The sequence below is a fragment of the Lissotriton vulgaris genome, chromosome 3_1, assembly GCF_964263255.1.
Source record: "Lissotriton vulgaris chromosome 3_1, aLisVul1.2, whole genome shotgun sequence".
NCBI lineage: Eukaryota > Metazoa > Chordata > Amphibia > Caudata > Salamandridae > Lissotriton > Lissotriton vulgaris.
This window is the reverse complement of record NC_141689.1, coordinates 2,022,957,276-2,023,029,364: the sequence shown is the minus strand read 5'-3', so window position 1 is coordinate 2,023,029,364 and position 72,089 is coordinate 2,022,957,276.

Genomic DNA, 72,089 nt, shown 5'->3' with positions numbered 1-72,089 from the left:
TTGCATGAGAAACATTGGGTGGTTGCAACAGAACACCCAATGCTTCATCCTTGGTACAACCCCATGGCATTACTTTTCTGTTATTTCCAGCGCTAAACAAGTTTACCACTGGAAAGTAAATTGCCGATTTGCGTCACTTATGTGATGCAAACACGCCGCAAAATCTTAGTAAATCTTCCCTCAGTTTCTGTAAAGCCTGAGTTAAAGGACTTATGTACTGTAGAAACAGGACAACAAGATAAAGAGGTAAGGAAAACGTGTTTATTCCTTTACACCTCATCCGACGACAAGTCCTTCTCAACTTTCACCAAGCCGTGGTTCTTCCAACCCCAAGTGCTCTCTGACTTGGTCCTAGGGCTGATCTCACACAGCACGAGGTTCCACGCCACACTTCTCCCTCCCACATTGAACAAAGAATGATGAAGTAAACAAGAACGAAATCCCAACACCCACTCTCAAAACATTACAAAACAATAATGTTAAAGCACATGAAAATAACATGCAGTCCAATTTAGCAAACAGTTAGGAAAGTTTCCAACCAACAGCATTACACTACAAAATCTTTAGGATATGGCGGTTTCCTGATTTCTCTAACACTCCTCCTGCGTGTTGTTGGAATACTACTACGAGCAACCTGCAAACCAGAACCACCCAACCCACAAACATCATGTTGTGATTTAGATGACATAGGAGATGAAAACACACGTGGATGCCTGAGAACTGCAATTCTGGACTTGTTTCACTTGCGACCATCATGTGTCTTGATAGCATTTGTAAAACATTTGATCACCTGCAACTTCTTAGTAAACTTGGATAAATTTTAACATCCCTTGGGTGCTCTTACTTTTACAAAATTACCCACATTAACCAACACATTTTTCACACACTTGCTGGAGTCAAATGTTTCCTTTCTCTTCTGTTGGGCAATAATCTCCTTCTCTCTCCATTCCCCTGGAGTGTTATCAATACAGCCTTTGTTCCAGAACATCCGACCAGGACACATACTTGTTGAAGGAGTTTGTCCTTTGAATAATTCAAAAGGAGATTTACCAGTGGAACCATCAGGAGAGAATTGATAGCCAACCAACCTATTAGACAACTCATTCTTCCAACTCAGATTACTGACACTCACCAGTTGATTGCCTTAATTCAAGGTCTTAATCACTCGTTCTATTGCATCACTGGTTTCAGGATGGTACCAGGCAGATTTTTTGTGTTCAACACTTCTTCAAATAAGATTCAGTCTCATGCGAACAAAATTGTACTCCATTATCCATAAGCAAATATCTGTGAAAACTCTCGAACACACTCTCGAGAAATCTGATCACAGCTGAGGATGAAATGTCTTGCACACACAACACTTCGACCCACCTGGAATATAAATCTGTTAAGACAATAATGTTGGGTGTGGCATGTACCCCATTTACAGGGCCCAAAATGTCCATGGCAACCTCCTCCCAAGGATATTTGGGAAGCACACAACAAACCGTGGGTAACTGATTGGTTTTGAGAACTTTGTCACAACTTACACACTCCATACAATCCCTTTTCCAAAATCTAAAGGAATACATAGATGGACTAAGCTATCAACAAAACGGGACACTTCCATATGGCACACTTGAAAACATAGACTCCAATACTAGAGATACTAATCATAATGACGACCAGAACAACCATATCGCTAACACCGAAGATTCAACCGAAAACGCGTTGGTAATAACAGAGAATGAGATAGAAAGGACAGCGTTATCCACTAACCCTGGAATCAAAGAGGAGAACCAGGCCCCAATGAAAGAGCCGTTGCAGCTAACGCATTACTCCACAGCACTTCAAGAGTGTACCCCAGCTCCAAGCAAGTCCCTCTACGAAGTTAACGAAATGAACAAGGTGGATGTTATCGACCCTCTCCATCCTCCCTCGGAGAGGAAACCTGAGTCTCTCAGTTCACTATCCACAAAAACACCCATTACATCCCATAACAAAAGAAGTAACGGGGACACCGCTTATAGAGCCAGAAATCAGAACGAAACTAAGGATTCCGAGAAAAGATTTATGGCAATGAGAACGGATCACTCACGGAGAAGAGCAAAATGCAACACCCATCTAACCAGGTCTAGCTCACATAAAAAATCATCCCGAACACAGAAAGAAGTCAAGGAGCTCCAGAAACTTGTAGGTAACTTGACACAAAATTTGATGAACGTCTCACAGACAATTAGAAAAATATGGGAGATGGCGATAAGTACGCATTCCAAGGTCTCAAACATCCAGAATCTGGTACTCAGACACAACAGACCTATCAGGACTAAGCCCTTGGTAAATGAAGAAGCACTGGCATTACTCCGATCCTATGAACAACCAGACTGGAATAGGGAGGAGAATATCAAAGTAGTACCCACTGACTCTAACAGAACGTCCAGAAAGAATGACAGGACTTCACCAAAATTTACAACATATTCAGCTAATCGCACCTGAAACTGATAATGGAATACGCATCAAGTCACAGAAACCCCTAAATTGTCTACTACTTAACTGTCGCTCAGCAACTAAACATGCATCAGACATAGCTGCCCTCATCATGAATAAGGAAATTGACCTGGCCATCCTCACGGAAACATGGCTCAACGAATCATCTTCCCCCACCATGGATCTCTTAATACCACCACATTATAACATCGTCAGATTGGACAGACCAAGGAATGTGGGAGGAGGCATAGCTTGCATTCATCGCACAGAGATCAAGGTCTGCCAATTCCAATCTGACCCCCTAGAATCATGTGAATACCTTGGTATTAATGTAAGAACACCAAATAATCAAAGCTGCAACTTGCATGCATTCTACCACCCACCAGGAGAGAATGCTAAGTTCACAGAGCAACTGATGGAGATCATAACGACCAACTCCAACTCGGATGCCAATAACATATACCTAGGCGACTTTAACCTACATTGGGAGGACGGCAATGACAAACTGATCAACTCTATTAAGGACTTCCTCAGTGAGCTAAAACTTATACAAGCATGCAACCAACCCACTCACTCACAAGGAGGGACCTTAGACTGGATTATCTCAAGAAACGATGAGGCATCAATCCTCGCTATAGGCCCATGTGATTGGTCTGACCATCACGCTATAACATTCGCGATGACTACAATGAAAAAGGGCAGGGCCGTGCAACCTCGCAAGATCACGAAACTGATCCGAGACACAAAAGAGGCCAACATTGAACTACTGGTTAAAAGGTGTGAAAAAGATCTGAAGCCACCCAACAATAAGCAAAATGTCAATGAGCTGACGGATCACTACGTAACCTCGATCGGTAATATCGTCAATGACACCATGCCCCAAAAACTGAAAAAAGTTGCAGAGAAACCAAAAAATCCCTGGTTCAATGAGTCATTGAACGAGGACAGGCGCAAACTGAGAATGGCCGAAAGGAAATGGAGACAACATCCCTCCTCCCCGGAGCTGATAGTCCTCAGGAAAACAAGAAACGAATATAACAAAAAGATAATCAACTCCAAAAAAGAATTTATCAGAGCTGAATTGGACAATGCCATAAACAGACCACGTAAACTCTTCGAGATTTTAAAACAACAGTCAAACAAACTCGCCAAAACGGTTCAAGAGAATACTAAAACTCCCATAAGCTGCGAGGAATTCTCCTCATTTTTCACGGAAAAATCCAAGCTGCTAGAAGTTGAACTCACAAATGCAGCAACTAACATGATGACCCTTCCTCCACCGAATATTGAGGCCAATATCTCAGCAGAGGGTCTCCAAACAAAAAACAAGGCAAAATGGGATACATTTGAACTATACGACCAGGGAAAGATAGCCAAAACGCTAGCGGAACTCAGACCAAACAACCACTATCAAGACCCTTTACCGGGAAAGTGTCTAAGAGAAATCAGCCATACGCTTGTCCCAATTTGGACTGAGATAATAAATGCCTCACTTGCACAAGGGACACTCCCTGACTGCTTAAAAACAGGGCAGGTAGTGCCCATCATCAAAAAACCGACAGCTGATGCAACAGACCCGAACAACTATCGTCCAGTGACCAACATCCCTCTACTGGCTAAACTCATTGAGAAATGCGTGCAGGGCCAACTAAGCCAACATATAGCGAAATTCTCGCTACTTGACGATTGCCAATCAGGATTCAGAACAGGACACAGTACTGAAACTGCGATCCTGCACATTGTCGATGACGCCTTACAAGCCCTAGACCGTAACCAAACATGCCTACTGATCCTCCTAGACTTGTCATCAGCATTTGACACGGTAAAACACGAAGTACTAATGACCAGGCTACAAGATAGGATGGGTCTGTCCGGAAACGTACTGAAATGGTTCAATTCCTTCCTACAGAATAGAACCCAGCGATTCCTGGTTAATCAAGCAATCTCTTCCCCGAGCCCCAATGCGATTGGGGTCCCACAAGGCTCAACGTTATCCCCAGATCTATTCAACTTGTATATAGAACCTCTCACGGAGATTCTTCAAAAATCACAGATATCCTATCATATGTATGCTGACGACACGCAACTATACATAAAGATCGCCTCCCTTGAAGACATTGACCTAATGAACAAGACACTAAAGGAAGCCTTGCGATGGTTAACAATGAATCATCTGAAATTAAACGCCCAGAAAACCGAATTCCTGTTAATTTCACCGACAAGGAGCCAATCTGAAGTTAAGGAATGGACTAAAATGGTTACGGCGCTAAACTTCACCCTGACCCTAGTGAACTCAGCCAAATCACTAGGAATTACACTAGATGAAAACCTTGACATGAAAGACCATATTAATTCAATGGCCAAGAGCGCCCGCTTCCACTTGAATTACTTAAGAAAACTGAAACCCTTTATCTCAGAGACGGATCTAAAACTGGCGATCCAATCACTAGTTATCTCGAGGATCGAATACGGCTGCACCACACTAGCTGGCCTACCGAAAACATCCACAGCACCATTAAAAGCCTGCCTCAACGCAGCGGCAAGACTCATTACAGGAACTAAGAAATTCGATCATATATCTCCTCATCTGAAAGCACTAAACTGGCTACCTTACGAGGCCAGAATCCAAATGAAGATGGCCTGTATTACACATAAAGCGGTTCACTACAACACCCCTAGATACCTGGCCAAGAAACTTAAGTTATCAGGAGGTAACAGAACAAATAGAAGCGCAAGAGAGCTGCTATTGCGACCAGCCTTTTTCCACAAGAAAAAGACCTACAACCGAGCATTCTCTGGAGCTGCCCCCAGAGTCTGGAACTCAATCCCGCCAAACATCAGGATGATCCAAAATACATTAACATTCAAACGAGAACTTAAGAACCACTTGATGAGTAAATACCCGACCTAGAGAAACTTACGGATTACTGAGATGACCATTTTCGCTAACAGAGGATTGTCCACTTCATGAAAACTGGAAGATCAATGCCTGACAATTGACTGTGGCCATGCTCAAGCAGAGGCTTAACACGCTAATGCTACATCACATACCTGTAAACTTATAACTATATCTCTCAGACAAAACTATATAACCTCTACCTCACTCTATGTATTCATCCTTATTATTCTTTAGATTCACTGGAATACCATATAACCCTACCTCACCGAGCTTGGTCTGATATCAGGACACTAGCCAAGCCTTATTGTATAGCCTTCTACCTCATATCGATTTGTTGTTGTTATTAATGCTATTACAATGGATATATGTTTTCTCATTAGGAATTTATATTGCTAATTACGTCCATACACTATACTGCTTCTACCTCATATCTATTTTGTTATGTTTGTTTTTACTGTTTTTGATAATGTTATATGTCACTCTTTACCTGTTAAGCGCTCTGATACCCACGGGTCTTGTCCGCGCTATATAAAACTCTATAAATAAAATAAATAAATAAATAAATAAATACAATGATCAAGGGAGGGCCACCAAAAATCTTTCTGAAGTCTCCCCTTGGTTTTCACAATACCCATGTGACCCTCATGAGCAAGTTGTAACACTCTCTGACTCAGATTCATAGGTGGAATCATTCTTGTCCCTCTCAACAAAAATCCTCTGTCAACAGCCAATTCTTCCAGAATCTTACCCCACTTCGCATTGTGACACCCCAACTCGGAAATATTTGGTTTACTCAAACTCACAACTTGAATAAACTGAGACATCTCTTCATGTAGATGCAATTCGTCCAACCACTCTTTTTCGGAGATAGTTCCCTCAGAAACTTCACACACATTCACTACCTCTTCCTCATCCGTGTCATTACTCTAGCTTAAATTAGAAATGGTGGCATTCACTAACCTGGACAAACAATCAGCAGAGTGATTGCCTGCTCCATGAACATACTGCACATCAAAGCTGAATTCCTGCAAGGTAACTGCCCATCTCTTGATGCATGCGGAGATTGAGTCAAGACCTGTCTCTACTAAAGGCTTGTGATCAGTATGAACAGTAAATCCAATGCCCCATAAAAACTGCCTGAATCTGTTGATGGCACAATGCACAGCAAGCAATTCTCTCTATATGACAAAATAATGATATTCTGCATCCGTCAAAGTCTGTGACATGCAGGCTATCAAATTCTCCTTTCCATTTTTGATCTCAATTAATAGAGATGTATCTCAATGGGGATATCCCAAAAATCTGGGATGGATCCGGCCCTCCAGGACCGGTTTGGAGACCCCTGCCCTAGTGTGTCACCCAGGGGATCATAGGCTTGTAAACAAGGAGCCTTATTCAACTCTCATTTCACAGCTGTGAACTCATTGGTGCATTGTGTGTCCCATGTAAACTCCAGATTTTTGTTTTAACAGTTTCCTCATGCAAAATGTCTTACTGGCAAAGTCTCTAATGAACTTGCTGTAATATTCTACCATGCCAAGGAAAAATAGACGGTACGTATTACAGAGAAGGAATACCAGGGAGTCTCAGTACATTTGTGAAAAGGTTATTAATCACCAATTATGTTGAACCTGAAAAGCACAGTTGAAATGCAGCACTGTACATGAAAGACAATCATGGAGCAACCCAAAAAGGCACTTGGTGACAAGGTGATGACGAAGTGATAGTGACGACGCAAGTGAAGGTGAAAGACAGCGAGGTCGGCGCAAAGTGATAAAAAACAATCAAATATAGGCTTTTACATTGAATATATAAAATAAACAAGTTCAATTTGGCAGAGTGATGAGCCTATTAATAGTGCGCCATGAAATCGCGCTGTGGTTGTCGACGGCGTTTCGATCCTCTATAATTCGGGATCCTCTTCAGGACAGGGTTGGCGTTGAATTGGGGTGCTGAGAACTGGGAGCGCTGACAGAATGGAGGTCAGTCGTCCAAGATTGGTGGGTCCAAGTACTCGGGAGCGAGTCAAAGATCACTGGCGGGTGGTCCAGGTTTCCTCTAGTTCTGTCGCTTAGGCGCCTGGGTTGATCTGGGCGGAGGGGTCAGTCATCCACAGGGGAGTCCAGGTCTCCTCTAGTCTCCTCTAGTCGACCAGCTCGACTAGAGGAGACCTGGACCCCCCGGCAGTGATCTTTAGACTTGCCCCTGAGTACCCGGGCTTACCACCTGTGGATGACTGACCCCTCCGCCCAGATCAACCCAGGCGCCTAAGCGACAGAACTAGAGGAAACCTGGACCACCCGCCAGTGATCTTTGACTCGCTCCCGAGTACTTGGACCCACCAAATTTGGACGACTGACCTCCATTCTGTCAGCGCTCCCAGTTCTCAGCACCCCAATTCAACGCCAACCCTGTCCTGAAGAGGATCCCGAATTATAGAGGATTGAAACGCCGTCGACAACCACAGCGCGATTTCATGGCGCACTATTAATAGGCTCATCACTCTGCCAAATTGAACTTGTTTATTTTATATATTCAATGTAAAAGCATATATTTGATTGTTTTTTATCACTTTGCGCCGACCTCGCTGTCTTTCACCTTCACTTGCGTCGTCACTATCACTTCGTCATCACCTTGTCACCAAGTGCCTTTTTGGGTTGCTCCATGATTGTCTTTCATGTACAGTGCTGCATTTCAACTGTGCTTTTCATGTTCAACATAATTGGTGATTAATAACCTTTTCACAAATGTACTGAGACTCCCTGGTATTCCTTCTCTGTAATACGTACTGTATGCAAAATTTAAATTGTCTTTGACATTGATACCCAGTGGGACACTGTTTTTCCTATATACCTTACGTACCCAGTCCCATTTAGGTCTATGGGTTATACTCCTGTTCTTTATCACTAAGGAAAAAAAGACAGCTCCTCCCCTGACTTCTGATGGTCTCCACAAGTCCTGGACGTGCCTTGATTCCAGACTCAGAGATATTGTATCCCAGAAAACTGACTTCTGAGACACCAAATTAGAATTTTTCCGCTTTGAGACTTAAACCTGCTTCCTATAACTTCCTCAAAACACTCCTCACTCTTTGATCATGTTCACTAACAGAGGCTCCAAAAATTTGAATGTCATCTTGATAAAATTTTACTCCAGAGAACCCCTTCCGAATCTTACCCATGATCCTCTGAAACACTGCTGCGGCTGAAGTTAGACCAAAAGGCATCCTTTTTAATCAATAAGTTCCAGATGGGGTAACAAACGCAGTGACATCTTGTGGGTCATCATGATGTTCAATCTGGTGGTAGGTCGACACCAAATCTAGAGTTGAGAAAATCCGTGCCCCAGAGAATGTTGTTACCATTTCCTCAATATTTGGCAAAGGAAACTTGTATATAATTACCTACTTGTTGAGAGCACACAAATCCACACATAGGCGAATGTCACCATTGCCTTTGCACTCCACAACAATGGGAGCCAACCACTCTGTCGCCTTCACTGGTTCAATCACTCCACAATCCCACAATCTCCGCAACTTGTAGTGGGGCTGAGCCTTGCATTTCAACAGTGTTAAGTTAGCATGAGCTTATTAGAAGTTTAAACGCCATTTTACCTTTTGATTTCTTTTGCACACGGCACACACGTTAGTTATTGTTTCAAGTTAGGCTGAGAGTTTTGCTTCACATGAGAATAACTTGTTTTTCCACATTGCTAGACTTGCTTTGTAAGCGTAGTCTGAACAGTGAGTGCCGAGGCCTTCAAGGTTATATCAACACTGTTGCTTTTGTTCTAAATGATCAGCGGACATTCTAGACATAACATATATGCAGCTGCGGACAGCTCAGATACTGGCGCCTTTAATAATACACTGTGTAGGCATGATTGAACACACTTGGAGAACATTCGTATGCTGAGAGCATGTGCTGAACTCAATGTGATTCACTCCTGCTAAACTTTGAGGTATGGGGCCGCCTATGCAAGCCTAACAGACCTTCTTTAGTTATAAAATAACCTACTAGCAAGGGAGGGTGAAATATAGGTATATATTTAACCTGTTTCCGTTTAGCATTATAACATGCTTTCTCCCTTTGTATTTTACGGAATAGTAACTATGCTGACAATCTTATTTCTTATCATATGTCTGCTTGTATTAGCTAAGATGCTGCACCTGAGATCACAGCGTTGAAATAAACATTTTAAACTTGCTCGTGTCTCCCTTTACTCCCTGTTCTTGACTGGTATGAGAGTATAACGAAAGAGTGCTCATGTTTCCCACCTTACCTGATGTGTCCTAAGTTGCATGTTCTGGGTTGTCTAATCATTGGTGACTTTGCTATAGGACGAAGAGCTAATGTGACACTGATGCTAGTCTGGTAGGGGATGTTGGATACTAAGGTGAGTTTTGGTACACCCTAATTTACTGAGGTCCTGAGTCTCTGTGCACAGTTCTGTGACTGAGCAGAATCCCTGCAACATGGTTCCATACGTTGATGGCCTTATTTCATGACACTTGAGTAGTGCTTATATCTGCCCTTAACCCCCTCACTATTGTATCCGGTTAACAGTGGTGACGGATAAACCTACCTCTAGTTACATAGGTCTTTTCAAGCTTGAATCTTTCAAAACTGTTTCCTTTGATTTACTACCCAGTTGTGCTACATTATTTTGCATTGTACCTTTCTTAACTGTGTCGTTATGGCTGACGTTGACATACCGCAGCATAGTCGCATTGCGGTCCACAATCATTTGCAGGTTTATAATGTTGGCTCGGAGGCCATAGCGGTTATTTTAGTAGTGAGTGCTGAGGTGGCTTACCCGTTTGAGATCTTCTACTCATGGTTGAAATTTCCAGCTGTAGATGTGGCTACTCAGGTGTTTCACACTTATACTCAAACAGTCGTGCCCGGGGAATATGTTCCTTATAGGACACAGGAAATTCAGATTTCTGCATGGCAGCACCGTGTATGGTTTAATGGCGCCCTTCCCCACAGTTTAACTGCGATTAGATTAAGTCCTTTGTCCATTCCAGGCCCTTCTTGGCCTGTTTTGGCTGGATTTACCCCGCATCCTCGTGCGGGAACAGTCCCCGTTGCTGAGTTGAGGCCCCTATATACCTCCGCTATTGGAGTTATTAGGGCCATGGTGATGAAAAGCAGTGAGACTCTAAAGACCATCGATGCCGCTCGGTGCAAACCACCTCTAATTCACCTTAAGATTAGCTATTAAATAATGAGGCAGGCGCTAGAACTGGAAGGCGGAGAACAGGTTTATTACTCCGGAGGAGAACACATCACTTCAGACATCGGGACATCGTCAGGAGGTGCTCTAACTGCATCTCTGTGGTTCGGTCTTTTATACACATTTTGCGTCAGTTTATTGCATGGTCAAACATCCTTAGAATCCCCGCCTCAGGCTAGTTCCCACACAAACCCAGCATCAATCGTCCCCCCACCCAGATCTAACAGATGATCGCTATCTCGCAGCTGGACATTCAGACAGGATCTAAAAGTTTGTGTCTTTGATTAAATCAGGCCCCTTTGTTGGTGAAACAAGCCCTGCCGTGTGCGGGTAATAAACTATGTCCACAGGGGTCGGTTAGTGCCTGGGACCGGGTTGAGTGGCCAGGTGCAGGGAAGGAGGTTATCAAAGGTGACCAGCAGTGTACGAAATGGCCGTGATATCTAAGATGGTTGCCACTTACGCGCACACAGAGGCGCTCGAAGCAAGATGGCGCCGGCAATGTTCGTGTTTATCATTTTTACTTCCACAGTCGCCCCTTTGAACATATCCTAGCCAGCTTGTCAGTTCACTTCAATGTCCATAATGTCCTGTATCTCTCTGTCATACATTACTTTAATTTTTTCGAACTGAGTGTCCACAGTCTTAGGGTGCACAGAGTTCAGACAAAGAGAACACAAGGGCGGTATACAGTGTATCCCCAAACAGCAGCCACATATTGCAAAGATTGGAACCAAGAGGATCATCTTTACTTTCCAATCCCATTCTTTCAAAATGCCCCAGAACCAGCTTCCAAGTGTCCAAGTCTCTGTTTCCTGATGCCAGTCTGTGGAGGTGTTCAATTGCCTTGTAAACAGAAGGTGAGTTGTCAGGGACATACGTACAGCAACTGGCTCCAAGATGCGGCATGCTCCTCCTCGATTCGCTAGTACCACATCTAGAACAATGCGGTTCTGTAAAGCTACCAGGCGGACCGCCTGAAGCTCAGCTGTGTTGTTGGTGAGGATGCCAGCAGTGACGTTCAGGGCTTTTTCAACTGCTTGAGTTAGGTGCCGGATGGCTCGGCTGTTTGCCATCGGACCCCATAGTGGGATGAGTCCTTTTGCTGCATCGAGGTACTGTGATGCAGCAGAGTCTGCTTATTCAGGGTCTTTGGAGCGCCTTTCTCTGTGGTGGTCTGCAGGTGCTGTGTAGGTTGGAGGCAGAACAAAGGCGATGTAGCATGTGCTCCCCCAGCTTTTTGGGAGCCAGGTGTAAGCTTTGGTATCACAGATGAAGTACATGTTGGGTGATGCCACAAACGTGGGGGGGTCGGCAGTGCTCAGAGTCCTCATGATTTGACAAGTGCTGTGACCCGAGATCTTAGTCCCGTGGCCTTCGATGCAGACAAGGCCTGAGACATTCACCACAGATAGGGCCACTGTCAGAGTTGCGGCAGTTCTTTTCTTTAGGTAGGAAAAGGTAGGTTTGGCTGGGTTGTTGAACACTTGCATTTCATCTCGTTCTTTGGCAGGGATGTTCATTGAAAAAGTTGCATTTGAAGTGAGAGGGCAAAAAAGAGCGTCCGTTCTTCCTGTTTCGTTCAGCCAGAACTCGTTGTAGAATTGCTTAATTGTCCCATCGGATGTGGCATTGTCTTTGTAGCTCTCTTGCAGGAGCATTAACCAGGCGAGGCAAGATCCATGAACAGAAAAGGGTGAAGGGATGAAAGGAATGGAAAGTTCAGTGGCATGAGGTAGCAACCCGCAGACCCAACAGTTTGTGGCATTTTCGGCAAGATTGTGCTGGTGCAATAACTGTACGAAAGAATGATTCCGGAATTATTTGCGTCATTCTCGGAGGCGTGGTGACAGTGATACCAGATAGTGTTCTTTCTTGGTGGTGGGTTGCATGGTGGGTGACATTGTCCTGTAAGCGGGAGCACTCTCTTCAACGATCCAAACTGTGACCATTAGCAAGAGGCAGGTGAGAGATGCTGCCACGAGTGCGATTGTCTTTGTGCTGTGCAATTTGGCAATTTTGGAGTCTTTGCGGTGGTTCTTCGGTCGTCCGGGTTCTTCCATCATCTTCAAGAGGCTGGATGACTGGCAGGACCACATACTTTCGTCTAGCATTTCTCCTGGTAGCATTTGTAGTGTTAGCTACCGATCTGAGACTTTTGACTCAGTGGCCTGCTTGTTGGAGCACCATCCTTTCGTCGATCTCAAGTTGTACCCTTTCTTGGATGGTACGGTGGGGTCGGGAAACTCTGCCAGTACAAGTGTCTCTGTCTGTGGGTAGCAACTCAGGGCTGGTCGATCTTTCTTCAGGAGCTCTTCTTGGACGTTTACTTCTTCGCAGGTTGCCAGTGTCTGGGAGATTTTCTTACAGTGGTGTGCATGAAGTCAGTTTCTTTTTCCTTCCACTCGAAGTGCAGTTCGGGTGGGATCAAGACTTGCCAGGGGCCCGTCCACCTGGGTTCCAGACTCTTCATCCTCTGAAAATTTCACGTCAGCACGAAGTCTCCAGGCTTGATATCATGTCCTGGGCCCCTGGATACGTCTGGTATAGCTTGCTGCACCTGTTGGTGGATAAGTGTTAGTTTGTTCGTCAATTGGTACAAATAGTCAGACATTAGTATGTCCGGGACATCATTAATGGATGTTGGTTTCGGTGCCGCCCAAATATTCATAGGCCTGCCGAAGACTACTTCGTCATGGGGGCAGATCCAAAGTGTGCTGGTAAATGTGCCATGGTCAATATGGGGATCAGATAGGCAATAGGTAGCAGCCATTTGTTTCCGTCTTTTGTCCTCTAGCAGCCTTCCTTGTCTTTTAGTCCCACCCGAGCCCATTCAGTCAGTTTGTCTTGTGTGCCTGTCGTTTGTATGTCCCTTACAGTGGTTCTAGCGTCAGTCCATTGTTCAGCTTGTGACCTGGTCACGTACATTCGCGTCGTGGTTATGTCCTTGGCTGTGGCTCGGGCAGTAATGTCGGCTAGTGCATTTCCCTGTCCAATGAGATCTGTCAGTTTCTTATGTGCTTGGCATTTAATTACTGCTAGCTGCTTGGGGAGGAGGACTGCTTCTGTCAATTCGGAGACTAGATCTCCATATAGGATGGGTGTGCCGTGTGAAGTCAGGAACACTCTTTCTCTCCACAGGAGCCCAAAATGGTGAACCACCCCGAAGGCGTACTGGCTATCGGTGTATATGTTTACTGTCATACCAGCTGCTAAAATACATGCTCGTGTGAGGTCCATGAGCTCTTCTGCTTGGGCGGATCGTTGGGCAATGCGGGCTGTCTCTAGGATGGTTCGGGCTGTGGTGACAGCATATGCGGCTGAGGAGGTGCCATCGGGTAGTTTGATGCACGAACCGTCTACCCATAGTTCCCCATCTGGTTCTGAAAAGGCAGTGTCTCTGAGATCCACTCTACTCTTTGTTTGTTCATCAGTGAGGGTCACACTATCGTGCAGTGGAGTCACACTAGGGTCATTTTCGGGTAGGGGTAGCAATGTGGCTGGATTAAGAGTGGTGCATCGCTTCAGAGTGATGTCTGGCACCAGCAGGGTCAACTCATATCCTGTCAGTCGTGCGCTAGTCAAGTGTTGGGTTTTGGTCTGGTTCAGTAGTGTGTCGATTGCATGGGGCACTAACACGGTGATTGGATTGGAGAGCACTATTACTTCGCTGTGGCGTATGGATAATGCTGCAGCTGCCACAGCGCGCAAGCACGCTGGCAATGCTCTAGCTACTGGGTCGAGGGTGGCAGAGAAATATGCACAAGGGCAATGTTTGTGACCAATTGTTTGTGCTAAGACGGACAATGTACATCCCTCCCTTTCATGTGTTTAGAGGAAGAATGGTTTGGAGTAGTCTGGGGTTCCTAGAACAGGTGCCGAACAAAGGGCATCTCGCAATTCTTTGAATGCTGACTGGCATTCGGGTGTCCAGGGGAAAGGTGAGGGGATTTCTTTGGCTAGGAGGGAGAGAAGGGGTATGAGAATGAGGCTAAAGTTCGGCAACCACTGTCGGAAGAATGAGGTGAGGCTTATCAAAGAGCGGACTTGCTTCTGATTCCTGGGAATGGGAGTGTCTAGAATTGCCTGGATCCTGTCGGGTGTGAGTTTCCTCCCTTCTTTCAATAAGAGGTGACCTAAATATGTAACCTGTGGTTTGCAGAACTGCAATGTCTTTCAAGAAAATTTGTGGCCATTTTCTGCAAGGAAGTGTAGGAGTTGGAAGGTGGCTGTGACGGCTAGTGGACTGATGTCTGCTGCTAGAAGGATATCGTCCACATACTGTATCAACACCACCCAGTCTGGTAACTGTACGGCATCTAACTGTCTTTTGAGCGCCTGGCTATAGATGCTCGGGCTCTCGGTGTACCCCTGGGGTGCTCGGCAAAATCTATATGAGCGGGATCTTAGGGTAAATCCGAAAAGATAGCGACTGTCTTGGTGAATAGGTAAGGAGAAGAGGGCATTTTTGAGATCGATAACGGTAAAGGTGGTAGCAGTGGACGGAATTAGGGTCAGGATGGTGGTGATGTCAGAAACTACTGGGGACTGTGGTACTACTATTTTAAAATAGGACTGTTACAAACATTGCTCACTACCTCTTCTACCTCCCCTGCCTCTACTAAAAGTGTATGATTTCGGTCAGTGATTTCTCACCCTCTGGCGATTACTTGTATTGCAGTAATTTCGGTAAGGTTGTGTCTTGTCGTATTGTCACGTGTACTGGATCAATCATCATTCATCCTATGTCTGAATCAGTCCTAGCCCACAGATGCAATGGTAAAGTGTCTAGTAGGGATGTATCTATCTCAGAAATGGGATACATGTGTTGGGAAGGATTATCTCTCAGGTGTTGGTGGTTGTCATATAAGATGACCCGTACCCCGTCCGTTGAACATCTGATAGTTGCACGAAAATGCTTCAACACATCAAGACCCATAATGGCGTCTGGGGTGTTGGAGGAGAGAAGGAGTGTCATGTCGATAACATTGTTTTCAAGATTGAAAGGGATCGTCTGGACAAAGGATTGGTAGAGGGCGTACCGTCAAATCCTATTGAAGTTATATGTGAGCCAGACAAGGGTGCCCTTGGAATCAGTCGTTTGGATAGTGCACTACGTGTTGCTCCTGTGTCCACCAAAAATGGTGACTCCATGCCCAGGACCTTTGCGATAACATAAGGGCCTTGCTGATCAACATAGAGCTCGACTGGATCCCTCCCTTGCCCTTGGCTGTCCTACGCAAAGTCGTACGTGTCGTCGTAATTTGACTGCTGGTACTGATTCTGTCTGGGATGATCAAATGTGTTTGCTCTGCCTGACCTTTCCTCGTTAACTTCATGCGCGTACCCTCTCCCACGGCCTCTTCCTTTCAGTCCGCTTACTATTACCCTCGCTCCTCGGCCCCTACCGATTCCTAGCAGAATCGGGCATAGGGATTTACAGTGTCCGTACTCCTTACAAAATGCGCATTGATCCTGTCCTAAGTCTTTTCGTCCTGTATATGGCGTCGATGAATTACTTCTAGGCGGTTGTGCCCTAGGGGTATTCTGTTGATATGCTCCCTTATATTGCTTTCTTCCTGTATTCACCCCTTGCAGTTGCGCTATCATTACCCTTTATTTTAAATCTTTCTTCTTCTTTTCTATAGCCCTATCAATTTCATTTTTCTGGTGTTCATAGTACTGGGCCATCGGCAGGATGGCCGCTGGTTTAGAGGCCACCCAGCTGCTTTCGCTGGTCTGCAGTTTTTGCAATACTTCAGATAGCAGTACCTTAACATAATTCTGGACAAACAAGTGGTGTCCAGTTGCGGTGGACATGTCTTGTCCCCTGTAATCGGAGAACACTGTTTCGAATCTGGAGAAATACTCCGAGACATTCTCGTGTGGTTTCTGGCGGCATGCCGTTACAATGGACCAATCAATCTTTTTCTCCGGGATCATAGTTTTTACTTTCTGTACTATCTTGTCGGGGAGATCTAATATGGCTTTTACTGGTTTCTGTCCGGGGTTTCGCTGTTTATCTAAAACACCGAGTTGTTCCCAGGTATGGCTGAGCAGCTCTGTGTGGTCTTCTTTCCTAATTTGTTTACACACGTCCTCTGGCAGACATATCCCAAAGAACAAATCGATATAGGCGAGTTTCATTATGGTGGATCCTAGAGCGGTAGCTAATTCTGTGTAAAATGCGGTGGGATTCTTACGAAATCCGGTAAAGATTTACGAAACGTTAGGATGTCTTGTCTGTTCCATGGCTGATACACCCAATTGTAGACCACCCTTCCTTTAGCATCCTGGTGGTTTATGTCATCATTGTTCCCTTGTCCTCTAGGGGCAGCTTCTTTTATTGGCATCATGGTATCCGGTTTTTCTACCGGGGGCCCTGTCATTGTAGATGTCTTATCCTTAACTACCCATCCTTGTTCTATGAGATGGCGGAATACCTCCAGTGTGTACGAGAAGAGTTCCGCTAAATCACAGTCGTTTTCATCTCCCGTATCTACCTTTCTATAAAGAGCCATTAGTCGCTCGGGCCCTACATCTTTCTACCTTTCCTCGCAAGCAGTGAGTGTGTGATAACAGAGGCGTACAATGAAGTGTTGCATGTGGTTTTCGACATAGGAGTTGCATATGTCGGTTATATACTCTTCGGTCTCTTTCCTATCTACGAGCGTTTTAACTATTTTATCGATACCTGCTCGTTCGTCTTTACTTAATCGTGGGATCCTCGGCAACCCTTTCTCTTTTGATTCAGCTTCTACTGATGCACCTTCCTTTTGATGAGGCATTAGGCACAAGAGACTCTGTTGGTGCTGAGGCTATGGGAGTCAAGGCAATGGTGCTGCCTTCGACTACGCTTTGGGATTCCTGACGTTGTACTTCAGGATGAGTGGGGGCATAAGGAGGTGGCATGTAGATGATCGGAGGGCCTAATAACAAATCATCATCTACTTTTTGTTTAGATGGTAACTCAGGCTAAAGAGTCGAGGGCGTTCTAACAGGATATTGACCTAAAATTTTTGACTCTTGTTCTTTTCCATCAGTCTCTCTTTCTTTTATATCTTCTTCTAACTTTTTACAAGCTTGGTGAGCTGCTTTCGCATCTCCTTATCTAGTCTAGCTTCGTTTCTTTTCTTTCGTTGGGTTGCTTCTTTCTGCCACAGACCAAAGCTGTCAAGCATGGCTGGCGTATTTCTCTTTTGCAAAGGGCTATTCCTAGTGTTTCTATTTTATCGGGATCGAAAGATCCGGTCAGTGGCCACTGATTTTCCTGATCCTTCCTAGTGCGATTATGCCATAGTTTGCTATAAGCTACAGTGGTCAATCCGTATTTTACATACATGTCCTTATTAGGGGTGCCCTCCAGTGGTGCTGGATGACTGATCACTAATAAACGGTCCGGCCAAAAAACATCAAACAATCTTGAGAAGACAAGCATGACGTAACAAAGGTCAATATGAATATCTCAAATCAAATTTAGGCAAAAAGCCTGCATTACGTGTCCTTCGCTGTCTGCAAAGAGAGGATTCCTAATCTCTGACTGTTTGCACGCAGGGAATGTCTCAACTAAGGGGAATACTAGTATTCGGTCAACCTTATTCAACCAGTCAATCAATCAATAATAAGTAAGAACCAATTTTTCACGACCTTACCCGGCCCATATGGACAGTTTCTTCATCGTCCCCTTCCAGCACCCGTTTGTCCTCTCACTCCAACAAAGCGGCATTCCTGTAAGGTGCCAGTCAGGACCGTAGGTCACTCGAGAGAGGTCCGTTCGGAACCGGTGAAGTTCAGTTGATCGGCAGCCAGACATGTCAAAGGGGCATGCGCTGAATTTTGCAGAAGAGTGGGCTAAGGCCCTTGCACCTGCATTGTACCACACTCACTGTGGTTGGGATAAATTCTCCCCCCAACATGAGATTCCCTTGCGGTCAATGCCACAACCTCAACCTCAATATCGCATGCGGCGTGAGGCGAAAGCTTCAGTCGCAGAAATCCTTGAACAATTGGAATATCAAGGTGTAATTGAAACTTGTGTGTCTCCGATGAATAACCCTCTTTTTCTGTGACCAAACCTGGTGGTTCTTACCGTTTGGTATTGGATTACCGGCATCAAAACTCGAAATTGCCGTACCTGTGCAGTACAGAATACCCACGGCTCTGCCCTGGTGGATGGTCTTGTGCGTAAACGGTTTAAAACCACACTTGACATATTCAATGTTTTTTTGCCCACAATCTTTTGGCAATGGGCTATAAGAATAGTCCAGGTGTGTTTGCTGCCCGTATAGTTTCTCTTTTGGGGAGAATCGACCCAGATGCGTGTTCGTATGTGGATGACATTTATCTCACAGACGACGAGATATGGGTGTATCTGTGCCGCGTTGACCGCATAATTTGCAATTTTGCAGACTTTGGTTACAAATTTAACTTTGCAAAGTCTCAAATTGCAGAGTACACAGTCTTGTTCCTGGGCTATGAGCTCAATAACGTAGGTTGAGGATTAGCTCCTCACTTCTTGGAGAAATGCGCACAACTGCGCGCTCCTACAACACTGAAGAAGTTACAATCCTTGCTGGGATTTTTGAATTTCGGGCGTACTTACATTCCCAAATATGCCCAGCGTATCAAGCCTTTATATGCTTTGATACAACCAACTTTTATTAAATTGTGCTAGCTTACTATTAACGAAGATGACACAGTACCTATCGCTTACAAGTCACACTTGTACACTTCGGTTGAAATGTGGTTTTCCACTGTGGAAAAAGTTTTGACAGCAGTGCAAATAGCGATTCTGAAGGAACGTGCACTGTCGCAGGTAAAACGCATGTTGGTTGTTAACCTGTATCCTGCCTTGGAGGCAGTGACGAAAGCCAGTGTACCTAATTCTAAAGCTTTGCACCCACGGTGGATACAATGGGCAACATCATTGATGTCTCCGGATGTCTGGTTCATTTTTGATGCCTCCTTACGGTCGCAAGAGTATTTGCCGTATTTATTTGTTCATCCTGCCCATTTGATTATGCGCCCTTTGGAGGATTTCCATTGTATCATTTACACTGATGGTTCTGCGCAAGTTGCGCATGGGTCTAAGCACGCCTACGTCTCAGCTTGCACTATTGTGGTTTGTACCATGGTGGATGGAGAATTCAAGTCTGATGTCGTGCATACACAGACATTAGGGGATTGTACCGCCCAGTTAGCGGAGCTCCGTGCTCTGTTGCTTGCATTGGAGTACGCAGACCCTGGTGTGACTACTCTTATTGTGAGTGACTCTTACTACTGTGTCCAGTCTTACAATGATAATCTGTTCTTTTGGACTCAAAACACTATCGTCACTCCAAAGGTAGCACAATAAAACACAAACTGATCTGGGTTAGAGTGGCTGAACTTAAAGAGCAGCTGCCACTCATGTATGTAATTCATACTCTTGGTCATCAGCGTGTGGGAGTACACACTGTTGGCAATAGTTTGCCGGATGAGGCCGCAAAGACAGCAGTTTTGACATATTTGGTTGCAGCAGTTACACGTTCCAAAAGTAAGATTGATGATGACATCTTGGCAGCAATTGCCGCTACTGAGAAGAGAAGTAAATATCCTACTGGATTTCCTTCAAAGTATTCTTATCATTTAAGTCCTGATAAAGTTCCTTATCTGAAAATACCAGACATTGGTGACAGATTGATTCCCAACGTGGACAGCAGGTCAGCGCTGATTACAGCTGCCCACGAGGGTGTTGCGTCCTCTCATGCGAGCATTTCGGCCCCTGTATCTCAGTTACAACTTCGCTTTTGGTGGCAGGGACTGTATAAACAGAAGCGTGATTATGTCCTTCAAAGTGACGTTTCCGCACCAAACACAGTTGTACATTTACCATTAAACCACTTGGTTGTGTTTATTTGGATCACTGCGGTCCTTTTTCTTTAGATACTGCGTATAAGTACATCTTAGCTGCAGTTGATTCTTGCACGTGCTTTGTATGGGTGTGGCCCCACCGAAGTGCTGATTCACGAGCTGTCATAAGAGATTTGTGTGATTTTGTGGGAATTTTTGCGTGTGGCACCTTCCATTCGGACCAGGGTCCAGTGTTCGCTTCTAAGGCGTACAAGGATGCCATGAATCCATTGGGGTCCAAGTCAAATTTCGGTCTTCATACCGACCTGAGGGTAATAGTGTTGTGGAGCGGATGAACCGTGACTTAAAGCAATCATTGACAGCTAGGGCTATAGGTACCGGTAGGAACCGGCTGGCACATCTCAATAGACGTCTTCGGAGGAATACCACCCCGTGTCACACTCTCATTTTATCTTCTTCAATACTACGATTTTAGTGAAAGACTACAGTCCTCCTTATATATCTGAATACCGTTTGGTTGAACACGAGAGAAACCTTATCAGGGGCTCCGTTTTCGTCTTCTTCCAGTGTAAGACTACGGTCCTCCGTATGTATCTCAATACCGTTGGGTTGACAAAAAGGGAAAAGGAAATACTGACTCAAAGTAGTGGTTCGAGTAATGCTAAAGGTAGGAATAAAAATGGAAAAAATAAAAATTGGACGTTATTATTGAAAAATTGTGTTTTACGAAAACGTAATAATCAGAGGAAATAAAGCACAATGTTGAAAAATACATTGAAACCCTGGTCATCTTAGGAAACAGTTGCCCACTAACAGCATATTATTAAATTGCAATCAGAAAATAACACCATAAGGTATCCAAAGGTACTGAAAACACTAATGGGGTGTAATTCTTCAAGAGCAATTACATACATTATATAATGGTGCGACCATAGTTCCACACAAAATACAATAAGAGGATAGTGGAGTGACCACGTCCACTGTCTGTCCCTCCAATTAAGTACACAGATAAATTATTCATAGTAAGATGAACAAAGGATTGTTAAAAACATAGACCTTCAACAACAATGCAAAGCATCACACTTAAGAATCCAATGCCATTCAGCCTTTTTTTAAATTGCTTGCAAGTCCCTGCCCCGCTGCGGTATATGTATAGGTTCAATGACTTACCAATGTATATCATTTTCATTGTGTTTTGTGTTCAATAAGATGGGATACCAATGGGGCTGTTGGAACTGCATATTTAACCCTGCTATGATGTTTACTCATACTTAGTCCGAATGCTGCGCAAAACCTCCCTTCGTCATCAGGCAGCATGAGCTGAGGAGTGGGCTAAAGTAATACTTTTTTGTCTGTTAGTTTTTTCTCTTTTCTCTTTCTCCATTCTGGTTATTAAGGGCTACATTCTTGATGTTGTGGTGCTGGTAAATTGTTGCAATTGCACATCTTGTCTTGAGTGTAATATTTTGTTAAGTACTTATTGGGCTTATGAATGCGCAGCTAATTCTTATAATCATTTTTCCATATCTGCTGTATTTCCACTAATTGTTGCAATAGTTTTTCCATATTTTGTGTTTTTTTGCTTTATTCACATGCTTTGAACTAACCATTGCACCTTATTTACTCAGCACTGTTTTAATCCTTTGGGTGGTCTGTCCAACATACATGAAGTTACATCAACACCAAAGCGTATAAAGTACATTGCTAGATTTGCAATTGGTGTAGCTTTTAAGCTTGTATTTGACATTCCCATGTGTCACATCTTTTGTATTTTTGGTAGAGCAGAACATGATGCAGTTGCCACAGCCAAAGTACATGGTCACATTGTTTCTTGTTTCCAGATGTGAGCAGATGTTCATGTGAACAGTACTAAGCCCTTTTGAGAGACCTTTTAATGATCTTGCATGGGTAACACCTATCCAGGAGGAGTTGTGTTAATATCTCAGCTTCTCTATAGCAATCATCCTTCCATTTGCAGTTTCTGCGAATACGCAAAAAACTGTCCAAACAGTAGACCATCCTTAAGGGCTTTCATATGGTTGCTGGAATATTGCCATAAGGTATTGCGATCTGATGGTTTCTGATAGAAACTGGTGTCAAGTAGGCCGTTATTAACTGAAATTATCAAATCCAGAGGTCAACAGAAGCATTGCTATAGTGGTAAGTGAAGTGTAGGTCCATCGATAAAGAACTGAGCCATGTTAGGAACTGGTTAAGAGTATCAACGTTGCCTTTCCAGATGAAGAAAATATTATATATGTATCTTTTCTAGAGACCTATTTTGGCAACAAATGGCTGAATCATGGATGGATTTACACTCAAAGTCATGGAAGTAAAAGGATTGCAAAGTTCGGAGCAAAGCAAGCTCCCATTGATGTACCCTTTATCTAAAGGTATTAAGTGCTATCAGATTGAAAATAGCTTAATTGTAAGGCAAATTTTGAGTAAATGTACAAGACGTCAGTAGATACTAGCATGGGTGCTGGTCATTTGTTCAAAATGTCAGTTATGACCCTCATACTGTATTGTTGGGGAATATAGATGATTCAGTTTCTAGACAGACCAACAGTTCATTGTCAGTATCAAGGGGGATGTCTTCAGTTTGAAAAAGACGGATTTGTTTGTGCTTTGAGTTAGCTCTCTAATGGTTGTCTTTATTTGTTTCAAAGGTTTACATCTAGTGGTATTTAATGATCATGCTTAGTTAGTTGTCCATTGACATCATCAATGTAGGCTGTACTATCCTGTACCACAATGCCTCCACCTTTTGTCTACTGGCTTGATGACTATAGAGCCATTGTCCCTCAAACTGTTAATGGCCTGCCTTTCCTCAAAAATAATATTGTAGGGGACACATTCATATAGTATACTCAATGCATCTATTTCTTTAAGGAACACTTTTCCAAAGGTCTAAACTCAGTAAGCAATTTTGATCGGATTAAAACATTCCATATATGTATTGTCCAGAAAAAAAGGTTTTTAGGTGAAGTGTCCTGAAGAACTAAAAGATCTCTAGTTGGATGCGGGAAAAATCAGTTCTTTATCTAGGGATGAAGGACAGACCATGACCGAGGAGAGAGATTACTGTGGTTCATTACTAGTCCCCCTCTGTAGAAATTGTACTAATGTGGAGATTTTCAGAAATGAGTCATGCTCACCAGCCAACGTAAATGTTTGCCAAAGCTATTCTTGATTAGCTGAATGATTAGTATGATATCCAGGGTAGTTTCCAACCAGCTCAAACTAGATCTGTAAGGGAAGTCTGTTGTACACAGTGCAACAGCACTCACATTCCTGGCCAGCTAGCCAAGGGTGTTGTGCCTCTGCACTGTATATACATTCTATAAAGCATTGAACAGTATTGACTGCTTGCCTTGTGAAGAAAGTTGGTAATATGAAATGTTCATCTTCCAGTAGTTACTATTTTAAATAATTCCCACTAAGAAACCTGGACTGTAATATTGATACCTAGATTCCTCCTTAGAAGTCCTAGCGTTATTATTAAGTCTAGTGTATGTTAGGGTTGCATTTCAGCACCTGCATTACTTACTATATTATTGAGCAATTTAAAAAACATTTTTTTAACCTTTATTTTTCAGTTTTCGCAACATATACAACAACACCCAATTGGCATCACTACATTATCGCCATTTAGGAATGTAGGCAGCAACGGACACATGGGGAAGGAACCCAATATCAAACAAATACATATATCGTGAGGAAGCAGCCAAGCACATCACAATTATAGGTGGTATAGCACTTTAGAGGACACCCCCTCCCTTACCATCAGACCCCGACTCAACAGGCATACACACCCCGCTACTCGCACTGTCAGACTCGCCATGGGAGGAGAGCACCCTCTCTGCTAGTCCTGAGGCACACATGACTCGCCAGGTGAGTAAGTTGTCTTGCAGTTTCTCGCCTCGCCGAATAAGTTGCATGTGTGTATTCTCAGCCAGGAACCACTCCCTAACATCCCTAAGCCAAATGGGCACCTCTGGAGCCCTCTGTCCCATCCAAGTGTTCGCTACCCTGCGCCTGGCAAGCACCAACATTAATTGTAAAACCTTATATGAGAGCTTCCTTTTCTTGGGCCTGGGGACTAACGCAAGCAAACAATGCAAGGGGTCCATCGCGATCTGAAGACCCGTAGTGGTAACTATGCGATCCATTACCCCCACCCAGAAACGCCTGACCGAAGGGCAGTCCAAGGCTAAGTGTAAGAAGCCCGCTCTCTCTGTGCTACATCTGGGGCAGCTGTCCCCTCTATCCGCTTCAGGGAAACTGGAGTCAGGTAGGTGCGGTGTAGAAAATTAAAGTGTATCAATTTGAACCGTGCATTGCATGAGACCTTTCGCGTAAGGGAACCTATACGCTTCCGCTGCCCCTGTTCCAGCGCAGTACTGAGATCCTCCTCCCAGGCCATCCAGGATGGCTGCACCGGTGGGGTGGAATCCTGGTTCATGGCCTCATACAGTAGAGGGATCAGTTTACGCCCCTTACCGCAGAAGAGGAGTATGTCCAAGGTGTGGGTCATTGGTGGTGCGTCCGGGCACTGAGGCCAGGTAACCTTCACTACATCCTGAAGTCCCCGATAATGTAGGTATTGTCCCCTCCCAAGACCGAAAGCCCCCTCTTCCCTGCTTATAAGTTAGGAAGGACTCGTTGGGGTAGAGTTCGCTAGAACCTCGCAGCCACCCTCCCGCCAGGAGTGTAAAGACATGTATTTCTCCATGGCAATGAAGGGGGCCAGTATCCAGACCGGTAGCTCCCTATGAAATGGTACCCTCCATAAGACTCTCTCAATAAACCGCTGCCAGATGGTTGCCGCATGACACCCAACATAAGGAAGAGTCTCGTCCGCCCCCCAGCCCTGCATTAGGGCAACCTGTAGCCTCTGGGTGTCCGCCCTACCCGCAAGGAGACGCGTCTCCCAGTTATCAGCGTCTATGAACCACCGGGCCGCTGGCTGTAACTGCGCTGCATAGTAATATAAGTCGAAGCGTGGCGCTTCCAGACCCCCCTCCTCGTAACTGCGGACCACAGTGAGGAGTGCTACTCTGCTGCGCCGGCCCGCCCAAAGCAGAGACGTGAGCAGCATGTTGAGAGTGCAAAAAACTTGCGGGGGAGAGGACACATCGAGTTCTGGAGGACATATACCGTCCTAGGAAGCATTACCATTTTAGCGACAGCCAGCCGTCCCATCAGAGATAGTGGCAAAGAATTCCAAAAGGACACCGACTGCTGTAAGGACGTGAGTATCCGATCCATATACCGGGCCAGCAGCTGTGAATCCGTCGAGGCCACCTGTATTCCGAGATAACGGAACCCCTCTCGTTCCCATCACAGCCCGAAATCCGGCAAGTCTCCCAGGGGCACCGATTCAAGACCAGCAAGCGGAAAGATCAAAGACTTGCTGCGGTTAAGTCGCAACCCCGACTCCTCGCCAAACCGATCCAGGTGGTGCAGTAATATCGGCAGCGCCTCCTGTGGAGCAGTCAAATAGAATAAGGCATCGTCTGCATGTAAAGAGATGACGTTACATGTGTCCCCCACCATAATTCCCCAATGTGCCATATCCGTTCGGACTCGAACAGAAAAGGGCTCTATGGCCAGGGCAAACAGGAGTGGTGAGAGGGGACACCCCTGGCGGGTACCCCGTCCCAGTCGCCACTCCTCGGACCACATAATAATAAAAATAATAATAATAGGGGCATTTATAGAGCGCTGAGTTACGCACACCGGCGTGTCCCCGCGCTGACGATGAGATAGGCGAAAAACAGGGAAATGAAGCTGCCAGGCAGGCCACATAGCCCCAAGTCTCACCCTGGCGCGAGGTGCCATATACAGGATGCGAATCCAGCAACAAAAGTTGGGGCCCAATCCCACCGCACAGAAGACCTCTAGCAGATACCCCCAGTCGACCGTGTCAAACGCTTTAGCGAGGTCGACAGACACCAGTACCATCTGCTCCTCTCGACCACGTACCTCATGAACAATGTGATTCAACCACCGCAGGTTCATGGCCGAATTGCGCCCTGGGATAAATCCGCACTGGTCTTCGTGGACCAGGTGAGACATATACAGCACCAAGCGCGAGGCCAGTAGCTTAGACAAAATCTTCACGTCTGTGTTAATCATTGTAATAGGATGATACGACAAAGGATCATGAGAGTCCCCCCCCGGTTTCAGTATCATACATATTTACCCCATTTTCATACTCGGTGGGAGAGTCCCGCTCTCAAACGCCTCGAGGAATACCGGCAGGAGGAGGCGGGAAAGTGCACCCTCGAATGTCTGATAAAATTCAGGAGGGAACCCATCGCTTCCTGGAGACTTAGCACGCGGCAGGCGCTGTAGTATTTGTGTTTGTATAGCGCGTAAATCACCAGTAGTTCTCAGAGCACTTGCAGATGCTAGAAAGGAGTAACCGGTACACCAGATAGCTAAAAGAGCCATGTTTTTAGGAGTCTTCGAAATCTCATGTGGTTGGATTCGGTCCTGATGTTTAGGGGGAGGGCATTCCTGGCATCTGTAGTGCAGAATGCACCTCACCCAGCATCAGGGCTTCATCTAATTCCTCCTGTGCTGCTCTGGGAAGAGACTGTAGGGTCAACCCTTGGAGGTAAGGGAGATAAGAGGCCTCGGAAATGACAGGGTCTGCGGCGTACACCCGCTGTAGGTGAGCCTGGAGAACTCCTAGGATGCCCACTTCTGAGTGGACCACTCCCCCCGTAGGCCCCTGCAGGGCCACAATTCTCTCCGGGGTCTGCTCCTGACGAAGAATCCAGGCCAAAAGGCCACCTGATTTATAGCCTTCCCTATGAAGGCGCTGTCTATATTGGGTGAGGGTATATCTGTCAAGCCTTGCCAGGATGTCATGTATGCGCGCCTGTGCGTCCTGCCCCTCCTCTTGTGGTGGAGCATCAGGAGTCCCTGAGGTTTGCAGGTCTAGAGGCTACTCTCCGCATCTTGCAATTCCCGGCGGAGCTGTCTACGAACCCCGTAGACGAGGCCCATGCAGGCCCCTCTCACCACCGCCTTTAAGGCGTCCCATCTCGTGGCCAATGTGAGCTCCCCCCCAATTGAGATCTACAACCCCACCTGGTCCTAGGGATCTCCATTGGCAACCTCCAGCTCCGGAGGCGATGGAACGGAGCCCTCCAATTCACCGCACACACCACCAGAGAGTGATCAGATAGGGAACGCGCCTGATGGGTAACCTTAAGTGACATGTTTGACCCTGTGTTTGCAACTAAGACCCTGTCCAAGCGACTATGTGTATTGTGAGTGGAAGAAAAACAGGTATACACCTTCTGAGTCGAGTTTCTCTGACGCCAAACATCAAAAGCTCCAATATTCCTCATGACCTCCCTAAGTTTCGCTGTCATTTGTGGTTTTGTGCCAACTCGGGTGGGTACCTGTCGAGAGTGGGATCCAGGACACAGTTAAAATACCTGAACCAAAGCACCGGTACCTCCAGGTCCGGGATCAGAACCTCCTGGAGGGACTGAAAAAAGACTGGGTCATCCGTGTTGGGTGCATATGAGTTCAGTATGGTGATGTCCCTGCCATCTAGCTTTGCCCAGAGGAGCAGGTACCTCCCGTGAATGTCCGCTTCCACATATTGGACCGCGAATGGGACCCCTGTTGCCACCCACACTAGGACCCCCTGGCATAGGTAGAAAATGAAGAGTGGAACACCTGACCCGGCCACTTTTTCCCAAATTTTTGGGCCCCATCGTCAGTGAGGTGAGTTTCCTGGAGGCCCGCGATTGATACCTTGTGCCTACGAAGGGAAGACAGGACCCTATACCTTTTGATGCATGTACCCAGCCCCCTCATGGTCCAGCTCAAGAACTTATATCACATGTCTGGTGATGTATCTGAACAAGCCATATTCCTCTACTCATGTAGCCACCCCGATCCCGTGCCTGAAATGTAGTACATACGATGCCTGCAGCATACCCCCCCAACAACCCCTCCCAAAACATCAACCACCCCCTCCCACGAGCAATATACTGGCAACAACAAAACATGCAGATATGCCCTTCCCATGCTGGTGCCAGGACGTGCACAGCCACCCCATACGCCCAACCAGGCTGAACCGCCCAACAAGTGGAGAAGGGAACTTCCCTCCCCCCACCCAGCTCCCGACACAACCAGCTGTCTCAACGCCGGATGTAGGGACTCAAACAATCAGAAGATGTCTATGCGCAACTTTCAAAACCCCCACATCCTTGGTATCAGCGCCCGATCCAAACACCCCCAAAATCTCACTATCGTGAATGGCTCCAGATAGGCCGACCAAAGCCCACGGTTCCCTGCAGTCCAGGACACAGCAGGACACGTCCATCAGGGCGGAACTGTGGAGGTAGCAACCAAGCCCCTGACTGTTTCAGGGACCGTGTCAGTGGTAAGCAGAAGAGTGTCAGTGGTGGGCTACAGACTTTCCGGAACCAGTCCTTCATCCCAAAGATGATCCACAGACAGTGCAGGAAGGCCCTCGGCCCCTGACGACTCCAGGCGGAGGGCCTCATCGTCTCCCACCGTGATGCGCTGTCTTTCCTCACAAACAGCAGCTGCTGATGAATTTCTGTGCCTGGTGCTTCGCCTCCACAATGGCTGTGTCCCACACGTACTCCGGGCTCCTCCTCGTTTGCCCGGCAGGAGGGCATCCTCCCTAATCTCCAGCCACTCCCATACCTCCCCTGGGGCTTCAAAGAAGTGCGCTTTCCCTTGGGATATGACCTTGAGCTTAGCAGGGTAGAGTAGCATGTACTGCAAGTGCAACTCCTGAAGTTTCTGCTTAACTGCTAGAAAGGAGTTCCGCTGCTCCTGTACTTGGTGGGTGTAATCCGGATAAATAGAAACCCTGGCATTTTCAAAGGTGAGATTCGCCATTTCCCTAGCCGCCCTCAGGATGCAGTCCCTATCCCGATAGTTCAGGACCTTAGCAATGAGGGCTCGCGGTGGAGCGTCCGACCTCGGCGGCGGGACCAGCGCCCTGTGGGCCCTCTCAATCAGAAAGACTTCAGACAGGCCCGTGGGGCAGAGTGCCGTACGGATCCAATGCTCCAGGAAGCGCTCCGCATTGCCCATCTCCGAGCGTTCCATAATGCCAAGGACCCTGATGTTACTGCGGCATGCCATCCCTTCCGCATCATCCGCCCTACGTTCCAGCGCCCCCGTCGTAGCGGTGAGCTGCAAGACTGTCTACTTCAAGGAAGCCACCTCCCCCTGCAGCTGGACGATATGCAGATCCGCCCGTAGCAAGTTCACATCAATGCAGACTGTTTCGATTTGCTGCACCAGGGCGGAGTGGGACCCCTGTATCGCCTGCAAAGTTTATCCCGGGAGGGCTCGTCGGTCGCATCGCTCACCCCATCCTGTACCGACTGATGCATGATCCGCTGTGAAGGAAGTCTCTGGGTGGTGTATTGCATGATGGTGTTAGGTTGAGAGGCACGTGGCAACCTGTCTTTACCCATCGCAGTAGCTTGAAGGGACCGCACTGGGGCCCTCGAGCGTCAGAGGTGTTGCTAGGCAGTCCCCCCCAATGGCTCGGAGAAATGTGAAGAGCTTGGGGTTATTCCTCTGGCCTTGCGCAACTGTAGCCTCAAGCGCCTCCACTCATCACTCTCTGCTGCATCTTCAGGAGAGTCCCCGGTGGATGCAGGAGAGGGCCCCTGGTATCGGGGCACAGAGTCCGAGCCGCCAGGCCCCAACGGCCCGCAGTAGAGAGATGCGGTGCCGGGGCTCAACCCCCCACAGGGAGCCCTCAAGGATAGTGGGCGCCGCGCCAGGACAGCAGATGGGCCGGTGTCAGCGCCCACTCTCAGGTCACCTCCACTGGCGCTCTATAGTGCAACGACAAACACCAAGGACCCAGCGGGGGTCTAAAGTTCCGCCCCCTCCGCAAATAGGCCAGTACTGGTCCCCAGAGCTCCCCCAGCTGTCCGTCTCCTCCTTTGCCTATATGCAGGTGCCGGGACGAAGACTAGGGCGCAGCCCCTCAAGGGGGGTCCCCGATGACATTGTGTGACCCCCGCGCCACCACCATGCACCCAGCGCAGCCCGCAGCAGGCTCCAGCTCCAGGCCTCTTCACGGCAAGGTAGGCTGCATTCCCGGCCCCGCGTAGGCCCGGTTCCTCAGTCGCAGGGTCCCAGCTTCACAGCAGGCAGCCGCCGCCCACCGGCCAGGCCCACCACCTCCCAGGGACTCCTCCTATCCCAGTAGTCCAGTACACACTTCCAGGGCCGGCCCGAATGTCACCTCAGGCGGTCCCAGCTCCCACGATGACCCGCTAGGATCTGGCTGCACTCCCCCTCACCAGCTGCGTGCCTGCAGGGTCCGAACGTGCCGCAGGAGCCCGGTTATTCCTGGGAGGCCCCCAGCGGCAGCGGGCGCCTCCCTTGCAGCAACACCTTGCCCCAGGCAGGCCGCGACGGGCACCAGGATCGGGTTTCACGACTGCCCATGCTGATATAGGCAGCAGCCCCGGCCTCGTGTTGATCCGGCCCGGCAGTCTCGCAGCCCCGAGCCGCAACAGCCGTCCACTGAGCACTGGGTGGGGGAATCACCGATCAGGATGTGTCCCACGGTTGCAGAGGCTCCCAGACCCCCGCAAACCCGGTTTGAGCACCCTGTTGAAGGAGTAATGACAGGATTTCAGCGCTGGCCTGTCGGAAGCCGAGGGAGCTCATGTCCTGTCGGCCATGCTGCTTTGTCATGCCCCCATTATTGAGCAATTTAGAATTCCCGTTCCACATTGCCAAAAAGAAAAAAAATGGTTATTACCTCCAACAGCATTGGCAAGCAAATAAATACCTCAGTGCAATGATGTATGCATGCTAATGCGTCATCATGAATGCTATGCAACATGATGCTATGGTGACCCCAGCATGACAGCATACATGACTGCATGCATCACTAACCATGAGTGTGCATACGTCAAGATGTGTTGGCCTTTATTTCTTTTTTTGACATCCATCTTGGAGTGATAACACAAATGAATAAATAAAAGTGTGTGAAACCACATTTTCAGAAAGGAGCTGAACAGTAGTAAATTGCAAATCTAATTAAAAAAATGTGATGGACAGGAACAAGAATCAAGAGAGGAGCAGATGTGGCAAAGAAACTCAGAAGGTCCTGGAGAGGAGTGGGTGTCAAGGGAGAAGCAGATTAAAGGAGACAGGAGACGAGACCAAGAAAACACAAGCACTCCAAGGCAAAAGAAAAAGTAGTTCTTTGAAAGAAATCAATTGATGGATACTGGTCATTGCAGAAAAGCAGTATTCCAATGAGGGACAAACAAAGTAAATGGAAGAAAAAACATTGAATTAGAAGCAATCATGTATGATTGACAAGGAAACCAACCAAAGATAAGTAATGGCAGACTCAAAGCCAACAGTACGTATTTGGTGTAGTCTACTATTCTCTATTGTTAATGTCTACCTAAACTGATGCAGGTAAATTTCAGTTTGTGGGCAGTGAGTTTTAAAAGGTATGACAGACAATTGACCTGCCCTGTAATTCTTAAAAACAACTTTTCTCTCTTTCCTCTGATGCTTGATAGTTTAGCATCATAATTTAATGGCATGGCCAGAGGTAATGATAACAAGCAGAAACTTGTTTCTAAACATTTAAGTATCAAGATGTACACATATTCAGGCTTGTGGTATGTGATTTCATAAAAAAAATGTTTAATGGAATACAAATACTGAGAAACTTTCACCTAAACTATTTAATGAACAATTTCAGAATGAATGGCATCCATCATTTCATAGAAACCAATTCATAGAATGTCTTTTTATTTGAAATTGCCTTTTGCATGCTTATTTTGTAAATACAATAGCTGTACCCATCCCTAAATCCTAAAAGCTCTTAAAAGCCCTTTCTACCCCTACACTATACCCATCCCTGAACAGTAAAATCCCTCAATACCTCTAAACTCCAGCCTTTTGTGAACCCTAAAACTCCCTTTTTTACACCTAATCCTCAACTCATTACTACATCCAAGCTCCACCAATCCCTGAACCCTTAAAAAAACCCTCACCGCCTTTAAACACCACCCATCCATGGCTCCTAAACCCCTCATCACACCTAAACTCTACCCATCCCGGATCCCTAAAAACCCCTTTCAACATCTAAACTCCATCAGTCCCTGAATACACTAAACTCTACCCACTCCACACCTAAAAGCTTTTCACTAGCCCTAACCTCTACTTAGTACTGAACCTTAAAAACCCTCTCAGCCCTAAACTCCACCCATCCATGAACCCTAAAACATCTCAACACCCTCACACGCCACGCATCCCTGAGCCCGAAAGACACCTTACATCCCTAAACTCTAATCATTGTTGAACCACCCCTAAACTCCACTCATTACTGAACTGTAAAAAACTATTTCTGTGCCTGAATTCAACTAATTCGTGACACCTGTAAAACCCCTAACCACTCCTAAACCTTAGCCATACCTGAACCCAAAGATTCCTCACTAGTCCTAAACTCCACCCAAGTTTAATGTAATTTTGGATTTTTCTTTCAATGTATCTTTCCTTTCAAATGTTTCCTTTAATTTTGTATTTAATTGTATTTCCTTAAAATTGTCTTTCCTTAAAATTGTCTTTCCATGAATTGGTTTACCCCAATATGGTTTCCCCGTTTTTTTTCTATTCATTCACATACATCAATCCTGGCCACCTTGATCTAGTTCTACCTTTCTGTATGTTTGTTTCCTATTTGGGGAAAGAATGCTTACATAAGGTTGCACTCTGTCACTTAAAATGCATGTTGGATTGTTTCCCAGACGGTGATAGTGTACCTCGTAGGTTCCTAGCCACAATTATTATGTGCATCAGGGAAAATTGGGAATAAATGTGGTTTTTGTGGGGCTTATAATTAAAGCAGACATTAGAGATATGGACAAATCTGTCAATTGGTTGTCTTTTTATGCCATGATAGGTGCCAGATGCAATATCTTCTATATGAAAGAAGTTGGCAACTTGAGATTGACAATCTAGAAATTGCTGGTGACTGAAAGAGATGACATAAAGCCTGAGAAGATGGATGCAAGTGATTCAGAGAGATACTCTTCCTGTGACTCTACTGAACATTACCAAACTGACAGAAAGGGAGGGTGAACTCACTATGAAACACTACAGGTGGGCGAGCCAACAAATTAACAGAGAACTAAGCCAATGCTGAGCCAAGGGTCAGCTCTGGGTTCTAAGAGCCTGTGCAAAAGCTGAGTGCTGAGAATATTTGGCATGTAAATCATGCAACAAACATCATTTTATACTATGACAAGGCGTCTTCAATATTAAAAAAAGCATATTTCTTTAACATATGACAGTGTTTCGCCCTTGTGCATCAGACTGTCTCTCTGCATTGAGAAGTATTTAATAAAAGTGATAGTTGTTAAACAGAAACTGAGAAACATTCCTGCCCACGCTGTGATGGCAATGCCATTATTGAATTAAGAGGCAAGTCAATTGTCAAGTCTACCCTATCGGCCCAGATTCTCATTATGCACAGAGCAACATTATAGTGTATTAAATCAACCACAAGAGAGGTTTTTGTTTAATGTGCATCCTGAACTCAAGTATGTGAAAATGTTCTGCAATGCTATAATGAGCAAAAAGGAGGCTCAGTGACAAAGTATTTGCCTTGGATCAAACAATTTGGTCAAGCAGGAGATTGGCTCAGATTTTCCAGTTTCATGCTAGGCAATTCAGTCTCTAGATGGGTGTCCTTTTCTAGGACACCAAAGGTTAATGCTTCGTCCATAAGTCTTGAGAGAGGAGATTAGTATGTTGGGTGATGGGCAGGATCCAAATGTTACTTTGGAGTTTAGCAAAACAAAGTTCACCCCGTAGTAAGACCTGGGGTACAGTATAATGTTTCTGGAAACAGTGGTCTAGGAGGCCTATCTGGTCCTCTGAAATCCTTGGCTGAAGAGAATTAGGAGAGGAGTTAAATCAGTTTACACATATTTTACATGGGGGTCCAAGGAGGAGTCAGTTACTTATTAAGCACGGACACAGGATACAAATAAGTATAACAACAAATGTATTATCTCCATAAATTTGCTATGTCATATATTGGCTTTGTGACATATTGTGCTCACAGAAGTGGTAAAGAGTGCGTGAAGTGAAGGTGTGTAGGAAACATATTAAAAGTAACATCGCATTGTACAACAATATGATTTGTCAAAACTCCACAAATGAATGAAATAGGTGATGGAGTTTATGTTGGGATGTTCAACGGTGTTTCAATCTCAGGTTAGCGAGATCATCTTCAGGACAAGAGCCTGTGAGCATTTACGATCCCGTAAGTGGAGGAGGCAAATGTTAATCGGTGTTCAATGGTTCCGGTCAGGGAAGTTAATTTTCGGTGTGAATTTTAGGCTGTTTTGGAGAGCCTCCAGTCGGTGGCGAGGAGGCCGAGTTGGGATCGGGACGGTGATGATCGCAGAGTTATTTGTGGGTCGCTGGATTGGAGTGGCGGGGGAGGATCGGCGTTATCCTTGTCCTGCCTGGAATGAATCCTTCAGGAAGTAAGCAGAAAACAGTTACTAAGCCTATCCAGAAAAGAAAGAAAAGTTCTAGCCAAAGAGACACCAGGTAAATCTTTTTAATAAAAAATTAAGAAGTCTTTGATTTGTTGTTGATGAGATATTGAGGCTGGCGATATTTCAGGTTCGCTTGGATCCAAAGAAAAGGTATCAAAGTCAATGAAATAGCCAGATGCAGTTCGATCTACTTTAGGTAGTTCAATAGGTTTTGTTGAACTTGTAGATGGCTCTTGTTGAGGCATATTTATATAGACATCAGTGTTAGGTCGAATTGAAATTTGTCTTTCATTTTGATCTTGAATGTCAGTTTCAAGAGGAACAAGTTCCATGGCATTGTTACATAGTCCTTCATTCCGTATGGGAGACTCTTCAAACGTGATGAACCTTTCTGTTTGAACTTCCTGTTTTGTAGCGAGAGGAGAGAGTGGGCTACCCAGGAGCCCATGAGGCCTTCTATTCAGCATCGACCACATAGTGTGGTTTAATTAGGTCAATGGAGACAAATCTTTTCTCCTTCTTTCCTGCAATAGTTGGCAGAAGTACAGTTCTTGTTCCTTCGACTGCCAGGACAGGTACAGGCTTTCTGTATAATGCCCCAAATTCTTTTTTGTCCACTATCTATTCTCTGACCAGACCCCGACTTTAGGGACCCAGACAGATCTTGCCATTACTGACTTTACTTCCACAGTGGTGGTCCGCTTTACTTGCACATTGCTCTGTAGTGCCCTGGATTCATTCACATCCTGTAAAACAGGCAAATATGTATTGATGTGAAAAGGATTGTCATCCACCACTGTGCCTTCACATTCGAGACCAGATACCCACATTCTCGTCCCAAATAGGGCCTCATAAGGAGTGACACCCCCTAGAGAACTTCTTGGCATATTGCTCAAGGCCCGCTGTACCCCATGTAAGTGATTGACCCAACTGCCACCCGAACCTAATACTCTGGCTGGTAAAGATTGCTTTAAGTCTCGGTTTTTCCTCTCCACAACTGAATTTGCCTCGGGATGGTACGGAGAGGAGTACCGCAGTGTTACACCCAAACATCCAATGCGTTGCTTGTAAGCCTGAGAGCTAAACGTGGGGCCACAGTCAAAATGTAATGTGCCAACTGTGTATGTCCCTATAAAGACTCGCAAATCTTTGATAACAGTTTGAGCGTCATCCGAGCGCTGAGGCCATACCCATAGGATCCCCAGCACAAATCCACTGCAACCATGATATATTTTTAAGCCCCATCAGATTGTAAGGGGCCGCAGTGGTCCAAATAGACACACTTGAGTGGTCTCTCTAATATTAGCAACAGTGTCTGTGCTGGACGTAATATGGTGGAGCCCTCCATCTGTTGCACTTTAAGACATAATCTTTTGTCTGCTTTGTTAACCCTAGCCACCAATAGCGTTGTTTCAGTAATGAAACAGTTGCCATAACTCCTACATGTGCAGCCCCCAAACCCTTGTGTGCAGCTAATCTTAAACCTAATCTACGATACATGTTTGGAATTACTCTATCCCCCACTCCAGGAATCTGAGCAAATGGAACGTTTGCATCTAACTTGTAGGAGTACTTGAGTGGAAATGTTTTTGGTACAGCCGAGTTATTGCGTGTAGCAAGGACAGCAACCATAATGTCTCCATCTATTCTCATTTTTGAACGAGTGAATGCAGCTACGGAAGCTGTACGTACAGTCCCTTTTCCAGCTTCATCAGTCCATCTCAGCTAACTACCGTCCCATTTCCCTGCTGCCCTATTTGGGCAAGGTGCTTGAGCGCCATGTCACCTTGGTACTCAGCGCCCACGTAGAAGCAAATGGGGGCCTGGCTTCCCGCCAGGCCGGCTTCCGCCCCAGGCACTCTACTGAATCAGTCGTGGTGTCGGTCCTAGACAACCTCAGGAAGGGTATGGATCACAACAAACACCAGGCGCTGGTGCTCCTCGACCTCTCTGCCGCCTTTGACACGGTGGACAACACCATCTTACTGTCCCGTGTCAAGGCGGCTGGAATTGAGGGATCAGCCCTGGTCTGGCTATCCTCCTTCCTGAGGGACCGCACCCAGGCGGTTCGGCTGGGAGACTTCACGACCACCCCACTTCAAGTCACCTGTGGTGTTCCCCAGGGTTCTTCTCTTTCCCCCTTACTGTTCAACCTTTACATCTTTCCTCTAATCTTCGCACTTCAGCAGCTGGAGGTCACCGTGTACAATTATGCGGATGACCTCCAGCTCATCTTTGACCTTTCCTCTTCTCCCCTTTCTGCCTCAAACTTCCAGTCTATTATGATTTTCATCAGGGACTGGATGAACTGCAACCATCTCAAGCTGAACCCGGATAAAACCGAGTTGGTTCTCACCGGTGGTTCTTCCAGTCCCTGGAACTCTCTCTTCTGGCCCTCCTCTTTTGGTCCCTCCCCCCACTCCTTCCTCCACAGTTAAAACACTGGGTGTCAAAATGAACAACCAACTCACCCTACACTCACAAATCAGCTCTGTAGTCTCCTCCTGTTTCCTCACTCTTCGAACCATCCGCACCGTCTCCTGTTTCTTCTCCCCCCAGGCACTTAAGTTGATCATGTCCGCGCTGGTGATCTCGCGGCTGGACTATGCCAATGCCCTGTACAACGGCATCCCGGCATACAGCCTGCGGAAGCTCCAGATGGTCCAGAACCAGGCGGCCCGGTTGGTCTATGGTCTCCCACGCTTTCACCACTCCACACCCCTCCTCAAGGAGCTCCACTGGCCTCCTGTCAAGGAACGCTCCCTTTTTAAAACCGGCTGTATGGTTTTTCAGGCCCGCCAGGGCACTGCCCCGCCTTCATTTCCTCTCTGATCAATGAATACGTCCCGATCAGAGAGCTTCGCTCTTCTTCTAAGTCTCTCCTGCAAATCCCACGTTTCAAACGTAAAAAGTGGGGTGGAGCCAATTTCTCAACTTTGGCTCCCACATTCTGGAACTCCCTCCCCGACCACCTTCGTTCTGCCACTCAATATTCCTCTTTCCGCAAAGACCTAAAAACGTTCCTGTTCAAACAGGCCTTCCCCGTGTAATTGGGTCCCTCCCTGCTCTGCGACAGGTTCACTCTGCCCTCAGTTGTTGGACCCTCCATTATAGCGCCAAGAAACCGTACGGTGAACGCTGCGCTCTACAAATGTTTTAAATTCAAATTAAATTCAAATCAGCCAATGAATTCCCTTCAACGTGACTCAGTGTGTGTATCACGTGAGTTCTTGAAAGTTAATTTTTCAACTCAGCTACCTGTTGCCATAGCATTTTGCTCTTAATTGTGCCACCTTTTGAATCATTAAACCCATTCTTACCCCAGTAGCGAAGATGTTTGTTGTATGACTGGACACAGTAAAAGGAATCACACACAATTAGTGTGGGGAATTCTCAATCCATATTTATCAGTGCCAGTAGTAGAGCTTTTAATTCTGGCAGCTGAGCCATGCAGTCTCCTTGAGACTGAGTTTTTGTACAGCTTGGATGGAACTTTTCGTCCTGCATATGTCTTTTTACAAATCGCACATACGGTGCTGTTTTTTTGTTTACTTCCAATGGCCGGCTGAACAGATCTGTCAGTGTATATTATGTATGCATACTGGTCATACTGTTCCGATGCCGACCGGCCCAACACCGCAGGAGAGAAGAACGTCCCAATCCTCTACCCTCACCGTGACCCCCCAACGCCCGCAATCAAAACGGATGGTGGAGAACACGACACCGGGAGAAGGTGGGTAACAAAACAAGGGAACCCAAGGTCTTGGGGAACACAACTCGTCTCCTCTGGCTTCTTGGCAGCTGACAGCTTGACACAGACGAGACCGCTAAAATGAAAAAAGGGGACAAGATTAAATACACCCCTACTACTATTACCAGTGCCAAGTACACACACGAACCACTGACCTCCCTGCTTATCCCAGATAGCAAACGGGAGTGGCTTGATACGAAACAGGAATTCTTCCACTGCAATCGTATTGGTTGTTTCTTGCGTAACCCCAGACCAACCACGCCCCCTCGGGAAACACCGAGAATGACAAAGGGGGTGGAATTCACAATTCCTAGGACAAAAAGGGACAGGGGAAAAATGGTATCAAGGGAATACGAAAGACACCCAAAAAAAACCTGGAATTTAAAAAAGAACACGAAGGTAGCGCAAAAACGTCCGCTATTCAGCTCCTTCGTGAAACAACCCAAACACAGCGTACAACAAGATGGTTTGGATACAAAAAGGGATAACAACGGGACGTTAAAACTCAAAGGAAACTCAGCCGCGAATCCCAGAACGTCACCGAAGATCAAAAACAGGTCCACACAAAGGGTTCAGTAATGTCCAAGGGAATAGGAAAACAGGGGAACAGGGAAAAGAGGGGATCAAAACCCAGCACTGGAAAAAGACGGCTGGAATGGAGCTCGAAGAAAGGGGAAGAAGGTAGAACCACAGGAACAGGAATCACACGGCAAGGGCCCAATAAAGAAACCAAGCACCTATTTCCTGTTGGCAGCCCCCTTTTAAAGCGAGCCCTAGGGAGCGTCCATAAATTCGCATATGCACTTGGCACTTTTAAGAAAACCGCTGAACGGGGAACTAGACAGAAGGAACCAGGCCCCCTTGAACCCCAACAGTACCCCCTCCTGAAGGCCTTCCTACAGGCCTTGGCTTCCCAGGGTGCAGGTGATGAAACAGACGAACTAACCGGGCAGCATGAACCCTACTTGCCGGAACCCAAGAAAGGTCCTCTGGGGGGTCAATTAGGTAATACAGCCGTCCCTTCATCCGCTTGGAATTCAAAACAGTTTTAACCTCATACTCCACGTTATCATCTATTAAAACGGGAGGAGGAGGTGGCAACTCTTGAGAAGTGGTGACGTATGGCTTCAACAAAGAGGTGTGAAATACAGGATGAATACCATACTCAGCCGGGAAAACCAACCTGATCGCAAATGGATCCACCCCCTTCTGGACAGGAAAGGGACCTACAAACCGAGGCTGTAATTTTCTTGGTCCTGGCAACTTCAGATTCTTCGTTGCTAGCCAAACCCTATCCCCAACTGCATACAGAGGAGCTGGCCGTCTATGCCTGTCTGCCTGTACTTTCATGGCTTTCTTGGACTCAAATAATTGTTGTTGGTCTTTCTTCCAGATTTCAATCAAACCCCTACTCAGGGAATCCACTGCTGGTACCCTCTCAGATGGCTGAATAGGAATTGTCTTGGGATGGAACCCCATCGAACAATAAAACGGTGACATGCCTAATGCTGAGTGCATGCTGTTATTATATGCGAACTCAGCCACAGGAAGGGCTTGTACCCAACTGCCCGTCAGTGACGTTAGCAAACAGCGCAAATACTGCTCCATGGTTTGATTGGTACGTTCTGTTTGCCCGGCGCTTTGTGGATGGTAAGCTGTTGACAAACGTACTTCCATCTTTAATGACCGACACAGGGCAGTCCAAAAATGTGAAACCAACTGTGCCCCTCTATCTGAAACGATGGCAGTAGGAACTCCATGCAGTCGGATCACTTGAGCCATAAACACATCAGCCAATTCTCTAGATGTGGGTAACCCTGGCAAGGGAATGAAGTGAGCCATTTTAGTGAATAAATCCACAACAACTAAAATGGCCGTAAACCCTGAATCAAGCGGCAAATCGGTCACAAAGTCCATACTGACCGTATGCCAGGGGGAAGGAGGCACTGGCAATGGGTGCAACAACCCAGACGGAGACATGTGTGAGGGCTTACTAACAGCACACACCGGGCATGAGGCCACAAATACCTGTACATCATGGGCCAGAGACTTCCACCAAAACCAACGCATACACAACTCTTTGGTCTTATTGACCCCCTGATGCCAAACCAAGGACGATGAATGACAATATGTAAGAACCAGAGTACGCAACTCGGGGGGCACAAACAACTTCTTTGCCTGATACAATAACCCATCCTTTAACGTGATTCCAGGTTCCGACAGCCACGGAGCCAGGTCTAACTGCTTCATTTCATCCTGCACTTTAACCATGAAATCGTCTATGGAAGCACAACCAACTATCTTATCACCAGGAATCATAAAACATGACTCCTCCGTCTTGCTTCCCTGTGACGGATCCGCATAAATCCGAGATAATGCATCAGATTTCCCCTGTTGAGCAGCTGGCCTATACGTGATGGTAAAATCGTATTCATTAAAGAATAGCACCCATCTCATCTGTCTGGGAGTCAAAGCCCTAGCGGACCGGAAAAACTCCAAGTTCTTGTGATCCGTATAGATGGTAATGGGGTGACGAGCCCCCCAAAGGTAATGGCGCCAATCCTCAAAAGACAGCTTTATGGCCAATAGTTTCCTCTCGGCTATTGTATAATTCTGCTCAGCAGGTAGTAGTTTCTTTGAAAAATACGCAATTGGATGCATCAACCCAGATTCATTGTCACGCTGAGACAACACGCCCCCAACGGCTAGCTGAGACGCATCCGCCTCTACATAAAACGGAAGAGCAGGATCAGGATGCATCAACACAGGAGCAGATGTAAAAAGCCCGATCAATCTTTCCAAAGCCAACTGTGCCGCAGGCGTCCACTCAAACACCACTCCCTTCTTCAACAATGAAGTCATAGGCGAAACAATGTCAGAGAAATGACTGATAAAACGCCTGTAGAAGTTGGCGAAACCAAGTAACACCTGTATATCTTTAACACATGTGGGTATGGGCCAGTTAACAATAGCTTCGATCTTCCAGGGATCCATCTTTATACCATCCGCAGATATCAAGAATCCCAAAAACTCAACTTGTGTCGCACCGAAAGTGCATTTATCCAGCTTGACAAATAAACGGTGTTCCAACAACTTAGACAAAACCTGCGAAACATGAGCATCATGTTCCTCAAAGGACGGGGAAAAAACCAAAATATCATCTATGTAAACAATCACACTGACATCCAAAAACTCACGCAAAACCTCATTTATAAAAAACTGAAAAGCGGCAGGGGCGTTACACAAACCAAAAGGCATAACACAATATTCAAACAAACCAAACTTAGTACAGAACGCCGTTTTCCATTCGTCGCCCTCGCGGACGTGAACAAGATGGTAAGCACCTCTTAAATCAAGCTTTGGGAACACCTTGGCATGTCGCAGCTGGTCTAACAACACCGGTATGAGAGGTAATGGGTACTTGTTCTTTATTGTGACCTTATTCAACTCTCTGTAGTCCACGCAAGCGCGAAGATCACCCTCCTTCTTCGGTATAAAAAATATGGAGGAAGACACAGGCGAAGAAGAAGGCCGAAACAACCCATTCTTTAACATCTCATCCAAATGCTGCCGTAGAAGTTTCTCCTCCGGCTCCGACAACGCATAAACCCTACTACAGGGCAAAATGGCCCCCGGAACCAAATCAATACGGCAATCAAAAGCCCTGTGTGGTGGCAAGACACACGCCTGATCCTTATCAAACACCTCCTTATATGCCACAAACGAAGGAGGCAAACTATTCTGATCGCAACCACTCGCTGCACAAGACAACGGAGACACCCAATCAGTCGCCTCATAATAACAGTGAAGAAGACAATACTACGAATCAAGCATGACCCGCCTCCGCGCCCAATCGATTCTGGGATTATGGGACTGTAACCAGGGCACCCCGAGTACCACACCAAATGCTGGCGCGGCAAGCAGATCGAAACAGACCGTCTCAGAATGCCCATTATCGAATGTCATCAACAAAGGTTCGGTTTGTCGTACAATCGACCCAGAGGTTAGCTCCGTGCCGTCAATAGCCCTCACAGGTTCAGGTTGTTTCTTCATCACACAGGGAACCATCAACTTCTCGGCCAACTCGATGTCCATAAAGTTCCCTGTGGCCCCACAATCCAATAATACCGACAAGGAAGCTCTACCACAAGATGAGTAAGCGAAGCCAGCCGATACCGTGAAATGATGCAGGACTCTTTGAACCGCCCCTTGTACGTCATATGGATTAAAAAAACCTCTTTCATGGACTAAAGGACTCTCATATTCCCTTCCCACGAAAGCCACAGCCTTATTCTCCGGGATGGTTTCACTGGACACTCTCGAGCAAAGTGTCCACCCCTCCCACAATACAAACACAACTGCAACAAGCGCCTTCGCTCCTTTTCCTCCTTGGATAAGGGACCCGCACCCCACCCAAAGGCATAGGTTCTGGATCTGTTTTTACGCCCCCATTCTCAGATGTTTCTCTCTTCGTTACAGTTGTCCTTGGGGGTTGAAACCTGATCTTTTCCCCTTTTCTTTCACTCATTCGATGGTTGAGTTTGACAACCAAATCGACGAACTCAACACAATCTTCAGGGGGGTCTACAACCTGAGAGACTATATCTTTTAAGTCCTCGCACAAGCCCTGATAAAACAAAGAGGTTCTTTTTGCCATGGGCCATTGTGTCTCTGCTACTAGGCGATTGAAAGTAGCCACATAACCCAAAAGATCCTGCTTACACTGCCGTAGCTTTAACAATTCAACATTGCTTGCCTGCATGAAAGCATGCTTAGCAAACCGACTATGCATCTGGTTCTTAAAGGCCGGGAAACTATTTAACACAGCGTCATTGTTTTCCACTAAGGGGACCGCCCAACTAGCTGCAGTACCCAAAAGATATGAGATCACAAACGCTACCTTAGTAGTGTCGTCAGGAAAAGCGGTTGGTCAACACATGAAGTGCAAATGGCACTGGTTCATAAATATAGCATATCTGCTACTATCCCCGGAAAACCTCTCTGGAGCTGCTAGAGGCTACGGCAAGGGAATGTTCACTGTGACGGACAAAGGAGAAGGAGACCCACTCTGCCCCCTACTCCTCTCATATTTAAATGTGGCTGGTTGAATCAATGGGGGCCTAGACCTAACTGAGGGATCCCTCACTCTTCTCTTAGTGCTTTCCTTCACCTCACTCAGTGTCCCCCGTAACTCCTGATTCTCCTGACGCAGGGTTTGGACTTCACCATGCATGTGCGCTAAAGCCTGCATGATTTCCTGCATCGAAGAAGCCCTCCTGCTGCCTCCTCAACCATTCTTCACTCGGGCGGTGTATTATTTCGTGGGCTTGGTTTTCTGTTCCGATGCCGACCGGCCTAACACCGCAGGAGTGAAGAACGTCCCAATCCTCTACCCTCACCGTGACCCCCAACACCCGCAATCAAAACGGATGGTGGAGAACACGACACCGGGAGAAGTTGGGTAACAAAACAAGGGAACCCAAGGTCTTGGGGAACACAACTCGGCAGCTGACAGCTTGACACAGAGGAGACCACTAAAATGAAAAAAGGGGACAAGATTAAACATACCCCTACTACTATTACCAGTGCCAAGTACACACACGAACCACGACCTCCCTGCTTACCCCAGATAACAAACGGGAGTGGCTTGATACGAAACAGGAATTCTTCCACTGCAATCGTATTGGTTGTTTCTTGCGTAACCCCAGACCAACCACGCCCCCTCGGGAAACACCGAGAATGACAAAGGGGGTGGAATTCACAATTCTTAGGACAAAAAGGGACAGGGGAAAAATGGTATCAAGGGAATACGAAAGACACCCAAAAAAAACCTGGAATTTAAAAAAGAACACGAAGGTAGCGCAAAAACTGCCGTTATTCAGCTCCTTCGTGAAACAACCCAAACACAGCGTACAACAAGATGATTTGGATACAAAAAGGGATAACAACGGGACGTTAAAACTCAAAGGAAACACAGCCGCGAATCCCAGAACGTCACCGAAGATCAAAAACAGGTCCCCACAAAGGGTTCAGTAATGTCCAAGGGAATAGGAAAACAGGGGAACAGGGAAAAGAGGGGATCAAAACCCAGCACTGGAAAGAGACCGCTGGAACGGAGCTCGAAGGAAGGGGAATAAGGTAGAACCACAGGAACAAGAATCACACGGCAAGGGACCAATAAAGAAACCAAGCACCTGTTTCCTGTTGGCAGCCCCCTTTTAAAGCGAGCCCTAGGGAGCGTCCATAAATTCGCATATGCACTTGCCACTTTTAAGAAAACCGCTGAACGTGGAACTAGACAGAAGGAACCAGGCTCCCTTGAACCCCAACAGAGGCGTTATATCATTTGGGAGAGGATATTTGTGTTCATATTGCTGAAATGCTTGTGTTTTTATATTTGGGTCGTATCTGTATTCTACGTATGATGTAGTGAGAGAATTAGCCCATTGTATCCATCTCGAATGTAAGGCTTTAGCCTTTGGAACTCTTGCCTTTGTAGCCACCTCTATAGCTGGTACCGGTACTGGAGTCACAACAATAATTCATTTTCCTTGTGCGATTGTTCTTTCTCTCACTACAGCAGTCTGTCCTGCTGTCAGTATTTTTTCTGTGGATGCAAAACGCATCTCAGTATTCGTATATAAGTGTGATTTGCATGTTATGGGTACTGTTTTGCCTTCATTGTATCTTAGGCCATGTACCCAGAATGACCCGCAGCTATACGTATCACAAGGTTGCCTACATTTACGCGTGTCTGTAAGTGTTTTGTAGCTATGATGTCTGCTTGTAGGGAACAAAGGGTATCTGTGTGTCCCTGTGTCCATTGCCTAACGGAAAAATCAGGTCTTATGAGGTCGTAGAAAGGTTTAACCCTCTTTGCGTAATCCAAAATGTATTTTCTGCCAAAATTTAGGAATCCCAGTATGAACTGTACATTTTTCAATGATTTTAATGGTTGGAGCAGTGCACACTTTTCTAAAAAGTTAGCTGCCAAGGTTTTCTCTTCACTTGACAGCTCATATCCGAAAAATAGGACATTGAGATTGGCTATTTTTGATTTTTCAAAGTTGAATTTGTAGCCCTCAGAAGCGAATCCCAAAATTATGGTGCTCACCCTGGTCAAGTGTTCCTCCAGGTCATCATCCGTCAGAAAAATATCATCTACATAGGACAATTCCTCCTCAACCAGATTCTGAAGTAACTCAGATACCCTAGCTGGGAACAACACCGGGTTGTTCTTATACCCCTGGGGGAGTCGACAAAATTGATGCTACGACCCCAGCGCTGAAAATACTGTCAAATATCTGCTCTCAGGTGCTATATTTTGGCAGAAAAATCAATTTGCAATATCCAGTGTTGTTTTGTATTTTTTCTGCACAATGATATTCATCAAAGCGGCACTGTGTGCGTTTTGTACTGCAAAAGTTTTTGTGCATGAGTTAAGAAGTTTGTAATCTAAAACTAGACGACATGAGTTGTCTGGTTTCATTACAGGAAATAAAGGATTATTCATTGAAGAGGTGCAAGTTTCAATCACCCCCTGGTATTTAAGTTGGTCTAAGATCTCCCTAACCTATTTTTTATCTTCCTGCTTAATTGGATGTTGCCTCAGTGGAGTCAGAGTATGTTTTAATGGTATTATGTGGTGAATTGAATCCTCATCCCATCCAACATGGTTGAGATATAATGCAGGAGCGAGGGCTATGGCCCACCCCTGCATGCATGTGTTTTTTAAGTATTGGGGAACGAAGTCGGAAAAAGCCGGCATAATTATTGTTTCTCCCTTTGGGCAATCCATAACAATAGTAGGCGGACAATCTCTTTCAGCTAAAAGGATGTCATAGCCAAAAGAGACCTTTAATTTTTCTGGGCTTGTCCCCCTCCATCTGGAGTGTTATTTCATGTAACCTATGTGGTACGCTTATCCTAGTATCCGGTGTTTCCACCGTGATATGTGCACTCAACTCCGCTGTCACCAGATATTCCATCAGGTTCTGGAGAGCTATTGTTACTTCTGTTGCGCTGTCTAGCATTGTCAGAGTCCATTCCCTGCTCAATAGTTGAATCCTCAGAATTATGGGCATATCTAACTTTGAGACCTACTACTTTCTTCTTTTTGAATTGAGGTTTTGATTTAGGATTTTCTTCTTTTTTGAAGTGTAGTCCATAGTGCATTGTGGGTCTCTGGACTTTGTACGATCTTCTTGTCTGTGCTCTAACCATCCTTCCCTCTCAGAGTTTTTGTTGAACCCTGAAAGGATCAAGAGGAACGTGTATCAGTATCCTAATAACTGTCAGGCTTTCTAATATTATCCCTATTCCTATGGTTATACCTCCTTTCGTGGGGCTCCTGTTGAGGAGACCTACCTCTGGAATGAGATCTATTGTCTTTATTCTTTTGTTATTTGTTATTATCCCATTTCTTCTTGGAAGAAGCAGGTGCTTGCTTTGTGTTGTCCTTCTCAGGATCACCCGTGAGTTGAGGTTTTATTTCTCTAGCCCCCAAACTGTCTCTAGATAATTCAGCATAAGCTGTTTCAATTATTTTAAGTAATTCATGTTCCTGTTGTAAAGGAGTGAACTCCCTCAGGCGTTGGCGAATTGCAACTGATGCTGCTTCTCCTTTAATATTCACTAATATTAAGGCTGATACCGGTGCAAAATTACCCAGTAATTTTATCTCTAAGTTTAGAGCAGGCTCTGCTCTAAACTCGTTCTTTATTTGTCTTAATACTTCTGGTATTACTGCTAATGACGGGATACCATGAGTCTTGGTATATATTGCAGCAAAAACTGTACACCAAGAGGTACAATCCTCTATCTGGGGTGTTATCCCCATGGGCAAGCATATTTTTAACATTCTATGTTTTTCATGTGGACTAGTGTTTGGAAATACCACCTCTCGCTATGCTATTTTTGAGCCACCCAAAATGGCATTTGTTCACAATTAGTGGGCATCTTACCAATGACTGCATGTAACATTTGTGGTGTAATTTTAGTTGCTGATTAAGTCGGACCTGTTTGAGTAGCCGTCGCTGGCTGAACTGTGAGTGTCCTCATCACAAACTGTATCATGTTTCTGTAAAGTTTTATTAATTCTTTATGAAGTGTAAGTAATTCTCCTCCTGGCATCTTTTTGATGTCACGATATGGTGTGTAGGCCGTCAGTACGGGCCATGTTGCTCCATCTCTTCCAAGTGGACCGAGTCTTATTTTATTTCTTATATGGGGTAGGGCACCTTTGAACCAGTATAAATGCTCCTGGTAAGTGCGCAGAACTTCAATGTCCTCGTACCGACAATATTCATTTGGTATTTCATCTTGTATGTAGTAAGGGAAATGTCCTTGTTAGTGCATTTGCCTGTGGGACTGTAACCCATGAATAGAATACCTCTGTTTTAAATGATGTGGGTGCCTCAATCACGAAGGTTACTGGCCCACATCAAGCTGTTAAACTATATGAAGCTAGTTTTGGGGGGATTGCATTTCTAACATTTTCTAAAATTTGTATTGCATCTGCATCTTCTTCTTCCTTGACTGTTATATTCAGTTTGCGCACAGTGTCTCCCTGTTCAGTCAGTCATCATATTGAGTAAGAAAAGTTCTTCAAGGGAACTGAGATAAGGTGTTATGCACAATAGGAACAATGTGTCCTTCAAGCTTGATTAACCAACAGCCAATACATAGGATTTTGCCGTCTCAGCTGCAGCGGATTTTTTGTTCCCTCCCACTCCAGAGGTCTTTGGGGCAATGTGAGTAGGGGTCTCTGAGAATAGCTCGACTGAACTACTCAGATTTGACTGTTATATAAGTACCCAACCAACTTTGGAGGTGCCATGTAGTATAGTTCCTATAAAACCTATATAGGATCTGCACATTTAGACACCATACACTGCAGGATTGGTGTCAGGCTGATTCTAGTCACCCCCACGGTATGTTGGCCTGTGTACCAGCTATCTCACAGTGCCAATAAAAACTCCTCTTAACAAGGAGAGAATAGTTCTTGGCAAATATCGAACAGGACAACCCTGATCCCTCAGGACCGTGGAAACAGTGTACTACTTTCCGCTCAGTCACTTGTGATCACTTAGTCTCAGAGAGTTACACAGAATAAACCGTAGGGACGTTTTTCAATAAGTATTTATTGAACAGTCGTTATTCTAGTGTAAAATATGTGGGCTGAAACAATCATTAGACAGTAAAAGATATAAATGATTAGAAGCACTAAGAAAGTATGAGAATGGTAGATCTCTACCATTTTTGCCATAACCATGAATACAGGCAAGTATATAAAATACATGACAATAAATGCGTACTCCTACGATGCTACCCTAACTAGATGTACCTACGTGTACCTAGCATTTATGTAGGTGCAAAGCCAAGAATCCCTCTAGGATTAAGTCAACCCCATTTCCTGAAGTGAGAGACTGTGGGACCCCGCCTTGGTCTTGAGTTGGACAACCCGCAAGGGATATTTTTAGACCACTGGGAGCTGTGGTATCTGCATGCAGGAACCTCAGCGTCTCACATCAATGTGTCGGCAGGGAAATCCTGATCTCCTCTGTTTGTCTCAGCAAGATGTGATGTTTATATACCCAAAGGTCTCCCCGGGGGTTCTACCTTGCAGTGCCACTTGTTGGACTTAGGATGATGTAGAGAATGAACTTTATAAATAGATATTATACAGGAGATGAATGTATGACATTACAACGCATGCTTTCACAACGCATGCCATTACAACATATTTTTTACAACGCTAGTACCATTACAACAAAAGTTTTTACAACGCATACCATTACTACGCAAAGTAACTTAAAAGCATTAAAAGTACCATTACAACGAAAGACATTACAACGCATACCATTACAACGCATATTAAATAATATTTTTAAAATAAATTTGTAAAATACCTCCTGGGACGGGATGCAGGGAAAATAGGTGTTTTGGGTGGGGAAGTGTATTAAAATATGTGAAGCAACTGAGCACATTTTAAAAAAAAGTTGAGCTTATTTACCAAATTAATACTCAAGTATTAATCGAGTAACAACCGAGTAACAAAAATGAAATAAATTTACAATCAAGACTATATAAAAAAAGAAAGTAATATAGAAACAGAAATATTCACATTTATTTAAGACATCCTCATTATATTTCATAAAGCATAAACAGAGCCACCATTTTAAAACAAATGGAAAAAACAAGTCCTACCACAGTTTTCATGACCCAAACACCAAGCCACCAAAATAAAATGGAGGAGTAAATACTGTTGACTTCATGAAACACACACACATAAAGATTAAATTTAAACTATAAATTCTCACATCAAACAAATCAGAAAAAAACAGGTATTAAAACGAAACTTTTCCCTAAAATTATGGTGACACATAAATAGTAGTACGCCACCATTTTAAAGCCAGTGGTCAACTGACTACCAGGGAGAGCAGACTGATTTTCCGCATACTCTTCCGTGAAGCAAGTATCGTGAACTGCACAAATAGCAGACTTCAAATCAGCAAAATTCAAGTAAGAATAACACATAGATATTGAAATCAAAACATTCAAGAAAATAATTTTCGAAAAAACTTAAAATTGAAATCATGGAAAGGGGCGACCATTCGGCCCCCCGAACGTATGGTGGAGTACCCCGATCCCTCCGGGAGGCCATCTTGGGCGGGAGGCGAGTCTCGGCTGGTATGCCCGAAGCGGCGTAGCCGGGGCGCGCCTTTTCCCGCCCTGGAGTGGGTTGCCCTAGACACTGACGCGGCCGGCCACGCCCCCGGAGGCAGGCGGAGGCGGGTTTACGCCCGCCCGAAGACGGATAAAAGGAGCAACAAGCCAAGAAAGCATCCTCTTGTTGCTGTGCTCTGAAGCTGCACCTCCCCGCTGCACGTGAGCTCGAGACGGAACGAAGAGCCAATTTCGAGCGTTGTAATTTTTGTTTTGTTTTACAGATATCTTCGTTTGAGAATGCCGGGCAAGAAGGTCGGAAAGCGGGTCGGGACCGATCAGATGCTCCGCATGCTCATAAAGGAGGTAGCCGAGTTGAAGAAGCAGATGGCGGTAAAGAACGGGGAGGGAGGACCGAAGCGAATCGTCGGACCAGCATTGCCGGGGAATAGTCCCTAGCGGGAGAGGCAAGAGGTCCAAGAGGGGGGCACCTGGGGGGGAGGCCCCGGTTCCCGATACACCGATAGAGGAGCCAATCCCGGTTCCGAAGGAGGGGCATCCGATCCCCGTGGTAGTCACCCCCGTGAACGGGGAGGATATGCCTCCCGAGTTGGCGGCACAACTGGCAGCGTGGTTGGGAAAAGTTAGTGAGGGCACCACGGCTGAGGACGCCAGGGCAGTACTGAGACAACTGCGGGAATCTAGAGAGGCTGCGAAGGCACCATCTTCTGTTCCCCCACAGGTTCCGGTGGCTGAGATTGCAGCAGGCGCGAGTTCGGCAGCAAGTACAGCACCTAGTTCAGGTAAGCGGCTACTGCCGATTGCGGGGGAGGGGTCTGTACCCTCACGAAGGGAGAAAGTGGCCCAGCATGTTCCACTTGAAATTAAGGAAAAAATTTGGGCCAATAAGTATGTGAACATGTTTTCGTTGCTTACTGACCATTACGAGATGGAGCATGTGAAGGGCCAAAAAGAGCTTATGCATCCGAGTGTTTGGCGCGCAAAAATGGCCGCCTTTAAGGTCGACGAAAACATAGGTACTTGGGGCAGAGCGTTTGGCATTTTTACCTCCATTATGGGTGAGCGAAGGCCTGAGTTGTTGACGGAGTTGCCTATTTATCAGACACGTATCATGGAGTATTCTCTAGCATACGAGGGCAATCAGTGGTTTTGTTATGACAATATTTTTAGGAAGGCTAAGGAGCACGACCCAGCTCTAACATGGGATTGTTATGACTCCATTTCTTGGCAAAAAATGGAGAATTCAGGCATGTTAAAAGTACCATTGTCGGGGAGTAACGGGGGTGAGTCTTCCCGCCAATCCTCTGGGACACCCTTTCGGACGGGTGCAGGTAACGAGCACCACTCGAAGTCGAGTGGCAACGCAGGTAAAAGGGGGATTTGTTGGAATTTTAACAGGGGAAAATGTACGAGGCCCCAGGGGTCATGCAAGTTTAGACATGAATGTGGGGGGTGTGGACAGTCCTCCCATCCTGAGACCATGTGCAGAGCCAAAACGGGTGATAACGGTGGTAGGGGAAGCGCCAAACAGGTCTGAAATAGTCCGAGGGGCGCCTTTACCTACCCCGATTGATACCATGGCAATGATTCCTTGGCTCAACGAATACCCGGATCATGTCTCCGCTGGGGTGTTGCGAGACGGTTTTTCATATGGTTTTCGCATTCCAGTGGGGGATTTTCGGGGTGAAGCAAGTTGTAAGAACCAACTGTCGGTCCTGCAGCATACGGCGGTGGTACAGGTAAAGATTGGGAAAGAGGTGACTCGAGGGCGTGTTGCCGGTCCATTCGATTTTCCACCGGTTGCTAACTTTGTTTGTTCCCCATTAGGGGTGGTCCCCAAGAAGGACCCGGGTGAGTTTAGGCTAATACATAACTTGTCAGCCCCACAAGGTCTTTCCGTGAATGATGCGATAGACCCGGAAGTGTGTTCGGTGCGGTACGCATCTTTCGATGAGGCCGTCGCCATGTTGAATCGCCTGGGGCCCGGGGCGCTGATGGCAAAATCAGACATCGAGTCAGCGTTCCGGTTGCTCCCGGTACACCCAGACGATCAGCGTCTTCTTAGTTTCATGTTTCAGGGTCGCTATTACATGGATAGATGTATGCCAATGGGATGCTCTATATCTTGTGCTTATTTTGAAAAGTTCAGTTGTTTTCTACAATGGGTATTCACAAGAAAGACGGGTTTTCAGCATGTTATGCATTATCTCGATGACTTTCTGTTCCTGGGGGCAGCCGGGGATCCAGAATGTGGACAGGCTTTAAACGAATTTTGTGTCTTAATGAATCATTTTGGTGTGCCATTGGCACCAGGTAAGACTGTGGGTCCCTCGACTTCACTCGAGTTTCTGGGGATCGAGCTCGACTCGGAGGAAGGTTGTTTTATGTTACCCAAAGAAAAGTGTTAAAATTCAGGGCATCCCTGGAAACATGTATTCGAGTGTCTAAAGTAAACCTGCATCAATTGCAACAAACGGTGGGCCAGTTGAATTTTGCCCTCAGAGTAATGCCAATGGCCCGCCCCTTTTCCCGCTCGATTGCACAAGCCATGGTCGGCCTTAAGGAGGGACACCACCGCACGAGGCTCTCGGCAGAGATTCGCCAGGACATGCGCATTTGGCTGGCATTCTTGGCGGATTTCAATGGTCAAATTGTCTGGAACAAACCGGCGGTGTCCTCCGAGGAGCTGGGGCTGTGGACAGATTTGGCGGGGAGTATAGGTTTTGGCGCCATATTCGGTACGCAATGGTCGGCTCAAAAATGGCCGTCATGGTGGCACGAGTGCGGGCTGACGAGTAACATTGCTTTTCTCGAATTCTTCCCTATTTTGGTGGCCCTGAAGACATGGCCTGAGGGGTTCCGGGATCACTCTGTGGTGTTCTGGTCTGATAACATGACCGTGGTTGAGTGTATCAATAGTCAGGCAGCACGTTGCAAATGGATTCTGAGACTGCTCAAGGAAATTGTATTATTGTGTATGCAGTTGAATGTGCTCTTTAGGGCGCGACATGTCCCGGGGGTGTTGAATCAAGCGGCTGATGCGCTTTCTCGTTTCCGTATGCAGGCCTTCTGGGGTTTTCTGCCCACAGCGGACCCGGTGGCGGCACCCTTTCCCGAAGCTCTCTGGTCTCTCGGTGCCCCGAACTACAAAACCTCGTGGGAGAGAGTTTAGCACCCAGGACAAGGAAGGCATATGAAGGGGCGTTTCGTTCCTATTGGTCCTTTTTGGTTTCTGCTAGGGGGGAGCTTTGGGGCCAGGAAGAGCTTGTCGTAAAATTTTTGCTGTCTCTACATCAGGCAGGCAAATCGGTAGCTACGGCCCAGAGGCATCGGGCCGCCATTTCCTTTATGGCAAGGGCTCATGGGATCCAGGACCCGACAGCGTCTTTTGTGGTGCAGAAAGTGCTACGTGGGTGGCAACGCCTGGAGGGTCGCAGAGTAGATGAGAGACACCCGATAGGTCTGGATAGGTTGGCCCTGTTATTTTCTGTACTCCCTGCGACATGTTCATCCCAGTATGAAACAGTGTTATTCCGAGCCGCTTTTGCGCTAGCATTCCATGGGGCTATGCGGGTAAGCGAACTGGTGGCGAAGAACAAGCAGGATACGGTGGGAGGACTGTGCCGAGAGCACATTCAGGTTAAGGTGGAGACGATGACTGTCTCGTTTGTCAGGTCCAAGACCGATCAGGGTGCGATTGGGGACTGCATAGTCATACATAGGATTCCCGGGTCTCCCATGTGCCCTGTTGTTTGCGTGGAGGAATATTTGGCGCAGAGGGTGGCATCATGGGGGGGGACCTTGTTGAGACACGCTGACGCCACCCCACTGACGAGGTTTCAGCTCCAGCGGGTGCTTGCGATGTCAATTTCGGCCGCGGGCTTGAACCCCGGCGAGTTCGGGACCCATTCCTTTCGGATAGGGGCTGCTACTGAGGCTACAGCCAGGGGTCTGAGTGTGGAAAAAGTGAAACGTTTGGGGTGTTGGTCCTCGAATTGTTACAAAAGGTATGTGCGGTTGCACATGTTGTGAAGCTGTAATGATGTACTCACGCTTCTTGTTTTTGTTTGGTTTACAGTTTCGCAAGCTTACGAGGCGGGGCGGACTGTGCAGTCGACCCGACACCTGGGAACCAGCGGTCAGACATCACCGGCTGCGGAAAAAGAGGTGTGGGTCGTAGGCCACTCATACGTGAGGCGTGCCGCGGACGTATTCAAAGCAGGTGACTTGATTCACATGGCTGGGGAATACGGGTACAGGGTGACCTTCTACGGAAGGGGCGGGCTCTGTATTGACCAGTTTCAATCCTTTTTCGAGGGTTTGTTAGGGCGGACAAGGTCACCGCCGTCTATAATCATAGTCCATCTTGGGGGCAACGATTTGGTGGCCACTGGTAGACGACTTCTTCTCGAGGCAATGCTCTCCACAGTAAGTTGGTTGGCGAGAAGAGTTCCAGGGTGCACAATTGCATGGTCCCATATGATTCCACGGAAAGTGTGGCGGGGGGCGAATTCGGTTTCTGCTCTGAATCACTCAGTGAAGAAAGTAAATAACAAATTGGGTAGATTGTTTCGTTCAAGTACACTGCATTCTATTCCGCATGGTTGTATCAAGGGGGACAGTATGTATCTGGGAGATGGGGTCCATTTGTCCCGGGTGGGGAGTGAGTTACTCATAGGAGACCTCATAGCTTGGCTAAAGAGTTTAAAACATGACCTTTAGGCAGGAGTTGTTGTGGGGGGTCCGGATAGCCGGTCAACTATCCGGCCTGTGGCGGTAAGGTCATGATCGGTGAGCAGTAATTGGAAGATCCCTATGGGGGGGCGTCACCCATTACGGATGGGAGCGCTCGGGGGAGGTGGCCATTGGCCCCTCAACGGGGAGGCGGTCCCTTCTAAGGATGGGCCGCCGAAAGGAAAGGAAAGGCGGTCAAGGCCCCTTCCTGGATGGGAGGGGCTACGGGCCCCTCCTGGGGAATTTCCCGGGGCCAGGACACCTGCGACGGCAGATGTGGTAAGTTGTGTGGGGTGGGGAGGGGGTTTACGCTACCTTCTAGACACCTCACACGAGTCCTCGGACGACCTTTAAATGGCGTTGAGTTCATTGGGGCCCCCGTCAAGTCAAGGGAAATTGGTAGATGCACTTGAGGTACGCCTCTGTGCGGTCGCCCCTCACAAGTGGGGGGGGGGTATTTCTGGTTTAGGGATCTGACACCGGTTACGACCTTGCCGTTGGCCCTTAAAAGTTAGGATGTACAATTTCAAGTTGAATGTTTTGTAGGATGTTAGTTCGGCTAGGAGAACCCTTGTATTAGAAATATGTTAAGGTTAGCCAAACATCGTAATGTGGAAATGAAATTGTACATAATATGAAACTGTTATTTTAATGTTTTGATTTTGTTTCATATTTTAATAAATACGGCCGGGAGGGTCACTCCCTCCCGCCTTCCAAAAGTTCAGAACCGTTTCCGGTTTCCCATCCTTGGGGATTGTGTCGAGAGGGGGTGGCGGGTATCTCAGCCATATGGAAAGGGGCGACCATTCGGTCCCCCCGAACGTATGGTGGAGTACCCCGATCCCTCCGGGAGGCCATCTTGGGCGGGAGGCGAGTCTCGGCTGGTATGCCCGAAGCGGCGTAGCCGGGGCGCGCCTTTTCCCGCCCTGGAGTGGGTTGCCCTAGACACTGACGCGGCTGGCCACGCCCCCGGAGGCAGGCGGAGGCGGGTTTACGCCCGCCCGAAGACGGATAAAAGGAGCAACAAGCCAAGAAAGCATCCTCTTGTTCCTGTGCTCTGAAGCTGCACCTCCCCGCTGCACGTGAGCTCGAGACGGAACGAAGAGCCAATTTCGACCCACCCACCAGCCCCTGAGGACAGCCAGTTGTTTTAAATAAAGTTTTGATGTGGTAACTCTATTTCTTACAGGTTGTGATGATTGTCGTGTTATTTTGAGTATGCAATAAAGAATGGTCATTTACAGTATGTTTTTTCAAATAAAGTAATTCTGCACTAGTGTTGATCAGTAATCATACGTGAAATAGTTATGGTTGTTTTGTTATTTAGTAATTTTAGTTAAATGTCGTATTTATTTTGGTCGGGCGGTAAGGTCATGATCGGTGAGCAGTAATTGGAAGATCCCTATGGGGGGGCGTCACCCATTACGGATGGGAGCGCTCGGGGGAGGTGGCCATTGGCCCCTCAACGGGGAGGCGGTCCCTTCTAAGGATGGGCCGCCGAAAGGAAAGGAAAGGCGGTCAAGGCCCCTTCCTGGATGGGAGGGGCTACGGGCCTCTCCTGGGGAATTTCCCGGGGCCAGGACACCTGCGACGGCAGATGTGGTAAGTTGTGTGGGGTGGGGAGGGGGTTTACGCTACCTTCTAGACACCTCACACGAGTCCTCGGACGACCTTTAAATGGCGTCGAGTTCATTGGGGCCCCCGTCAAGTCAAGGGAAATTGGTAGATGCACTTGAGGTACGCCTCTGTGCGGTCGCCCCTCACAAGTGGGGGGGGTATTTCTGGTTTAGGGATCTGACACCGGTTACGACCTTGCCGTTGGCCCTTAAAAGTTAGGATGTACAATTTCAAGTTGAATGTTTTGTAGGATGTTAGTTCGGCTAGGAGAACCTTTGTATTAGAAATATGTTAAGGTTAGCCAAACATCGTAATGTGGAAATGAAATTGTACATAATATGAAACTGTTATTTTAATGTTTTGATTTTGTTTCATATTTTAATAAATACGGCCGGGAGGGTCACTCCCTCCCGCCTTCCAAAAGTTCAGAACCGTTTCCGGTTTCCCATCCTTGGGGATTGTGTCGAGAGGGGGTGGCGGGTATCTCAGCCATATTATATTTTCCAGTTTTCCACACACCGGAAATGTAAACGACAAATTAGAGAATACTGATATTCATTTAAAGATATTAGTAGTAAGTATTTTTTTATTAATACATTTTATTTTAAATACTATGTCGACCCAATTAATTCTTTCATGTTTAAAACAAATTTTTTAAATATGTAACATGAAGTAGGCTTGTATGTTAAGGAGTAACTGAGAAAAAAAAGGCTTTTAAAAATTAAAAACCAAAATGATGACGCCAAAAATGTAATTATTGCTTAAGGACAGAAAAATATTTAGTAATCTAAACCGTGTATTGTTTTCAAATTTCCAGCTTACTAAAATGATTTTTCAAAGGTAAAGAAACTGAACTGTAAATAAATATTTTTAAATGAAAATGTTTGTTAAATTTAACCAATGTTGATATTTGCAAAACATACGTTAAAACTGCTCAAAAACAATAGTATCATAGAAGTGTGACAAAACAATTCCATTCATTTTGATATCTCTAATTTATAAACTCAGATAACCATGTCCTAATGATATTATTTTTATATCCATGAAATAGAGACGTGAAAAAAATAAAATAAAACAGTTGTTTTACTCCTGTATCCCTAAACAGATAAACTCAAAGAAATTGCCCCTTCCAAAAAAGAAAGCAAAATCCAACAGAAGACCATATTCTTCTTAAGAGGAAACCATCCACAACTCATCCAAATAAAACAAAAGGTAAATAAAACTATTAAATATACAAAGTTAACATTTAACCTCTTTTATTTCCTCATACAGTTACCTCTCCTAAAAAAAGCACACAAAACTAACATTTTCTTTTTTATATTTCAAAGTGTTTTACGAATTCCAAGATCATCCAAGCCAAAGAAAGATCAGCAAATACATCAACCGAAAGAAGAAATCAAGCCCAAAAAAGGGGTAAACAGGAAATTCATTTTATTTTGTATGAAAATGTAAAAGAACTAATTACTATCCAAACACTAAGAGAATGTAAAAGTAGGGTAAGTGCTGGTTAAGGCAGGTGTATAAGTTACAATTCAAACTCCAAGGGGGTGTTGAAGCAGGGTAAGTGCTGGATAGTGCAGGTGTATAACTCACTATTGTAACTCCGGGTAGGTATTGAAGTAGGGTAATTGCAGGATAGTGCAGGTGTATTTAATTTACTAGTCTAACCCCAGGGAGGTGTTGAAATAGGGTAAATGCTGGATAGTGCAGATGTACAATTTACTATTCATACTCCAGGGAGGTCTTGAAGTAGGGTAAGTGCTGGATAGTACAGGTGAACAACTTACTAATCTAACACCAAAAAGGTATTGAAGTAGGTTAATTGCTGGATAGTGCAGGTGTATAACTTACTATTGTAACTCCAGGGGGGAGAAATTGAAGTAGAGTAAGTGCTGGATAGTGCAGGTATATAAGTTACTATGCTAACTCCAAGGGGGTGTTAAGGTAGGGTAAGTGCTGGATAGTGTAGGTGTATAAGTTGCTATTCTAACACCAGGGGGGTGTTGAAGTAGGGTAAGTGCTGGATAGTGTAGGGGTATAACTTAGTAATCTAACTCCACGGGGTGTTGAAGTTTTGTAAGTGCTGGATAGCACAAGTGTATACCTTAGTATTATAACTCCAGGTGGGTGTTGAGGTTTGGTAAGTGCTGGATAGTGCAGGTGTTTAACTTACTGCTCTAACTCCAAAGGGGTGTTAAGGTATGGTAAGTGCTGGATAGTGCAGGTGTGTAAGTTACTATGCTAAAAACAAGTGGGTGTTAAGGTAGGGTAAGTGTTGGATATTGCAGGAGTATAACTTACTATTCTAACTCCAAGGGGGTGTTAAGGTAGGGTTAGTGCTGGATAGTGCAAGGATATAACTTACTATTCTAACTCCAGTGGGGTGTTGAATTGTGTTATTTCAGGGTAGTACAGATGTATAACTTACTATTCTAATTCCAGGGGAGTGTAGAAGTTCTGTAAGTGCTGGATAGTGCAGGTGTATAACTTACTATGCCAACTCCAGGGAGGTGTTGAAGGAGGGTAAGTGCTGGATAGTGCAGGTGTTCTATATCCTATTCTATGTCCAGGAAGCTGTTAAAGTAGGGTAAGTGCTGGATAGTGCAGGTGTATTTCTTTCAATACAACCAACAGGAGGAGTGTAAAAGTAAGGCAATTGCTGAAAAATGTAAATGTATGTAATACTTATCTATCTGTAAGTGGAATGAGGAAGTGTTACACGTTTATTATAGAGAAGGAAAGAGTAAAAGTAACTATTTTTTGAACAAAACCTTTTACAATACTATTAATAATTTCTAAAACCATTTTTTTTCATTTCAGATAATGTCTACTGATAAAACATTTCTTCATCAAAAGGAATCCGATTGCTAACACATGCTGGGTACATATATTGCAAGGAGAGAATAACTGAACCAAGAAGACATTGGAGTTGCGTGCAGTATTACTCAAGCCATTGCAGAGGCAGAGCGGTTACTCTAGGTGACACAGTTGTAAAAGTATCTGAACATAACCACTCTGCCTCTGCAATGGATATTGAGGTTAGAGAAACAATTAACAAAATGAAAGATATTGCAAGCACCTCCAATGATTCTTCAGGTTCTATTTTAAGGGAGGTTGCACAGCATGTCCCCACTCATGTTGCTAGCAGTATGCCAATCATACCGAATCTGAGAAGAATTATTCAAAGAAAAAACAGGTAAGTAACCCACAAAGAATTACACCTCAAACCTATTCTGATATTCAAATTCCTCCTGAACTCTCTCTCTCTCTATTTCTAATGAACCTTTCATCCTGCATAATAACAAAAACCCTCAAAAACAAATTATTATCTTCAGCACACCCCGTAATCTTGCCAAGTTAGAGAATAGTGAAATTTGGATGATGGATGGGACATTTAAAAGCATGCCCCATCCATTCACTCAGATTTACACTATCCATGCAAAAATTAACAACACAGTGGTCCCCTTAGTGTACAGTTTGCTACCTGACAAACAATCCACAATGTACACTGAACTTTTGACAGTGATTAAATCAAAAACATCAAACATAAGTCCTAGGAAAATAATAATCGATTTTGAATTTGCAATGATAAATGTTATCACCAAAACGTACACGGATACCCAAATTCAGGGATTTTTTTTTCATTTTTCCCAGGCATTTTGGCGTAAATTACAAAAAACATCCCTAGTTGTGGATTATGCCTCAGATAGCAAACTGCAATTCGAATAAAAAAACTAACTGCACTTTGCTTTGTACCTCCTGATAGTGTAGACGAGTACTAAACTTCAATTACTGATTCTGACTTTTACACTGCAAACGAAGAAAAATTGGCACCCTTACTAAATTATTTTGAGGACACATGGATTGGCCACCTAAGCAGGTCGGGTCGCAGGAGGAAGCCACGTTTCCATGTGGAGTGGTCGAACTGCTACTCAAGCTGCTTAGAAGGAGATGCAGAGACAAACAATGCCATAGAGAGATGGCACCACTCCTTCAACCATACATTTGGCAAACCTCACCCCAACTTTGATAATTTTTTGGAAACTTTGAGGAAGGAGCAAAGTTTCCAAGAAATGAGAATGTCACAAGCATTAACAGGTAGCCTTAACCCACGCATATCTAAAAGATAGAAAGAAATGTCTGAAAGACTATTGGGTGTAATACAACAAATTTCGTTGTGTGTGGCTTCTGACTACCTAGATAATGTTGCTCACATAAAACACTACTAACTGTACCTACACCATTACTTTCATGTTTTGTCCTAAATAATTTTTACAATGTCATTTGATTGATATTTTTCTAAAACATTTTTCCAAAATAATAAGTCGGATCACCTTACCTTAGTTGTCATCATTTTTCTTTTGTTCTCTTTCTTATTCCAAAAGGGAAACATTCCCAACCAAATCCATCATTTTTGAAATACATAAACAAATCCAGCCCAGAATTTGAAAAAAATCCATATAAGGAATGCTTAAATTAAAAGAAACATTCCAGGTAAAAAAATGTTTCAAAAAATTCTCCAAACGTTGTAATCCTTTCGAGAAAAAAGTTACTTATTGAAAAAGATCGATTCATAGGCATCCCTTTTAAAATTCTTCTCCAAAACCATTCGATTGCAAAGTCAAAATTCCATTTAAAACATTGACCATCTTCTTTTTTCTGTTTTGAATTCCAAACTTCGGAAATCACAATCCAGTTAATGCTCCCCAAAAAAACAATGCTTTCTCCATCCAAAAATAAAGGTTCCAATAAACAAGACATCCTCCAGGTATCAATCCAATCCTTTCGAAATCGATCTTCATCTTTGTCCAGTTTCTCAAAATCCACGTTTTTTTCCAAAAACACATTCTAAAGCATGTTTAAACTATACATTAAACATTCCTTATATTTAGCATTATTTATTACTATCATTACTAAAGGTATTAACACGTGACCCGACAACGGCATACTCTAGCAACAAGATCGGCGACATGCAAAAAAAGCAGTTAAAAACATTAAAATATATCTTAACTAAACCTCCTACTTCTCTCCTTGCAATATATGTAACTCTATGCAACATTTAAAAAAAATAAAAAGTTTCAAAGGTTTCCTACCTGAGCGCAGTTCTCCATGCTTCTGATCTCTCCATCGAGGCTCCTCAAAATGACCACGACGAGTGACAACTACGCGTATACGTCAACAAATGCAACAAAGATAAAAAAAGGACAATGTATTATACATTTTCTAAAATAATTAATTTATGTTTATTTACTTAATATTTAAATGTAATATTGTACACAAATATTTTTATAAATTTGAGAATTTTTTTAAAAAAATGTCATTAAATAAAAATTATGTTTTATAATGAAAATAAAAGTAAACAGTCTCGCATTGTAGTTAGTTACATTTTAATTATTCTAATTTCACTACTAGTAATAAAGGTAACTATGTCATTATTTTTAAAAAAATGTACTTACCTGTATGCTACTTCCATTTGCTTCTTTACCATCCCGCATCAGTGTGGAAATGAAGTCAAGAATGATTCACGCGGCAAACACATAGGCAGCTATGGAAATAAATAAAGGACAATATGATACATTAAAATCAATGGAAAAGCGTGGGAAAATAAATTCTTTTATGTTTTAAAAATATATTTACCTTATCAATTTCTTTATAAATAATTTAAAAAAATTAAATAATACTTCAGCATACAAAATATTAATTTTAAATACTCACTTTAGGGTAAGTGCTGGGTAGTGTAGGGGTAGAAATTACTATTCTAACTCCTGGGGGCGTATTAGTAGGGTAAGTGCTGGATAGTCTAGGGGTAAAAATTACTATTCTAACTCCAGGGGGTGTAATAGTAGGGTAAGTGCTGGATAGTGTAGGGGTAAAAATTACTATTCTAACTCCAGGGGGTTGTAATAGTAGGGTAAGTGCTGGATAGTGTACGGGTAAAATTACTATTCTAACTCCAGGGGGGTGTAAAATTAGGGTAAGTGTTAGATAGTGTATGGGTAAAAATTACTATTCTAACTCCAGGGGGTGTAATAGTAGGGTAAGTGCTGGATAGTGTAGGGGTACAAAATTACTATTCTAACTCCAGGGAGTGTAATAGTAGGGTAAGTGCTGGGTAGTGTAGGGGTTAAAATTACTATTCTAACTCCAGGGGGGTGTAATAGTAGGGTAAGTGGTGGATGGTGTAGGGGTAAAAATTTCTATTCTAACTCCAGGGGGGTGTAAATGTAGGGTAAGTGTTGGATAGTGTAGGGGTAAAATTTACTATTCTAACTCCAGGGGGGTGTAATAGTAAGGTGAGTGCTGGATAGTGTAGGGGATACAATTACTATTCTAACTGCAGGGGTGTGTGATAGTAGGGTAAGTGCTGGATAGTGTAGGGGTAAAAATTACTATTCTAACTCCAGGAGGGTGTAAAAGTAGGGAAAGTGTTGGATAGTGTAGGGGTAAAAATTACTATTCTAACTCCAGGGGGGTGTAATAGTAAGGTAAGTGCTGGATAGTGTAGGGGTAAAAATTACTATTCTTACTCCAGGGGGGTGTAATAGTAGGGTAAGTGCTGGATAGTGTAGGGGTAAAAATTACTATTCTAACTCCAGGGGGGTGTAAAAGTAGGATAAGTTTTGGATAGTGTAGGGGTAAAAATTACTATTCTAACTCCAGGGGGGTGTAAAAGTAGGGTACGTTTTGGATAGTGTAGGGGTAAAAATTACTATTCTAACTCCAGGTGGGCGTAATAGTAGTGTAAGTGCTGGATAGTGTAGGGGTTAAAATTACTATTCTAACTCCAGTGGGTGTAAAAGTAGGGTAAGTGCTGGATAGTGTAGGGGTAAAAATTACCATTCTAACTCCAGGGGTTGTAAAAGTAGGGTAAGTGTTGGATAGGGTAGGGGTAAAATTTACTATTCTAACTCCAGGGGGTGTAATAGTAGGGTAAGTGCTGGATAGTGTAGGGTTAAAAATTACTATTCTAACTCCAGGGGGGTATAATAGTAGGGTAAGTGCTGGATAGTGTAGGGGTTAAAATTACTATTCTAACTCCAGGGTGGTGTAAAAGTAGGGAAAGTGCTGGATAGTGTAGGGGTAAAAATTACTATTTTAACTCCAGGGGGGTGTAAAAGGAGGGTAAGTGTTGGATAGTGTAGGGGTAAAATGTACTACTCTAACTCCAGGGGGGTGTAATAGTAGGGTAAGTGCTGGATAGTGTAGGGGTACAAATTACTATTCTTAATCCAGGGGGGTGTATTAGTAGGGTAAGTGCTGGATAGTGTAGGGGTTAAAATGACTATTCTAACTCCAGGGGGGTGTAACAGTAGGGTAAGTGCTGGATAGTGTAGGGGTACAATTACTATTCTAACTCCAGGGGGGTTGTAAAAGTAGGGTAAGTGTTGGATAGTGTAGGGGTAACATTTACTATTCTAACTCCAGGGGGTGTAATAGTAGGGTAAGTGCTGGATAGTGTAGGGGTAAAAATTACTATTCTAACTCCAGGGGGTGTATTAGTAGGGTAAGTGCTGGATAGTGTAGGGGTAAAAATTACTATTCCAACTCCAGGTGGGTGTAATAGTAGGGTAAGTGTTGGATAGTGGAGAGGTATTAATTTATTTTCTAACTCTAGTGGGGTGTAATAGGTAGAGTATATGTTGGAAAGTGGAGGAGTATAAATTACTAGTGGAGTAGTTAATCATGAAATATTTACTTTTTTTATTACTCGAGCATTATAAAAATTAAACATTAACATTATTAAAGTCATGATTCAATTAAACTATTACTGGAGTATTACAATTAATACTAGAGTATCATTCTAGTCATCAAAATTAGATTTAATTAAGTGTCTGGTTTCAAAATCTTTTTTTATTATTTAAGAATATTTAAAATGCATTTTAAATATTCAAACAATATTTTGTTGATTTTATTTTTTTAATTTTTTTTAAATTATTTTATTTTAAAAATAAATATTTTTAACAAAAATTATAAACTTTTAGTAATTTACTAAATAGTCTAGTATTAAAAATAATACTCAAAGATAAATCAATTAATCTAAAATTAGTTAATTTTAAAAAATAATTTCAAAATAACATGTAATACATATAATAAAAAAAAATTAAGGAATTAAAAACTTACCTATAAATTTGTTGTAATGGCATGCGTTGTAATGACATCTGTGTTGTAATGGCATGCGTTGTAATAGCATGCGTTGTAATGGAGTAAGTGGAGTGGTGTGGCTCACTGGTTAGAGGCGGCAGACCCGGAAGCAGAGAACGGCCCGGGACCAGGGTTCAATTCCCGACGCGGCAGGGTCGTGGACCAGGGTCAACGTACTCGATAATTCTCGCCTCGGTGCCTACTCTAACCTGGGATCACACTCGGCAACTCTGGGCATTAAGCTTGCCTCATCTCTACAACGGCCCCCCACAGATGCTGGGGATGCCTGGTTTCACCTTGGAGATACTCAGAAAGGGACCATCTCACAGGGAAAGCCAGGACGGGTTCCCCAGCGGTCTTCCGCGCCAGGATACTCCGGTAGTAATTGAGCGCGCTACAAAACAGCATATTACATTACATTATTAATGGATCTTGCGTTTTAAAAGTTGCGTTGTAATGGTAGTACGTTGTAAAAGTTGCGTTGTGATGGTTGTTTCCCACAGGAGATGGTAGTCCTGCTGAGTTTCCAAGAATCTTCATGCATAATGTATGAGGCCTTTACCAGGGAAAATCGTGTGTTCTGTGCGCAGTATCGTATCTAGGTAAAATATCAGTCCCTGGGAACCGTTATGTATGTAATGTAGGGAAGAATATAGGTGAAGGGTTAGAATGTTACCTGAGCCTATATTGGGGTACCTATATGGAATATAACAGGAAGGTATATCTTTCTTGCTTAGAAGTCCAAGTTCTATTATGGAGGTGATTTGGCTTTCTACTGTGCATTTGAATGTAGCAGTCTAATAACTGTTTCATAAACTGAAGCGTGACTTTTATCTGCACCTATAGTAATGCCAAACAATCCTTCCTGCAGTTAACTATTTTCTATTTGTTGTACACATGGCAGGCTTCCATGCTTTCAACATTCACTATTTAGAAAAATGCATGCTCGTCTAAGCAATGTTAGGCACTTAGTTTAGGGACATAGAGAGTGCCACCTTGAGGATTCTATGCAAGGAGCCTTCTGCTTGTGAAAGAGAGGAGAATGTTTATAATTCCGTAGGTGGAGGACTCTGTCGCGACCAAATGGGAGGTAGCATGTAAGCAGCATTAAAAAGAGAGGTTACCACTGAGCAGGATCCTCGATGCAAACTGTGAAACCACCACTCCAAGCCTTAAAGGCAGTGTTGCTGCCTGCCCATCCACAGCTCCTTTAGCTGGACAGGGAACTAGTGTCCTCAACCCGGCAATAGACCTCAAAGGGACTCATCCTAGGCTCCCACAATCACCTTTTACCATGCCTACCTGTCCCGCTGGTAAAAGGAAGGGCTTCATTTGTACAGAACCTTCCACTCAAGCTGCCTGTAACTATGAGAGTTGCAGGGCAATTTCAAAGCCTGCTTCAAGTCGATGCAGTTTTGACTGCTGCTTTTGATCAAATGTAACTGAGCTATCCATTTTCTGTCACAACCTATAGTGAATTTCAATGTGGGACCTCATTTAAATTCTATTTAATGTCCCCATCTTTGCAGCACTAAAATGTTTAAAACACACTTTTTTTGCCACTAATGTCCCAAAATGTCCTTGATGGATAAGCTCAAATCTCTCTGTAGAATTATTTTAAATTAATGACGAGTTAAATTAAAACTTTACTTACAAAGTTGGGCAGAATTTGGAAACTCCAAAATGTAGAATGCTGATTATGTTTCTTAACTTTCCTTGAGGTAAGGTTTATTCCTTAGGGCCTTTGAGGTGTGAATATTACCTAATGGATAATGTCCTGGAGACGAAATTCTTCTGTACACAGTTGTTCAGTGTGAGGGCTGGACATCCATCACCTAAGGTAAGAGGTGTGGGGAAGGGCTCTGAGCTGAGACCAGCTTATTATTTAAAACCAAAAAAAAGAACTTCATAAGCTTTGCATTTCATGGTTTAGAAACTAGTCAGCTGACTTTACAGCTTTACACCCATCTACTTAAATCTCATCTAATTGATAGGATTTAAAGTTGGATTGTGGAAAGGTGATTGAGTGTGCTTTAATATATACATTATAAAACAGTCACATAATCCTTCACATGAATCACACTGTGTGCACCCTGAATATCGAAACCAGACCATCAATGACACACAATATTGAGTACAGAATATGTACAGCAAAATACTGAAAGATAAGTGATTTGCTAAACCCTACTCCACCAGTATGTTCCTACACAACATATATATATCTTGAAGATACATAGATTTCCAGTTAATAATAATAAATCTGTACTTCCCTACATACACTTATTTTCACCATTCTGTCTGTTATATTCTTACACCATGATATCCTGGGAGGGGTCGAATTTAGTAGTACAACCAATCACACCAATAATAAAAACAAAAGTCACAAAAAGCATTGTGCACTTTAAATCCTCGTACACTGTACCGTTTTTCTCTACCTTTATGTGGAAAACAATGCACCTATATTTCACAGCTCTAATGTTTGGTCATAGCTGAGGACCATGTCCCCCAGAAAAAAATATACCTCTGGCTATGGACCTGAGGGCCACAGACACCACTTCCCTTATTGTTTTATTCGTCCCCGGTGGGTAAGGGGATCCCCATGGCCTGAAGTGGCTATGGAAAGGGGGCTGCATGCCCACCATCCCCTATAACATCTTTGGTGCTGCCTCCCCAGGCCACCCTGGGGAGTTTATGTTGTTAAAGCGCCAAAGCCTACTCTTTTATTTTTTTGTATTTTCCCGTGAATTTGTGGCAAAATATATTTTTTAATGTTTTTTTGCCTTGGGGGAAGCACGTGGCCCTGCCCCCAGGCCTATTTGGACAGGGTATCCCTGCCCTGCACCTTACAATGTTTTTTACATTTGTTTTAGGACAAGAGACTGAGTCCCGATTCCTAAGATGGCTGCTGCGACATCGCTGTTGATATGGTGGAAGCCAATCAGATTTCATCTTGAGATTTATCGGCTCTGCGGATCCTCTGCAGCTTGATATTTACAATGTTTTTGACCCTTAATTTCTTTTAAACTACTGATCGGATTCACCCAACATTTTTAGGACCTAACGGCTGTCTTCTTTAGGCCTCTCATGCTGCTGTGGGCCTCTTTTTACATCTTTTCACTTCATTTGAGTGATGCAAGTCAGAAGCTGCATCATAGAAGTAGCCTATAGAATTTAACAATAGAGTGTGGTGCAATGATGGTGAAAGTTTAGAAATGTACCCCACATGCTAAATTCCTACCTCCTACATGAGCCAGTTTGGCTATGGCCCCTAGAAATATCAGATTCATGATTGTGACTTGCAATTCCCAATTGTGGGTTGTGCAACTGTGCTAAACACAGCTAATACTTTTTGCCACGTTTGTTCATTAGTTCACTAATGCATTTGTGGCATGAGCCTGTATCTTCAAGGTCTGTTTTCCCCCAAGCCTGCGCCTCACCTGAGGCCTATTCGAGTGAGAAAACCGACAAAGCACGACCGAGCTCCCCTGAGAATGTCGCAGCTGGGATCATTTGAGATCCATCTGAGGCGGTTTGTGACTCCCCCCAACCTGCGCCTCGCCTGAACTCTGACGACTTGGACTCGAGTCCCTTGTTGAGCCTGCCGCTGGGTGCCCCTGGATAACCTCGGCCCCCTGAGTCCGGTCCCCTGCAGGTGTGCCCGCATCCCGTAATTCCAGAGGGTGCACACTGAGGGTTGCGCCCAGCGCCTGTTTTTAGGCCCTTTTGAGAACCCTTTGATGAACTACTACCCTGTTATCGGGTGAGACTACTTTAATGCGTGACTAAGGCACTAATTGGACCCCTCTATCCCTGCCTTGTACAATCAGGTTATAATGTGTGAATCAGTGTCAATCCATCTATAATATGTGATTCTTCGTTTCCTTTCTTGCATTATCACCTACCTCTATCGCTCTCCACTCTTTATTGTTTTTTTGGGGGGTTTTTTTAAACCGTTTTTATTAGCATTTTTCTCCAAAAACTGAACATTGCAGTCATCTCTACAATAAAGTGCACTTTGTATTTCCCCCCCGCTCCTGCCGTCCCCCCATTACCCATATTGAAGCATACAGTTCACATACAACAGTGATCACAAGGTGGGCTCTCCATAATATCATCAACATTACAATTATCAAAAGATCTCTTTGTCCTCCAATATGCACCTCTTGTAGTGACCCATTATAGTCCGGCATCCAATCGGTGATATCTTCTCCATTTCCCCCATACTTTTGGGAACTTCCTAGGACACCCCCTTGCTATGTAAGTATGTAACTCTCTCTGCCGCAATATACATATCTAAGCCTCCCCTCCATTCTTCCAGAAGTGGTATCTCCGGTGCCCCCCAATATTTCGCAATGTCCCTCTTGGCCACTACTAAGGCCAGTACCAGGAAGGTCAGCAGAGGGCGTGGTAGATCCACATCGATTGTCATGCCCAATAGAGCCAGCTTGGGATCAGCCTGTAATGGACTCTCCAGTACTACTGACAGTTCCGCAAAGACATCTGACCAGTATCCCTGTATTTTAGAGCATGACCACAGGACATGAAAGAAATCCCCCCTGGGGTTCTGGCATTGCAGGCATTTAGCATCGTCTGTCTTCCCTATCTTCTGGAGCCGCACTCTATCAAAGTAGGTTCTATGTAGTACGTTAAATTGGATAAGGCGGAGTCGAGATTTAACTGCCACCTCTCTGGGATGTGTTAAGACCAGTTCCCAATCAATGTCCTCCATACCCCCCATGTCCGCCTCCCATTGTTGTTGAAGCTTGGCCAAGTCCCCCAACATGTTATTCGTGAGGGTCTTATAAGTTAGAGAGACAGCCTTCTGCTGGATGTGTTCCTGTAGGAGCCTGCCTTCAAGTGGGGCGAATTCTGCCAGGTCTACGGTGTCAATATTCTGGGCCCCCCATGCATGTTTTAGTCTAGTGTATTTGTACCTCTGTGTGGGGTGTAGGCCAAATTCCGTGGTCAGAGCAGCAAATGTTTTCAGTTTCCCCTTGGCAATTACATCTCCTAGCGTAGACATCCCTATGTCGTCCCACCTCCTGTAACCCGTTAATTTGTGAAGGTCCGTCAGGCACGTGCAGTGCCAGATTGGTGTTTGTTTCGTTGGCTTTCTGTCCCACCCCATGCGTTTCGTGGATGCCCTCAGGCAAGAAGGGTAATTTCGGTTGCCGGTAGAAGACGTTTCCGGCCATGCCCCCTACATAGATAGGAAAGGATGTGTCTGGGTGCTAGTTTGTGGCGCTCTAGTGCATAAGAGGGATGGCCTGCCTGTGCGTGAATCCAATCGTTGATCGGGGCCAGATGTTCCGCCCAGTAATATGCTTCCAGATTCGGGAGTGAAATCCCACCACTATATTGGTGCCTCTGTAGGGTGGTCAGGGCCACCCTAGGTTGTTTACCCAGCCATATAAAGGCACGTAGGTCCGCTTGTATCCTGGGGAAGACTTATGGGGGGAGGGGATAATACTCATTTTGAAGAGCGTACAAGTACTTGGGGAGAATAATCATCTTGTACATAGCTGCTCGGCCTAGGAGAGTGAGTGGGAGTAGTCTCCAGCGGTCCATATCTGCAATGGAGTTCACCATGATACGCTCAATGTTACGGGTGTACGAAATATGTCTATCCAGGGTGAGGTACAACCCTAAATATTGAAAGCCCTCCGTTGTAGTGAGCAGCCTTCCTGGAAGGTCCGACCATGCATCTCTCCCTGCGGGGTCGTATAAGACCGACTTGTGCCAATTTATTCCGTATCCGGCATGGTCACCGTACAGTTCCAGTTCCTGAAAGAGCTGCGGGATCGATGTCTCTGGCGAAGTTATATATAGAAGTACGTCATCTGCATATAGCGAGATCTTTTCCTCGCTCACATTTCCTTCGGTCCGTTGAATTCCCCTGATGTCCGGGTTCTGGCGAATTCTAGCCGCCAGTACCTCTATCGTTAGGGCGAACAAGAGTGGGGAGAGGGGGCACCCCTGTCTGGTCCATCTACGTATTTAGAATTCCCGCGATAGGACTCCGTTTACTCTCACTCTGGCCCTCGGTTCAGTGTACAGCAGTTGTACCCATTTCTGGAATTTCGGTCCGAAGCCGAATTTCTGTAGGACGCCCTCCAGGAACGGCCAATGTAATGCGTCGAAGGCCTTTTCCCCATCCAGGGACAGGAACCAATGCGGGTCTTCTCTGTCCCGGACCTCTTGCAGCCAATTGTGAGTGCGCCTGAGGTTCAGTCTGGTCGCCCTGTCTGGTATAAATCCAGTCTGATCAAGGTGGATCAGCTGCGATATCACCAGTCGCAATCTCAACGCCAGGATAGTGGCCAGTAGCTTCGTTTCCGAGTTTAATAATGAAATGGGACGATAGGACTCGCAAAACTCTTTTGGTTTGCCGTCTTTGTGGATAGGGACAATGGTAGCCATGGTCGGATCAGGAGGGAGCCTTCCGTCCCGGAGGGCATCCTCATATAGGCCCTTCAGATGTTTCGCTACAAGGTCAGCCGCTCGTTTAAAGAATTCGGCTGGGAAGCCATTAGGGCCTGGTGTTTTCCCTGGGCGCAGTTTGGCCAGTGCCTCAGAGATGTAATCGAGAGTAATATCGGAGTCCATCGTTTTTGCGTCCTCAATGGACAGAGTGGGGAGGTCAGTTTGGTACATATATTTCAGTGCCTCTTCATGTGTCCCTAAATCTCTAGCCTCATAGAAGTGTTCATAGTGGTCTGCGAATGCCTCAGCTATATGTGTGTCTGATTGGAGTGTCGTTCCCTGAGGGTCTGTAATCTGCTCCACCCATCTCTCCGCCCGTTCTTTTTTGCTGAGCCACGCCAGGAGCTTACCAGACTTGTCTCCTACATCGTATAGGCGATGCAGGGTAGCTAGTGCCTGTGTTTTCACCTCTCCTGTCACCAGTTCTCTATACTGTGCTTGCCTATCTGTAAGTCTCTTGATTGTCACTGGGTCTCTCGAGTTCTGGCATTCCCTTTCCAAATCTGATATGTCCTGCTCGATGATTTCGGCCTCAGAGTGGTGCTTTCTTCGTTCCTCCGCTAACCTATTCTTCACCCTATCTCTCATGACTGTCTTGAAAGCCTCCCATAAAACCACTTTCGAGGTCACCGAGCCCTCGTTT